The sequence below is a fragment of the Ptiloglossa arizonensis genome, chromosome 5, assembly GCF_051014685.1.
Source record: "Ptiloglossa arizonensis isolate GNS036 chromosome 5, iyPtiAriz1_principal, whole genome shotgun sequence".
NCBI classification, from domain to species: domain Eukaryota; kingdom Metazoa; phylum Arthropoda; class Insecta; order Hymenoptera; family Colletidae; genus Ptiloglossa; species Ptiloglossa arizonensis.
This window is the reverse complement of record NC_135052.1, coordinates 14,006,970-14,071,760: the sequence shown is the minus strand read 5'-3', so window position 1 is coordinate 14,071,760 and position 64,791 is coordinate 14,006,970. Positions and strand designations below refer to the sequence as shown.

The 64,791-nt window shown below is 38.5% G+C and overlaps 4 protein-coding genes and 1 long non-coding RNA gene across 12 annotated transcripts; 3 read left to right on the top strand and 2 right to left on the bottom strand.

Moving 5' to 3' along the window:
• The first annotated feature begins 4,624 nt into the window (after positions 1-4,624).
• On the top strand, positions 4,625-25,667 carry Nkd (NKD inhibitor of WNT signaling pathway naked cuticle). Of its 3 annotated transcripts, none has more exons than XR_012992009.1 (6): positions 4,625-5,625; positions 13,821-14,026; positions 17,163-17,558; positions 18,547-18,848; positions 19,956-23,945; positions 24,064-24,788. XR_012992009.1 is itself a non-coding variant. In XM_076311040.1 (6 exons), exons 1-6 carry the CDS (start codon positions 5,547-5,549, stop codon positions 25,545-25,547), a joined length of 1,455 nt encoding a protein of 484 aa, XP_076167155.1. In that variant the 5' UTR covers positions 4,625-5,546; the 3' UTR covers positions 25,548-25,667. The 3 variants fall into 3 exon arrangements, 2 of the variants coding, with proteins under 2 accessions (XP_076167155.1, XP_076167154.1); XM_076311040.1 differs by lacking the exon at positions 24,064-24,788 and adding an exon at positions 25,534-25,667 and having other exon boundaries at positions 19,956-20,413; XM_076311039.1 differs by having other exon boundaries at positions 19,956-24,788.
• Positions 25,560-27,377, top strand: LOC143146599 (uncharacterized). The gene is made up of 4 exons (XM_076311041.1): positions 25,560-25,709; positions 25,858-25,942; positions 26,152-26,540; positions 26,863-27,377. The coding sequence occupies exons 1-4, from the start codon at positions 25,624-25,626 to the stop codon at positions 27,038-27,040; spliced, it is 738 nt and encodes a 245-aa protein (XP_076167156.1). The 5' UTR covers positions 25,560-25,623; the 3' UTR covers positions 27,041-27,377.
• On the bottom strand, positions 27,148-28,933 carry LOC143146600 (rhodanese domain-containing protein CG4456). 3 transcript variants are annotated; one of them, XM_076311043.1, is made up of 4 exons: positions 28,786-28,933; positions 27,746-27,949; positions 27,482-27,644; positions 27,148-27,404 (listed from the first exon to the last, which is right to left on the bottom strand). In XM_076311043.1, exons 1-4 carry the CDS (start codon positions 28,916-28,918, stop codon positions 27,350-27,352), a joined length of 555 nt encoding a protein of 184 aa, XP_076167158.1. In that variant the 5' UTR covers positions 28,919-28,933; the 3' UTR covers positions 27,148-27,349. The 3 variants fall into 3 exon arrangements, with proteins under 3 accessions (XP_076167158.1, XP_076167159.1, XP_076167157.1); XM_076311044.1 differs by lacking the exon at positions 28,786-28,933 and adding an exon at positions 28,228-28,369 and having other exon boundaries at positions 27,176-27,404; XM_076311042.1 differs by lacking the exon at positions 28,786-28,933 and adding an exon at positions 28,136-28,360 and having other exon boundaries at positions 27,181-27,404.
• LOC143146597 (uncharacterized) lies at positions 28,400-42,928 on the top strand. Of its 4 annotated transcripts, none has more exons than XM_076311037.1 (14): positions 28,400-28,519; positions 28,911-29,108; positions 30,394-30,508; positions 30,638-30,819; positions 31,124-31,386; positions 31,580-31,775; positions 31,897-32,186; positions 32,274-32,674; positions 32,756-32,901; positions 32,972-33,297; positions 33,377-33,511; positions 33,831-34,012; positions 34,141-34,295; positions 36,193-42,928. In XM_076311037.1, the coding sequence occupies exons 3-14, from the start codon at positions 30,430-30,432 to the stop codon at positions 37,102-37,104; spliced, it is 3,267 nt and encodes a 1,088-aa protein (XP_076167152.1). In that variant the 5' UTR covers positions 28,400-28,519; positions 28,911-29,108; positions 30,394-30,429; the 3' UTR covers positions 37,105-42,928. The 4 variants fall into 4 exon arrangements, with proteins under 4 accessions (XP_076167152.1, XP_076167149.1, XP_076167150.1 ...); XM_076311034.1 differs by having other exon boundaries at positions 31,894-32,186; XM_076311035.1 differs by having other exon boundaries at positions 28,911-29,281; positions 31,894-32,186.
• On the bottom strand, positions 29,129-29,531 carry LOC143146601 (uncharacterized). Its single transcript, XR_012992010.1, has 2 exons — positions 29,323-29,531; positions 29,129-29,239 (listed from the first exon to the last, which is right to left on the bottom strand). It is a non-coding gene; the product is annotated as an uncharacterized LOC143146601 (long non-coding RNA).
• Positions 42,929-64,791: the final 21,863 nt, after the last annotated feature.

The following is a 64,791-nucleotide window of genomic DNA, read 5'->3' as shown; positions in this document are numbered from 1 at the left end:
CCCCGCCCCGGCTCAGCCGGCCCGTAATCCAGTCGGGGCTCTCTCTTACACCCCTCCCCTCCCCTCCGCCCCGCACGGCTTCCCCTTCCGACGAATCCGTCTAGTAAAGGTACCCATAAACGCTCAGTCCCGGGCTGTTCTGGCCTGATGAGAGAAAAATCTCTGACGGGTAGCAACCACACACGTTCAGTTCGGGTTTGTCGGTCGCTGATTAAGCATCGTGGAAAAATAGAACGGGAAATGCCGATAACGATAATTTTGCTCGAAACGAAGAGCCCTTTTGCCGTCAGGGACCGGGTTAGGGTACGCGTGAAAGGAACACGTTGATGCGTCCAAAGGGATAAGCTAATTTCATGGGAGAAGGAACTCCTCGAGCGTTCCTTGGTACATATTCATCAATTTTGAGGGGGATCGAGGGGTAGAGTTGCCGTAATCTCGTCGTGTTAAATCGACGGGACGACGTTAGAAAGACCGCGGTATCGAATCGAAGATGCCAGATAGAAGCAAACTAAAGACGCTTCGATATTTAATTATTTAAATATTTCGGTTCAATATCGAAAACGGTTTGGTAGACTCTACGGAAGATCTGTAACCGAAAGCGTCCAATTTTAATGTACGTATTCGTTCGTCCTTGGATTTTCTTCAAATTAGACATCTGTTAGACACGAAGCGAGCGCAGAGAGAAACCGACGTCAGAATTGCCTTCTTCTCGACGTTGCTTTCGCTGCTTGCTTACTTACCGCTGCTGCCGCTGTTGCTTCTGCTGCTCGCGGCAAAACTGTATTATACCCTTTCCTGTCGTATCCTGTCGTACGACGTCCTCCTTCGCCGACCTCCGTACCTTCGACGGTATCTTGCGATAAATACTCGCGCCGCTCTTTTTACGCGTTACTGCCTAATTAGCGTAATTATAAGATCCGGTCGTGGACCCTCTACCCTCTCTTATTTCTTGCTTTCTCCGCTTCCTCCCCTCTCTTCTTCCTTTTCTTACGATGGCCCGCGAGAGATATCGAACGTTTTCAAATGATACGCGTTTCGAAGATTTCGGTGAGCGGAAATAGAATTTCGTCCTCACCGCCCGATGTATTATGCATTGAATTTTTTCGCGTTACAAGGACAGATGTTCCGGGAGAAATCGCTCGGCCATTGAATACTATACTCGGATCTCACTGACATTGACGTATCCAAAAACTGTGAAGCAAAAAAAAAAAAGAAAGAAAAATATGACTACCGAGGTAGACACTCTACAACGCATAGAAAATGAACTCTCGATGTACAAAGATACAATCACACTTGGACATATGGTATTCGGTTATGGGGGACAGCTGCTAGTAGTCGCATTAAAAACATCTTCGTACTAATTTCAATATCCATAGTGCAATTTAACAGATGCGTCTTGTAAATTGTAATCTAAGCGAAAGAAAGTAATTAACGAAACAATGGAGTCGCGAGACCCTTTCGCGAACGTAAAAAGAAATTTATAAACGTAATTTAATAATTCTAACTTATTTCAAGCCTTCGACCGACATTTTCATTCCCGCGCACTTCCCCTCGCACGTACGTACGGTGCTAATTGATGCGATGATAATGATCTTGTTTCGATGCGTTTTACGATACTTCAATAGCAAGTAAAGAGTACAATATCGACGTTCGATGGTCTAATGTTCGCAAAAGAAGCATGTTGCATGTTCTTCACCGAAAGCAGCATTTACTAATAGTAGAAAGTATGCAAATATTGCGCGTTGTTTGCCCGATGACTACCGGCATCGATTATTCAGTGACTACGGCAGATACTGCAAAATGCAACGCAAACATCGTGAACGCGGTATCGTGTCAAGATCACTATCGCTATTAGTCTGACGTTTGAGGGACAAAGTTACGCCCAAATTGAAGGGTAGTTTGATAGCGAAAATTGAGACATCGTGACTCAGTGGCGGTGGAAAACTCGGAAAAACTATTCTATGCGTTATTCGTGTATAATTGATACACGAAACATTAAAAAGATTCCCTGTACGCACGTGCCCCGTACAATTAGAGTGTTCGGATAGTTTAAAAGGTTCCACAAAGTTATACGAGTTAGATGTTCGGTAAAAGTATTACCGGGTACGTGGTAATTCCTCGGTTTAAGAAAGTCGCTAGTTTGGTGCCCGCTCAGCGGGACACGTAGCAAAATTTACGCTTTCCAATCGATTAAGTTTGCCAGTACGTTAAGGAATGCCTCGATGTGTGTATGTACGACGTTTCTTATTTTACCAGCGCAGGAAGGTAATTTTCTTAATAGTTCGACAGCATCCTTAGCGCTGTACGATACACGCGCTATTCGCGCGTAACATTACATAATAACAGAAAACGAACGGCCGGACGGACGGACGGCGTTGGACGGTTTCGTGTGGGAGCCATGTAAAAGCCGCGTGTCGTGTCCGCAAGAGCAATCGGGCACTCCAGACGATAGGAAGACTTAACTGAAAACAGTTTATTATTAATAGATATGCCTCGGTTTCCCGAGCACGTTGTCGGCTTTATTTTGAGGTTAGTCTGTACTGAGTTTTTGAACCGTACGTTTTATTCTCTTTGCTGCATGGCCCTCCCTCCCTTCCCCCTGCCACGGACCCGACCATTCCTTCCTCAGCCCCTGCTGAGCGGTTGTCGTTTTCCTTTTGCCTCCTCCCCTCTACTCTTCTCTTAAAAACGAGACTCGCCACCGACTTTCCGACAAAGGAATAAAGAAAAGAAACAACTAGCCACGCTACGCGGTTGAGGATGGCACGGCAAACCGTAGCACAGCACGGCATAGCGTGGCATGGTGGGTAGAGACTTTCCGTACAGGGAGAGCAAGGGGGTACTTGCCGAGCCAATGGCGTAGACACTCGGGGGACTTCGCGCCGAGTACGTTTCCTTATTCTTGTGCTTACTGTACTTTCGTGCTCGTCGACTCTGGAACTCTCGGCAATAAATTTCCGTTGCGTTTGTCTTCCGTCGTTGTTCCACCTTTGGTTACGGATTACAACGTTTCGTCGCGAATAAAATAAATAGACGGTATTTAAGAACAATTAAGTATTACGAATACCCTGTTACGTGTTAATTTGAACTCTTACGGCAATGCGATGCGTTGTAACTGTTTGTCGATACGATTGTTCGTACGTCGATGAAAAATGAAGAAAAAGGATTTTTCACGGGCGAATGGTTGAATAACAATATTGTTGAAGGAATCGTGTTTTCTTCGCTGAACAGGATCTAGGAAACATTGCCACTGTTATCCGGGTATACATGATAAAGTGCTTTTCGTTAAAGTTCATTCATTACATTGTCACAGGCGACGCCTATGTTTCTTCTGAAACACCGCTAGGAGATAATAGCGTGCGGGTACAGTCTCCAAAAAGAGTATTTCTCATTTATTCCACTATACCATCACACTTACGTACTTTAACCTTGAATAATTGAAAAAAAAAAACAAATAGTAGACCGTTTAGGAAGCACGGACTCCCATCTTTAAAGTTCTGATAAACTCCGGAAACATCTTCAACGGATTTGTAACAGTAAATTATTTTCTCAAGTAGAGGAATATTCAAGCTCGGATTTAGACAGTTCTGGTTAAAAAATTAATTTCATAGGAAAATGCTTTTTAAGATTGACGTTCATTAGTTATCAAAATTTTTTAATTTTTAAAGCACAAGTGGGCGAATTAAACAAAGTCGCACGGTTATTAAGATTTGAATGTACTTACCGGAATGAACTTGGGTCTACTCAAAGTTCCAGATTCCAATTTTTTTTTTTTCATTACGGAAATTCCACTGTTTGAACACCGTTCATGGAAATATTTTCATGGTACGGAATGACTCTTATGCCTAAATTGTTTTTTACGTATCCCATAAAGTGTTGCCATTATTTCTAGAACGGAAGAAAAATGGACGCGGATCTAGAAAAACTACGAGGAACGTTCCAAGTCATTATTCGATGCTTTCGGTTTGCCGCGACGGAGAGTGCAGTAGCTGGTCGTGCATCATTCCGACGAATTACGGGATTCCTACGAAGATTTCGACAAAGTGACGATTTTGCTTTAGAGTGACGATTCGGCGTCGGGTCCTTTCAAAAGAAGCCCCGTTTTTCCGAATCCTTAAAAGCAACTTTCTCTGGAAGCGAATCGGGGCAATGTCCGCGTGATCGGCGCAAAAATCCGGCCACGGTTTGTTTGCGGCTGCGATAATCGAAATCCTTAGGAGCCCGATTCCTTCTTACACATGCCATTCGACATCGCAGCGCCGACATTTAGTGTCGTCGTAGACCACGTTGAACCATCATCGGCTTCCTTTAAAACCCCACCAGCCGTGCGAAGCTGTCCTTCTTCGGCGCTCTCATAGACCTTCGCTGGACAAAAAGGAAGGAGAGAAGAGTAGGAGAAAAGGAAAGTATACGCGTGGTAGTATGACAGAACGGGCGCGAAGGCAAGGGCGAAGGAAGGAAAAAGATAGTTCGAGAAGGGGGAAGAGAACGTGTAGAAAAAGAGGAAAGTGAGACGCAACGAGAAGGAAGAGGGAACGCGGAGAATAGGATAGAATCATCGAGAAGGAAGGAGGCGAAAAACACGAGCGAGAGAGGTGGAATTACGGTGAGCAGAAGGAGATAGGGTAAACGAGAGAGATGGACAGCGATGCTAGAGAGAGTAGAAAGAGAAAAGGAAACGAACCTCAAGGAAGAAAAGAGAGAGGCTGACGAAAAAGCGGCAAAGGGAGGGGGTGAAAGAGAGACGGACAGAAAGAGCGTGAATCGGAGGTTTCGAGCCGCGCCTCCTACCTTCAGGGCCCATGTATCCACGACTCGGCACTGTGACGACGCAGCGCCCTATGGAAGGGGAAAGGGAATTACGGGGAACGTGGTTTAGGCAAGAACGATCGTCCGTAGTCGTAGTCGGGCCACGAGTCGAGCGATGTCGTGTGACCGACCCTTCTCGTCGGCCGCGTTTCTTTCTCTTACGCTCTTACCTGGATTAAATTCGACCGAGTGTTTGTTCCGGGGCCACAGCTGTGCGTGTTACTAAATTCGGTGACAGGGGGCGAGCATGCGAACACGCACGTTTCGTCCCTTCCTCGAAACGACGATAAATGGAAGATAGAAAGTAAGGCGACTGGGCGCAGACTGGTCGCTCCCAGGCAAACGCTGCTGCTGTGGAACACGTGTTATTCGTATCCGTACGTGTCGCACACGTCGAGTACCGTGTCATCCGATGTCGAACGAGTATCACCAGGAGAGCATGACGTTCGCGGGAGTGTGTTTGTTTTCCAGTTTCTAGCAGTGATACGGTGAACCGTGAATACCACGGAGAAAATAGTACAACGTTATCGACGTACGAATGATCGAATCAGGTGAACCGTGCATTTTCAACGGTGACAGAGCGGAATCTTGATTAGTGTTCGGCTCTTGTCGCGACGCAAAGGACCAGGAAGAATTTATACGTCGGCGTGTTTCCAAACATTAAAAGGAAAAAAAACAAAAACAAGAAAAGTGACGAAACAAGAAACCTGGAAGGAAAGTGTGCGCAGCGTTTGTGGATGCATGAGGGTCTCATGGCTACCGGATTGGTAAAGTGGTGGCGGGCAAGGTTCTTCGCTGGCTACAGACCCTTTTCTGGTAAGCTTCTCTAATGTCTCTCTCTCTCGGTGCTCTCTTTCTCTCCATTTCTCTTCCCTCTTTTCGTCTCATATGTTTTTTGTTATATGCACATGCTTGTATCGATGTTTGCGTTGAAATCACGGTGTACGATAGATCGAGATATTCCGTATACGGATTGTCCGGACAATCCGGTTATAGGCGTGATATTTTGCCCGAGCTGTGAGACGCGCCGTGCGTGTTCCTGGATGATGCTGCTGCAGTATGACAGAAGTGGATCCCACGTGGTGTTACGTCACACTTGCATTTTTCTTACTGGTCGATCTATTGGGTTGCGTATGTTATTGTTTTTATATCCCAACAACAATGTTTATGGCGTTTCAACATTTCTCCCCTTTTTTTTAAATTGCCAAATATTTTCGGTACTTTAACGCTAGATAAAATATCGGACTTTGTTGTTCTCAACAAATCCATCGTTGGCGTCTCAAATAATCTCACCGTCGGTGAAATTACAGAAATTCTATTTTTTTCACGCAATCTTTTTACAGTTGTAACTATATTAAATTTTGTAACACCTTCACTAGTAGAACTAGTAACAAAATATTTTAAATCGAAGTAAACGATTTATATTATTCAATTATATTTTTCATTTAACGGTATTTAATCTCTGGTACTTATTTAAGTATTTCATTGCTTTATCAGAAAATAATTACTTTATCGTTATGCGAAAACGATCGTTTAATAAATTAAAACCCCCAGTATCTGTGAACGATCAGACGGTGCAAAGCAAATTTAACAAGATTCCACTACGCAACATTGTAAGATCTGTCCGTTAGCCTAACAGAAAGGGTCAATTAATCATTTTACCGTTTCATCGAGCCAAGAGGATATATAAATATGTCTATGCGGGATAGTTTGTAAACTGAATCTCATTTTAAAAAGAAGATAATTTTCGAGAGAAAAATCTCTGTTCCGTTGATAAGTTTTTAGCTAAAGAGGAGTAAAAGTTTATCAGATGTACAAAGGTGAATCAACACGCCCCCGATGCGTGATTTTTAATATATACTTCCAAATCTACTTCAGTGGACCAAACATAGCGATGTACTGCGTCAACACTAAGGGGAAGGGTAAAAATAAAACGCACTTCTAGTTAGCTGTGATCCAGAATTCCAAATATCTTAATCCATCTAAGTTTTGGTTGGCATTATAGTGTTTTCAATTTCTCGATATTTACTGGAATTTCAATAATTAGGTATATTGTATAAAATAAATATTTAAAATATTTAAATAATCATATATGTAGAATGATCGTCTCTCGGTACGGTATTACGTAAAAAGTACCTTTAAAATTATATTAACGCTCTAAATTCTGAAATTTCAAAAGAGAATTTTTCAAAATAGAATTCTCGATTGCAAAACAATTCTTTGACAAACACTTTCGTACTATTTACCGAGAAAAATTATACTTGTAAAAATTAACAATAAATTTTAATCCACCGATAGTTTCTGCGTATAAACAATGCCAACGATGTCCTTTGGAAACTTCTTCCGTTTAAAAGTTCTAAAAAATATCGAAAAACCTACAAGAACAAACATTACGGGATGAACAAATTATATTAAATATTCGAGTCGCCCAAAGGCAAGTAACGTCGCATTTTCCCTGCCGATACTTCACCGCAAACAATAAAACCCGTCGAATTATTCAACAATCCCTGCCCGTCTAGCGTGAATCCCGCTTTGAAGCGCGTCTGATCTCCGCTCTTACGCTCTTTATGGGTGCTTTCTCATTGCGCCGTCGGCCGGGGCAAATTTTCATACGGGGGAAAGCTGTTGCGCCGGCAAATGATAAAAGTTACGAGCGAGCAAACAGAAAGGGGTGATTTACAAAGAAGAAGCCGTTTGTCCTGCTCCCCCTTTGCTTTTCCTTCGAGAGGGCGCAAAAGCGGTACGGTACACACACGTACACGCGTGCATGCACGCACCGGCGCACACGCAAACATACGTGCGTGCGCGCACGCGCGCGCGCCCTCGTAAACTCACGTACCGGGGGTGGAGTTTAATTATCGAGACCTTGCGAGTTCGTTACACACATTAGTTCGGTGGTTAGATAGAAGGCGTCCGCGGCCATTCTCTATTCCTTCGGTATCGAGCAAAGAACCTCACTTCTATATTCTCCTTCTTCGCTTTCTCTCCTCGCTTTCTCATTTTTCTCTCTTCTCTCCTTACACCCTTCTCTTTATACACGCACACACGCGTATCACACCTCTGCTCTCTCATTCTCTTCCTGCCTCCCCCTTTCTCTCTGTCTCCTTTTTACTCTCTCTGGCGCGCTCGGTGTCTTGGGTTTTTAACGCTCACCCCACGAAAGAGTTACGGGCGTAATTACCACACGGCAGGTATCATTATACACGGATATGCGTCCGTTTCTTTATGCAGATACGATTATCCGCCTTTTTCTCTTCTTTGCGGTGTTTTTTTTTTTCTTCATTTTTTTTTTTTTCGTTTCTTTTGCCTTGAATAATTGAAATTAGCGGTCGGCTTCGTTTATTACGCGTTCCGTATCGCTAATTATCGTTGCTCCGCGGTCCCTTTGATGCCGATGTTTTTAAGTATATATTTTACTGGAATCACCCTGTATGGACTTAATGATGTATCGCGCGAATTAAGATAAAGGCGAAGCGTTTCGACTCGAAGAGACCTGGTCGGCGATCGCAGAGGGAAACGTGTAGAAGGTAGAAGGTGCCCGAGCGCTCTAAATATTCGAGCATTCGAAACTTGGGTCGAGTGAAACTCGTTTTATCGAATCGAAGCGACTCGAATGTTCGGTTAACCGAGAAATATTTCGGGTAATTCGAGTTGCTCGAGAAAGTACGGCTAATTTCGATTTGTTTGGCCAAATACGAGAGGATTCGACCCGTTCGAGTAATTCGAACAACTCGAATAAGTCCCTGAATTTCTTTGGCGGTACCGTCTTCGAGTATTCGAGTTGTTTAAATTATTCGAATGGTTCGATTTGCTAAGATGGTTTCTGATATTCAAATTACACGAAATTCTCAAGTTTCTTGCATTACTCGGGTAATTTTAGAAACATATATTTTTGAGTATAAAAATGTTTATATTCTCAAAACCTTCTTACACGACAAGTGGTTACGCAAAAATATAATGTTGATTATTAAACCATTTTGTTACGTAAATAAATATATATAATCAGGGTCGTACAAAAATTCATGAGTCGTTGGATAAATTACAACTCTGTCAAAGTCCACTGATAACGATCGCACACTGACCATGAATCACGGTTCAGTATCAGGGGTTGTATATTTTTCTTTAAGGTAAATATTTTTTTAAATTTCCTCTGTGTCATCGTGTACATTTGCTATTGAATCACGCGCCAAAGTACAAATTCTTAATCTTTGTTCTATAATACATTGACCCCTCTTGCAAATCGACTTTAGAACATCAAACATTTAAATTCAGGGTTCGGACCTTCTTGAATCATCGAATGAAAATTTCTATTTATCGACTTTAATTAATCGGAATAGAAATTCTTGAAAATATAATTGATCAGAAAAGAGAAAAAATACAATATAAATATTGAGTACACCGATCGGTAAATGTGCGAATTTAACTCTCGTTTTACAGCACAATTTCAAATCTAACATTGTATCGTCCTCGTTTCTACTGTAAATCATTTTTAAGAACCCGATTTATTTACATTTAGTAGTCAGTAATCGTTAAATCGTGCACCGAATGTAAATATCTAAATCGTGCCCCGAACGTAAATTTCTAATTCTGGAACTGTATCATCCTCAACCGTACTACAAAAGCCTCTTAACGCGTCTATATTGAGATTTAATAGTGAGTAGTCAGTAGGCAGTTTACTAATTGCAGGCAGTTTATTTCTGTTCTAAACTATATTTAGTCCTCGTGAGTTACAAGTAAAAGTCTGTTTTCGTATAAGCTACTCAGTAGTGACAAACTTTTGTTAAAAATAGTCTACAGAAGAAACACCAACACTACTTTTCGTACCGATACTGTATTTCGTATTATTCATCGTTCAGTTAATTATGATAAAGTAAAGTACGTAATATACGAACCTTAATTCCTTCGTTATCAAATTCGAAAAATTTTCCGTTATCGTTACATAGAAGCAAATTGAAAAGTTATGTGATAAAATTTCGATGTTAATACTTAATTAACAGGGTGGAGAAAAAATGATTCATCCTGTTTTCTCAGTGGGTCGTATATTTTTATTTCCGTTAGTTGCATCGTTGAAATATTATATATTCATTAATGAAAGCGTTTTGTAAACATTTGATTTTACTGGATATTTTCTTTAAATAATGTTTTATATTCGATGTTCGTTGAATTAACCGTAGTGAAAATTTTTTATTTATTATACAAATTTCTGGAACAGAGATTCTCTCTCCTTTTTTTTTAGCAGCAACGTCTAACGGAAAGTTTGGAAACCACTGCTTTATATTCTCGATTAACACCAAATTCTCACATATAAAAATATCTAACATCGTATCCACGAGTCTGACGTACGGTTTACTAGGTAAACATTGCTGATGAGTACTAAAAGACTTCGACCGAACACACAAGACCTCTTTTCCTTCCCTCATTCGCTACTACCATAATTAACCTTTTGTGGACGAGTGTTGGGATAATCCCGACGACATACTTTACCGTTTTAGATGGTCGTCAGGAAATTCTCGATACACTCGTCGCCACAAATCTACGAAAATCGATTCCTTTAACCATTTAACATTTTTGAATTCAATACGAAATATTACTTCTTCCCCTGTTGTGTGATTCATTTGTTCATAGACGCATCCTTTGTTTTGAGCGGTTTACAAACTTCTATTTTTAACCACTTTCTTTAAAATTAATAAAAAGCGAATTTGTTTTTTCTTTATGATCTATAAGGATACAAAATCATATACGGATGGTTCCGTACAAAAAAATGAATTTGTAATTTTGAAAAAAAAAAATAACAATAGCGAACATTTTTATTTCATTTTTATGTTTATCTTTTTGGACAGTTTAACTATCTTGAATATTTTCTTTTTATATACACAAGTAACCGATATTTAGGTTTTTCATTTAAATGATCACCCTGTATACATACAGAGTGATTCATATTTTAATCTATGAATGGATATCTCACAGGAAATATCATTGAAATAAAATTTCGCGATAAATACTCTTTAACTTTCTTTTTGAAGAAAATGAAATTTACATCTTTCTTATGGTAAATAAAAATAGTTCATTCGAACCAGATGTATTTAACCATATCATATGTTGTACGATCTTGAAAAATTTGCAAGATAAAACGAAGAAACCGTTTCACAAATCTTATCTAATATCTTCTTCGAATCGTTATCTCCGATAAGCAACTTCTTCATAGAATACATACCGATGTAAATAAACACAAGCTTATCTCAATGTCATTGCTTTCAATATGAAATCAAATTCTGTAGATTCAATCACTTCAGTGTTATTATTTCTCAACGATGCAGGTAATATCAAAGTACTATTAAAGAATAAAAATTACAATTGATAATTATCTTTGTATTATAAGATTATAGAAAGGTATAGGAGAGAAAAATATGAGCTGGAAATAAAGTAAAATGTAAGATTCAAATTATTTTCTTTCCGATATTAATTCTATAGCCGCTGCAGCACCATTTATCAGAACAACGATTCTTCCGTTAAGTTAACAATCGTGTTTTATCACATTTTCGTTAATTTCTTTTATATAATAATTTAAACTAGCCACTAAATTTCGTTCGAAGTCCAATTCAATGAAATTTTGAATTGTAAATTTTCTTCCAATTTTAATAATTTCTCAAAATCACACTATACTCGAGATACTAATACACTCGTTAAAAGTTGTTCCATTAATTGACTAAACGATCACGTACCATCTCGCTTAAATGCAATTCATTGTGCCCATCACTCTCGAAGCTACTCTTTCTATATATGAAAAATTCATGTCCTCTGTGTAGCGTTCCTAAAACAAAACAAAACAAAAAAAAAAAACGATAAACTTTTATACGAAAAACATTTCGTGGTACGCGATCAAATGAATATACATAGCTCGATGCAATTCGGACACCCTGTAGCTCACCGTACCTGTTGAGGGTTAAACGTTAGAAACGTTTGATGGGTTTTATCGTGTCCCGTAGATGCTCTTTCATGTACGGTTGTTGCGCAATGGTTCCTTTTCAATGTTTCGTTTCGTAGGAACGCGCTTTTACACGCCGTCTCTCTAGGTAAAGGTAAACGCGGCGTAATGCAGACACATTAAAGAATACATCACACTTCCTCGGAGAGTGCACGATGCCTTCTGAAATAAACGTTGGAAATGGACGTGTCCCGTCCCTTTCGGTACACTCTCGTTAATTCATTCGGTCGCGCGGTGTGAATAATTTCGGGGCGAGTTATAGAGCGAATGCATTAAAGATAATTGCGCTTTTATGCGGGGAATCCGGTCGGTAATTATGAAACAGGACGCTTTTATCAGTAATTTAGGGGTTTAATCGCGTCTGCGTTCATCGATTCGTTGACTGCGAATGTTACGGCTGGCTTTAATGAATATTTGACAATGTTTCAACCGGTAGGGTTCTCGTTTCGGAAATTTTCAAACGATTCCGGTTTCTCGTTATCGGCGCGTTAATGGGAATTGGGTATCCGAACTATAGATCCGATTCTAACGGTGCGTAGAAAACGCGATCGAGATCGGTTTGCCGATCTGTTGTGTTTATTTCAGGTCGTTCGAACTTTACATCCCCTTCAAAATAGTCCCGAAATACTTTCCGCTCACCATGACTTAAGTACCGAGCGGCACTCAGAAACTGACTATAAATATAGTCTTTACCGGGGCGGATGTTACTTTGATACCTTTGAAACTCCGACTTTTGTTTACGAGGGATGGTGTCCCTCAGCCACGGGTAACAGTTTCATTCTCTTTGATGAGAAATTCAGGCTAGAAACGAAACTACCAACGACGAGGAACTGAGAACAAAACGGGCACCGTATCGTTTACCAAATTTGAATCTTTTTCTTTTGTACTTTTATACTTTTCAATTTGTTGCCACATCGTGCGTACGACACTAAAGTTTCGGTTACACCGCGGTATCATTTTTTAAACTACAATATTCAAAATCGAACAGTGTTTAAGAGTGTGGCTGTATATGTAAAGAGAGTTTTCGCTGTATATTTTTAGCCAAGTTGGACAAAATAAAGGTGTTGGATCGAAAGTGTAAATGAATAAAAAAAATTCAGAACTATTCTTGGGGGAAATTTTGTAAAATCGAATTTAGGCAATCAATATGTTAAAGGCTCTGATTTCTCCTTTGTGCTATTTCATTAATACGAAACTTCAAATGTGTATATTTGTATTGTAATATGCGAATAAAATAGCGTCTACCTATACAGGATGCGAATGAACTGGTAGGTGTAAACATTAGGTGTTGATAGAACTCGTTAAACGAAACAGTCTTAATAAACGCAAATAAGATAAACGATAAGAAATATGGATTCACGATCGTCTGCATTGGGAGTGAGTTTTGTTAGTATTGAAAATGTAAACAAAAGTAATTGAAAACAAGAAACGAACATGTTAGTCGTAACATGTCAGTCATTTTTCAGCACGATGTACAAAGAATTATACATCAAGCTGCAAGTTGAAACGATAAATAATTTTCAAACCTTATCAAGTACCCTGATGAAAGTTAAAAGTTCCCCACTTTGCAAAACGCGTTATTGAAATAATGAAATATTGGTTTTACAACTTCCAAATGATAAAATGATCTCCAAATATAAAATATACATTTCGAATTTTGAATAAGATGAGATTTATCATCGAATGTTAACAACTAGACGTAACATTTGTTCTCTAAACCCTAACGAGATGGTCGTGGGTTATTGATCGATACGTATCGGTACACATTGGGTGGTAAATTCGTTGTACTCGTTTTAAAATCAATTGTTCGCTCAGGGCTATTAAGAGATTATCTCCGTGGTACCATTTGCCCCCGATGGTTTGTTCACTTGTAAACATAACCGTAAAGCGGTCTTTCGTTCGCGGCAGCTGCAAGGCTAAAAGTTGTTTGGTTACAGTCGTCGTAAACACGGAAGGCGGCGATCATCTTTCATTCATTGTAACAGCAGGGTAAAAAAGAAAAAAAAAAAAATTGTTTTGCTTACAGTCGTTGGTAATACGGAAGGCAGCGACTCCGAGGAACTTCTTGCCGGTGTCTCTGCACCTTGTAGCGGTTCACCACCGGAATCCAAGCCAATTTTGCTAGAAACGGAAGCGCCGCAGGTCGCGGTCGACGCTTCCACCAGCCCTACGCCGGCGACCGGAAATGACGAGCAGCCGACTGCTAGCACGACGAAGCAACTCAGTTTCGAGGTATTATTAAATTGTGACGAAATAAAGCAATTGCTGATGCTCGCTAATGGAGGGTACATAAAGAGGGCAATGTTACCCAACGAGAAATGGGAAATAAGCCAAGTACTGATATACCGTTCAAAATAATTAAAGGATCACCTAACCGTGCGTCTTTGCTGCTCGCCAGGGTATTAGTTTACGTTAGAAACTATTACACGCACCGTTCTATATTTAACCGTTAAATTCTACATCGTTCGTACAACAGTTTTTCGACGCATCTGTTTTACATGTATCAAGAATACGTGTTCCAGTTCGATAACGTTTGTTCACCGCGAATTTTCGATGCATCGGAGGATCGAAAACATTGACACGAAACGCGAAACGAATATTCCAGAGCGGTATCATCAATTTCTTCGTTTCATCGAAAGCGGCGCCTATGGGTTGTTAAGTCGGTGTAATGTATGCGTTGAACTCCTATGGGCGTTCGGTAAATATGCTCGACAAACCCGCCTCTCAAATTTCCGCACACGCCGCGCGTGCAAACTTAATAATTTAATAACCTGTATGCCTGCGTCTCGGATTATTTGGTTTTTCTATATTATTCGGAAAGGTGATCCTGTAATTGTTTCAAACGGTATATTAATCGGATTGAGGAAAGACGGATTTGGATACTTGTCTCTGTGGAGGATGACTTGGTCTCTCGGATAATGACGGTTTCATCCAACGAAGCGATAGCTATTATATTGGGTCGTTTGGTGAGTCATTTCGTTTTCCAAAATGGAGAATATATAATTTAATCAAATGTTTATTCGCTCTAAAAGAATCGTGTTTCATTCTTACCAAAAAAACGAAATGACTTTCCGAACGATCCAATAATTTACCAAGTCTCGTTGAGATTGAAAAAATCCGTGGTCGAAGTCGTACATAGAATTCAAATTCGTAGAATAATTTTAATGCACCGATGCCTACCTTCTGGTCCGCGGAACAATACGGTCGTGACGACCCTAGCGAAGAGAAACGGCGCGGTCAATTTTTAGAATCGACCAGCCGTTACCAAAAAAATTTTCCACGTTCGCTTAGCTACGAAAACACCGTCCTCGTTTCGAAGGAAAGGTTCACTTAATCGTGTTGTATCGGAACGTTAAGAATTGTGCTCCGAAACACCCGATAATGTAACAGTAATAATTATTACGATTCGTCGCGGTAATAATTTCGTGAAACACTGCTCGCTTTACCCCACCGAAATTGTTATCACGTATTCATTTAACGAGCGATTGCAGGGATTAAGGCGTACCGCGGAGGTTAATTTCTTGGGCTTTACAACCCCGAGAGGATTTGCTCGAATACTCGGGGTTTTAACGTTTAGTGGAAGTTTTATGTAAATAATCGTTTCGATGAAATATTATTTATCGCTTATTATTCTTTATTCGAGGTACTTCTTGTTACATTTCCGAGTTGCTATTTTGCGTGAATAATAGTTGCGGAGTATATTCGCTTTAATATTTCGTACGATATCTTTTCAAACATTATTATATATTTCTAAAAATTCCGAACGGTTGATTCTTCGTTTATATTTGTATTACATGGTAAAAGATACGTTACTTGTAAATAACCGATCGGTAAAATTTGAATAGAACGATTCGATCACGCCTGTGTCGAAGTATTTAATTGTTTATGGATTAAACTATTTTCGAACCATCGAATATTTGTTGTACTACCTCGAGGTGTCTGTGATATTGAAGGTAAGGCAGAGAGTAGAGTAGCTACTTTCGTTCGAGAAACATACGCCGCCAACCGAGTTGATTCTTTTCCCGGCCCAACTATAGATAGAGAAAATATACATAGTCTAGATTTACTCTACGAGCCACAATCTAAAGATACCCCATTAATTTTGCATGAATATATTTAGAAGCACGATACTAAGAAATCGAGAATAACTAGGTGGTGTCGTGCCCTGCGTTGGTGGTTTCGTAGGACGAGAGAGTGTAGGTTCAGCGGTGTTCGATACGAGAACGGTTAAGGGATTAAAATCCGTCGTGCGATTATCGGTAACTTCTTTGTTTATCGACATCAAGTCGAAAATGTACTCAAACCGGGATAACGATACGGTGGAAACGATGTTTATGGTTCTAACTTTGATTAACGAATTCACCGTCTCGGTTCGGACCCCATGGTTTTATTGACTGCATTGGGTGTGGCGGTGGTGATCATGCATTACCATATATGGATATCTTAGTAACAGCGTCGCGGCTAGCGACGATGCGTTCACGTGTTACTGAATTTACGAAAAGTGTCTCGCCCGAGATATTGAACGCGCAATCGGCAACCGGTATCTATACCCTTTTACGGTCGATACGAAATATTTGCGTTGCACACATTTTACGATATGAATCGCCGGGGCACAATGTAGTATAAACAGACTCGTTTAAAATTACAGTAATTCCGATATCGATTTCAGCGAACAGGTAATAATTGATTTCTATAGAGAAAGTAATCGAACTTTACAATAGAACCGATGAGAGAAACGACTCGATCGATAGAGGAAGTTCCACGAATCATAGTTCCCACAGTCTCTCGAATATAATCTGAGAAACTTTGTACAATTTCCCTTCCTCCCAATTATTGCACGAAAGCTTTGTACTCGATCGTTATTCGACAAATTTTCACAAACTAACGTTCGTGTTTCGACGTCATTGCCGATGAGTTCGATCTCACGATTGAACAGAGAAAGCAAACAATTCTCCTTACTTCGACGAATAGCGGGAGGTCTCTATTCTTTCTTCGACCAGATTATAGACCAACGACCAATAACCGATCCAATAAGCAGGCTCGCTTGTACGATACAGTCGCCGTCATACCGTCTCGTAATAATGTCACAAGCAATAGATCTTCGACAACTTGAGAGGGAGAGAGAGCGTGAAATTCACTATTATTAACAATTCCAAACGTTGAGGATAAGTTTGCCCACGTAACGCGAGCCAGTGTTGCATATCTTAGCTAACCGTTCTTTCCATCTCTCTGCTCGTTAAATCCCTTCCACTCTGTGTGGTAACGCAACAAACGGGGCTCTTGGTGCGCAATCGTCGAGGTTCAACTGTCTTCGAACTATAAACCGATTAGTTTAACTTCGTGTTAACCCTGATTTATTCTCGTTCAGGAATTCGAGTGTGACGTGTCGGTGGCGGAGGGCGACAGAAGGAGGCAAGAATTTTCGTTCACCCTGTACGACTTCGACGGCCACGGGAAGATAACAAAGGACGACATAGCTGGCTTGGTCACCACCATTTACGATACCCTGGGCGCTTCCATCCAGGTACCTCCGTGCGGCAGCAAGACGATTAAGGTGAAATTGACGGTGTCGCCGGATCAGAGAGGCAGCCAGACGCGAGCCGGCTGTCCGAACGCTTCTCAGCCGGCTGCGGCGAGCTTTTCCGGAAATTCGTCCTGCTGCCATTTGAAGCACGCGTCCTGCAACAATGCCACGACCCACACCGCCGCACACGGTTTACGCAGAGTTCCTAGAAGGCGGAGAGTGCCACGACACCGTTGCCAGGTAAGATTGATGTTCCTTTCGGTCGAAGTTTCGAGTTTCGTTTTTCCTTTTTCCTTTTTTTTTTTCTTCTTTTTCTTTCTTTCTTTCTTTCTTTTTCTTCTTTTTCTTTTTCGGTGGAGAGAAGGGGGCCCCACCCGCCTCTCCTCCTATCCGGATTTCTCGTAACTCGACAATTCTAGAAGCTAAAATTGGATTTATCGATTTTTTGGGTTGGATGATTTATCGCCCAGAGGGAGAAATTTTATTCGTTTTTAATTAATACCGGCTCCCCGCGGGGGTTCTTATTATAACGTTTGGTCGATACATTGACCCCCTTTAGGTACTAGGCGAAAAGAAAGCAAAAATTCGCGGATCGTCCCTTTGGTTCTATTCGTGAGTGAGATATCTTATACTCGGTTATTCGTGATGTTTTGATATTCGGGGTGTATTAAACACATGGTAGAAATAGGGTTAAATTGTTCTAGGCTTTTGGGTGTCGGGTGTATTGCTCTGGGAAATAATTCTACGTTGGAAATAGTTGTTAATTTTGAAGGAGGGTATGCGATATTCGATTACAATTTTTTTGTTACGTTATTGCTTCAAGAGACTTTGATGTTACCTTCATTTTTCTTTTTTTTTTTTTAGTAGAACTATTTTTTTATCGTATTTGGGCGAATAAAGAGTCAGTCAATATTATTAATCAATGTTTTCGTGATTGCTTTCATGTTACAATAATATAAAATGACTTAAAAATTGAACGTGCACATATGGTGTCAACATAACAGAAAAAATAAAATTATTCGTTAGAGAATATATTATAACTTGACAGTGATATACAGAAGCCAACGATATATATTTTAACAAATGTAGAATCGTTTAAATGTCGAGTAGAACGTTTCACGTCTAGTTCTATAAATTCCACGAGAATTTGCTGCGGTAGCTGAATGATCCGGTAGCGGCCGATTTAAAAGTGCTGAATGGTAAAATGTCCGTCATTTTTCTTGTTTAGAACGAACAAAAGGAAGTGGATACTCACAGCGAGGATGACGGTGAAAACGCGCGAACGAATCGAATAAAGCAGGAGGAATTACGCAGAAGGGTGGGGCCCTTGCCTCATTTACCATCGCCCTATTCCAATAGCTCCGAGGGTGATATTAGCGATGACAGCGATGTTTCCCCCGCAGTTTCCCCCTTGACGCCTCTCCTCACAACTAATCAGCGAAAACGCAGCGGTGCCCTACAAAGGCAACAGCTCTTGGAAATTATTCAGGCGAACATGGAAAAGAATAATCTCAGTTTTCATACGTCAAGGTACGCCATATGCGTTTAAAATGCGTGGAAAATCGCTTTGTTCCTCTTTCTCTGGCCCGCTTTCTCTTTAAAGAAAGAATGAATTTCAAATCGGCTCAAAAATCGAACGAATTACGTTACAAAACAAACGTAAAAGAATTGGTATTTCGTTTCATTCATTTGTTCGATCTGTCTAATCTGTCTCTAACCTTGTTAGACACTTGTGGGACATAAAATGTGCCCGTATTTAAAAAATTCTTACATTGTATATTTATATATTCAGCATTTGATGATATTAATTTATTAAATATTAAATTCTCCAAGGTTTCGTAATTGCATCTAACGTTTCCAAAAGAACTCATTGAAATTGCTTCCAAACTTCTCAATGGTAGTACGTACTCGTATCCTAACGAAACTATAGTCTGATCAGACTTAATTGGCTGCACAAGGCCACCGTGGGGCTATACCCTCTCTACCATTTTTCTACATCACTGCTCCATCTATCGTCTTTTCACGCAAACTTGCAGGCACATGTTCTCTGTCTCTCCATCAGAGAAGCAAACAAACATGGCGTAAGAGCGGAAGTCGTGTCTGACGTGATTTACAGTTAAGAAAACTGAGTTTAATTCGATTATAAATGTTACATCTTCTTATTATATAGGGTGTACCTCAACTGTTTGGCCAAACTTCACTGGAACAAATTTTATTTAAACATAGGTCCAAAAATGTTCTCTTTCCGATTTACAGATATTGCACGTTAATGCAGCTCGAACATTGTATTCGCATTCTAGAACAATTCTAGAATTCGAATAAACTACGAAGTAAACGTTGTTTGACATTATTGGGATACAATAACAGAATATAGATAACTAATCGCAATTAGATACGATGTAACAATAAGGACGATAGTATTGTCTCTTGCATATTGTTGCAACGCGTTCATAGTGCGCGATTATAAGCGCGAATTCTACCTTTTCTTTCGAACAAATCGTATTATTCTTACGATATGCATATTACAAAAGTTTCCAGTTTAAATGTTTTGGTCGAACGGTTTGCAGGATACCCTGTAGCTTTTACAAACGAATTTATTGAATAAAAAATTCATGTATATGTTTGCTGCCCACCCAGGAAACGGCATCAGAACGAACAATCGCGCATTCCATCTCAAACTCCACACGTGGAGCCATCGACCCACCACAACAATCAAGACTGTCGTTCACCGTCGGAGACTCGACCCGCAGCGATGGCGTATGTTAAGCCCACGCGGGAAAAGCTTCAGGGTTTCACGTCTTTCTCCAAGGTACCTGCGAAGTCACGGGGGAATTTACGAAAAACACGGCCGCAGTATGGGCTACAGAGGAACAATACCACGGTGCAACCGCCGCGGGCTTACGTTCAGCCGCAAGTGCTGCCGCGCACCGTGATCAGTCCGAACGTTTACACGGACCAACAGCAAACCACGGGCAACGCGAACCGTAACGTTGGTAACCTGCTGCCGAATACCCAGCATCCGGTCAATCCGGCCCCGACGAGCAATCATAATGCTCAGCGTAACGAAACGCAATTCAGTCAATCGCAACAATGCGGTAAGTCGAGTAAGAAGCATCAGCTGAAACACGCAACCAGAGAACAGGATCAGGCCAGGGCCATGGTCCAAGTGGTTCGTTGGCTGGAACGAGAGTTCTCGCAGAACGCGGCCGCAAGCTCCGGGAGAAAACACGTTCACGAACATATTCATCATCACTATCATCATTATCACACCGAGGCTCTCGTTTGATCCATTTGTCTTCGTACGAAGAGATCGAGATATCTTAAGGGCAGCGTCGACACCCTCGACTGATAGGATGAAGCGCCAGATATTCTTGCAAACTATAAGTAGAATCGGTTAAAATGATCTTCCGAAATTGTGCGCATCTTGGCCCAGTGTTTAGACAAACTTTGGGTAAAGTGCACGAAAGTTGAACGGTCAAGATCAATGAGTTCAATTTGTGGCGACACCTACGTGTAGTAGTTTATTAATAATTTTATAATAATGTCATTTACACGTCTTTGATCAGCACCAATTTTTTAGATGTAGAAAATTCTCTTCCAACATCGAATGTATTCACATACTCGTATGTGGTCAAGGTAGGATCTGATCTGTAAGTTTTACCAATTGTAACTTAATATGGTAGAATCTAGGCAAAACACAAGTACTTTTCCAACCTTCTTCATTTTGGACACATATAAGGTTGCCACAAATTCATGTTCATTGGATTTTTTTTATGGATTTTTCAATTTGAGTTTCAATACGGGTTAATTTAGACATTAACACAAGTGTTGTGTATTTAATTAAACAAATCATTACTAGCAGTTGAGGGTAACATAATTGAAATATGAATTCTAAACATCCATATGCCCAGCAAAAAAGTAAACTATGTTTAGTTTGTTGATCTATTCCTACATTTTGCTACATTTTGTTACGTAGCCATTTGTACTTTTTTGTTTGTTAAAATGTGGTGAGTTCCTGTCGAAATAGTGTTTTAATTCCAAATACGAATACTGGTTAATCACATGCGCTAAAAAATACCGCGTTTATTGTAACCTTACTGTTCAGTTTTGTAAAGTTTAAATAACTTCTTATTTTTATATCAGTTTGATGTATGATAAGAAGTTCTGATAAAGTGGTTGAGAAATTTTTTGTAATGCACAGTTTGAGAATCACTGCCACGCTTTGCTCTTTCTAAAAAAAAAAAGATATTTTTGAGCTCAGTTCGTATATAGTCGCTCAACGCTGGGTCAAAATGAAATCGTTTGATTTTTAGAAACGATAACAAGAGCGAACGCGAGCCATTTTGAAACGTCGTTGATGACATTTAAACGAGCAGTTTATATCGAGAAGTTTTATTCTTGAGACGTGTAATCGTGTTCATCTTATCCTGTAGGAGTTGTTAATTATTTAATATATGGTATAGGCTGATCCATTTTATTTTCTTTTTTTTTCGGATCTCCAAAGTAATTGAAAATACGACCGAGTGTTTTCATCTTTTTTTAATAATATTATAAAAAAGGTCTAAGACGTTACCAATGATCTGTTACTGTACTGTAATGCATACTAGCTACCGAGATTGTTATTTTCAAATTTACAATTTATTATTGTAACTCGATATTTTGTTTGCATTCGTACACATGCTATGCGTCATAATTTTCAGAAGACATTATTTCATTACATTATAATCATGCACAAAAAATGAATTTTTTATTTTATTTTCGTTGTTAGTACAAAATACGGGGATCCATTTTTTTTCTTTGCAGACGATTTTTTTATTATAAATCGGTCGATATACACGCAAGTTTTATTATGCAATCTATTCGATCTACTTGTAAGAAACATTGACATTTTATACAAAACAGTATTAGCGCGTAACAGTAATGTAATCGCTATACAATTGCCTGGGATATCGACATCCGAATAAAATTTGTGAGAACTTTGTATACGTATGTAAAATGTACATTCACGAAAACTCGAAATATTTTAGATTCGTGATGTTCAACGATAGACGAGCTAAAAAACCGTATACTTGTGTAAGTGATAAAATGTTTTTTTAACTTGAGCTTCCTTACTGAAAATTTGAAGAAATTCAGGCAGAGGTGCCTGCAGACTTTTTTCATAGACGCTAAACGTTCTAAAATATCTCCATGAATTTCCTTTGGACACTTTTTCGAAACATTTGTAACTTGACAAATGAACGCATTTATTTCACAGAATCGTGAAACAAGCAAGACATAGATAAACATTTAGTTGAGATATGGAAAACATTGGATGATTTGAAAAATCTTGACACGATATTTATCAAAAATCGTTGGTGAATAAAATTATTTCAATTACTCAAATAATTTCCAATGATGGAAATTTGTCTGTTAGAGAAATTGAAGGAATGTCATACGATTATTCTCTTTCGAGATTTATGAAATTTTTTATGGTAAATCATGTATTGAATCTTCGACAATCTTATTCGAGGGATAAAAAAAATAGGTGGAAAAAGCAATTGGCCCTACTTTCACACCGTGTCGGTTTGTTTGTTTGCCGTCATATTTGTTAAAGAGCAAAAAGTGGTAGGAGTAAGGTTTAGTAGCCTTGATCAGTTAATTGAATTTGCCCCAACTATAGACTCGTCCACTGAGTTTAATATACCTCACATTTTCAAATTTTAATTTATTTATTCTGCGGTAGAATTTTTATTTTAAATCTTGTCGATGGTAATGTAATAAAACTTTTTATTAATACGTATTCGTTCCACTAATTTTCAATAATTAATTTTACAATAAAATTGTAGCAATAGTGCAAGTATATTTGAAGCAATAGATGTGCATTATAATTGTTTAAAATATATCAAGAGATTTATAATCATCCAATATTTTCCTTGTTTGGATATTCAGCGCTGTAATTTTTACAAGTATTTGCGATTAAAAGTTATTCTCGTAAAAATTGCAGTACAAATCAATGGTGCTCTCATATTCCAACGAATACAATAGTTTACCCTGTAATGACGTTAATGATCCTTTCGTTGTATTTATACGATATTTCTCGACAATACAAGAAAGTATTAAGATAATGTAATTCTAAGGGCACAATCGTGAAATTCGTATTTGATCCGAACTTTATGATATTATTTTTTAACTTTTATTCTTGTCTCAATTTTGCGATTTACAAACAATGAAATGAAAATAAGAAAAGTGATCATGAAGTAGAATTATTATTGTTCTATTGTACTATTTTATTGTATAGGAGGAGATGAACTTTTAATCATAAAGTTTGGAACAAATTTGATATTCCTCCCTTATGTGCAGCACCGCTCATAATTATTTGAACAGTGAATTCTAACTTTGCTTCAGTTACACAGTTATATTTTGGATTAATACCTTTGTTCTCAAATATGTCTTTTAGTATTCTGACATCGGCTATAAAATAAAGGTTCAAAATTTATTGGAAGGTTTTGAATTAGAATTCACTGTCTACAGTGATTTCTATAATCGTGAGTTTTAAAATATATTACCCATTACTTATTTGGAATTGTATTTTGTAGCCCTGAACATGTTTTCCCGATAACATATAACTTAATATCAGACGCAGTTGTTGTAAGTATTGAAACTTGATTTTTTTTGATCTAGTTAACATTGATGCTTTTTAATAATTAGAAGAATAATTTGTTTTTGCTATTTAATTTATTATTGATATGTGTATCATTTTTTGTAGGTCATAGTAGGAACTTTCTAATGCTAAGATGTAAAAATACAATTCTTATTGCTTCCAGCATGTAAAGTTCTTGAAATAATTATGAGCGGTATTATATGTAAAATTGAAGTGCACGCGTAATGGGAAAAGTTGATGGAGGAAGTATTATGTATACACACCTTTTGAGACTTAACTTTCAGCACGGATAAGATTTTATAAGAAATAAAGAAAGGATGGACTTGTTAAGAGTGCCTTGTCATATCTCTGATACTAATGCAAGTATTTAACTATTGTATCTTGTTTACGAGACACTTCCTTGAATTCCAATGAATCATTCAATATTAATGCAGTTACAATAATTTTTCATTAACGGTATATTAATGAACTACGTATCCTTTATATTATTCGGAAATGCATGATGTTTAGATCTAAATAATGAAAATGTTATGGATATTTTTGTATCGAGGACTCGACGAGGAGAGTATAATTATAATATTTATTAATTACAATAGATATTACTAACAATGCGATTAGAGATGACGACAGTTGCTACTTGTACATTTAGTCTTGGATGGCAATGTCATCCTGAGACATGTAATTTTATATCGATCTTTCTAATCATTGTAGATATTTTGTGTAATGTATTTTTTATTGATATTTATTAAAACACATTTTGATACTACATTATTGGAATTCGCTTTGAATTCCTTTTCTACAGAGTGTTTCATAAAACAGACCAATAAAGTCTTGAAATTATTCTCACTTTTCTATACATACCTTTCAATGAACAAAAACATCTCCCATATTCCTCTTTCTCTTCTATTCTTATTTTGATCAACTTTCTGTTATGCTATGCAATTTTTAGCAAAGTACACGAAATATATAGTGTATATTTAATCTAGATTGTCTTTAATTTTTTTTTGATAATGTAAGTCTCAATGTAATATATCAAATCGTATGTTAGTTACAAATAATGATATGATGATATGAAATAAAATTATATCTTCAGTATTTATATGCCTACATTAGTGTAAAGCTGATAGTAATTGCATTAAGTAAAAAAAATAGAATGATCAAACAATTAAAAAAAGCTTACTGCAAAAGTGTATGGTACTTGCAGAGAAACATAAAAAGTTTGGTTTTAATTTAAATAATTTAAACTAAACAAAATACAAATTAAATTGTCAATGAATCTATGCATTTTTAGAAAATTTTAATTTTGTTTTCACATTTAAATTATATTTTTAATCAAATGTTAAGTAACAAATATTTTTTGTTTATTCATACTAGTAAGTTCTAAGCTTTCTCCTGAACCAATTTATACCGAAACTATTAAAATGGAAGACAAAAATGTACAAATTTTATGCTTTATACGTATTATAATTTGGTCATTTTGTTCATAAAACTAATAATTTTTTATTCTTAAAAATTTATAGTGTAGTTACAAATTTTTGAAATTTACAAAGTGGATTTGTATGTACCGCTCTTTAGTACGCGTGATTTAAACTAGATAGCGTTATCAGCTTGAAGTTCTCCAATTCCTGACATGAATGTGTATGCAAACAAGAAGAAAAGTTTACGATGGACGCACGAAGGCGAGACAGGGAACAAATTGGGTTATGTGGTGTTGACAGAATTTGGGGTAAATCGCCATCACGAATAGAAGAGTAAGAAATTAGAGTGCTTATCCTTAGATTCTATATTTTCATTGTTCAAATTATTTTATTTAATATTAATGTTAATAATTTAAAATATATTACAGTTTTTTTTATCATGAATTGTGTGTATATAATAATTGTTGAATTTTAAATGCAGTTCTGATGAAGATGAGGAGCTTCATAAATATAAGGATAGCATTATTTTGAAGGACAGGAAAAGGAAACATGAGATGAAAAAGAAGGTAAAGAAATGTACTTTAATATTTCTTTAATTTGATATACATACATGAATTACAAAATTTGTGGAAAAACTACTTAACCATTCTATGATTTTCTTATTGTATTAAACTTTGGTATTTGAAATAGCCACTTCTACTTCTGCATTGATCAATTTTTATATAAATATATATTGTAATTTGATTATTTTAATATATTACTGTGTCTCTTTTAGAAAAGTAAAAAACTAAAAAAGGAGAAAAAAGCTAAAAAGGAGAAAAAGAAAAAGCGTAAGAAAAAGAAGAAAAGATCAGATAGTAGTTCTGATAGTGATTCCGAAGAACTAGAATGGGTAGAAAAAAATGGATCTAATGATAAAGCAAAAATTAAAAGAGGATCCAGTTCAGATGACAGTGGTGATGAAAGTATACTAGGGCCAGTTCAGAAACCACATGTGACATTATCTGCTAAAGACTTTGGTAAAGCACTTTTACCAGGAGAAGGAGCTGCTATGGCTGCATATGTTGCAGAAGGAAAGCGTATACCTAGAAGAGGTGAAATTGGTTTGACATCAGAAGAAATTGCTTCATACGAATCTGTTGGTTATGTTATGAGTGGCAGCAGGTAACATATTTTTCTCTGATTTATTAAAATTATTTAACATGATCGCTACAATGTTGCTATAATAGATTCTTCCTTGTGTCATTTAAAATTTTAAAATTTATTTTAATAAGACATTCAAACAGTGCTAGGATTATGAAAGTAAAACATAAGGAGAAATCAAAGTATTTGAATGGATTATGCCTGCAACATGTGCAGGTGTAATATACAAAAACCTGGCAGCAAACATGTTAATAGAAAACATCTCTCTCTTCTTCTAGACTAGAAATTATCAAGATTATGAAGATTAATATAGAGATGTAATATTATTTTTTGCTTTATACAGACATCGGCGAATGGAAGCTGTCCGTATTCGTAAGGAAAATCAAATTTATTCTGCTGATGAGAAACGAGCATTGGCCATGTTTAGTAAAGAAGAGCGACAGAAACGAGAGAATCTTATTTTGGGACAATTTAGAGAAATGGTTAATCAGAAATTAGCTCAGGAACAAAAAAATAAATGATATAATTGGTTTGTACAAAACGATTAGTGACCATTTTCATCTAATATGATATAATGTATATAAAAATTTTACACGAATGATCAAATATTATTTATATGTATACAAATGTATACATTTATTAAAGTATATGTATATATGTTATATTAGCTGACATAATCTAACGTCAACGACTCGATATTCTAATTATACAATTTACTACATACTTATTAATTAATATAGATACAAACAATTTGCGTTTTGAGTGATTAATAACAATTTATTAGTAAAAATGCCAAGATACATAAGAAATGATTATTTTATAGAAACAATCTATACCTTTTGATTACTTTCCCAATCTAACCATCCTCCAATATAATTATATGCACTAAAACATAAATAAGATGGTTTTGTTAGAAACACTGTAAAATATATATAAATAGTTTATTTATGAAAGTTTAGTACTTTTTATATCCGAGTCTTTGTATTTCTTCCTGTACCATACCACTTCTTTTACCAGATCTGCAACTTAGTATGATTTTTGTTTCTTTTGATGGTTTCTCTTTATCAAATCTCTCCTTAAAGGTTTTTTCAGAAAAATTCAGAAATACATTTGAAACATCTCCCACTGCAATAATATAATTTTATTAATAATGAAATATGTAATAGAATAATACTGTTACATTTTAACAATACTCTAACAAAGTATTCTGATATATAAATACATACTTGGTATATGAATACTTCCTGGTAATTTCCCAGTTTCATCAATTTCACTTTGCTCTCTAACATCAATTATTAATATACTATCATCATTCTGGGCTTCCAAAATATCTTTATAATAAATATTAAAGTCTTTCTTATCGCCTTCACACATTTCATTAATATCAGTTTTAAGAAATGTTAAAATTGAGAAGCGTAAATTTGTTTGTTCTAAAAAAATCATAAGATCATTAGAAAATAAGTACTGAATCAATCTTTTTACAAAAATTTGAGTGCAAGTGAACATTGTTAATATTTTTTATAAAATACAATTATATCAAAATATATTGAATTGGCACTTTGAGAATTGCATACAATATGGATAAATTAAAGGCTTAATACATTTCAAAACATTACCATGTACAGGAAATATTTTACGTGATATAAGTTTTAATAAATTATTATACGCAAATGTTTTCTGTACGATACGTGAGTTACAGTGAAATGACCTAAAAGAAATGAAAGATCTACAAAACTGTCGGGTTGTGTTGGAAGACATAATCGGTATACGAGCACCGGACACTTTTGGTCCATACACAATTATGCAACGAAAATTGCTTGCGTAAAGGGCTACTGTTTAATATTTAAATTCTATGTACTACATGTGGAAGCGCTATAAGTTAAGCTACGTTCTGAATAGAGTACTACTTTTAAGGATATTGTGATATTATTAATATTTAACCTTCTGAATGATTACGTTGCTATCATATACGTAATTTATATTTTCTGATGGCGTGAAAGGTAAGATAACGATATCGTTTTGTCTCGATTTTCATCAGTAATGATAATAAAGCATATCAATGAACGCAACATAAGAATTTATATTCAGAAATAAGAGAAAGAAAATTGTTACGCAATATTTTACATTGTATGCATTCTTATGTTATTAGTAATGTTTACTTTGCAATAAGAATTAGTGTTGAAATAAAAGCCAATCATAGAAATAAGTATATAACATAGGTCAGTCATATGTCGAAAAAACAATGAACTCGACATAAAATTCTTACTGAAGATTAAAATGTAAATACATTTGTTCAATTTGTACAAAAAAGCACAAATCTTTATGCTAATTGTAACGCGACATAAAAAAAAAGAAGTATACGGATGATATTCTTCGTGCATTGCTTTGTAGTGAATCATCTACGGACGAAGAAAAAAGTTGGGAAAGTTTAGCAGAGTCAGGAAGAGTGTATCCCGTTTTCGTATACGTCGCACCCTGATGAGGAATGCGGGAACTAGTAATTTTTATTTCTCGTGCGTGGAGCAGTAAAGTGTACTAATTTATCGAAATAATTACGACACTCATCCCGTTTTTGTACCTTCGCATAATGTGAGTAATCAGAGAACAATCTTGTATGGCCATCTGTTTACAATTTGATAACGCGGCATGTGAAAATCCTTGTTGGGTACATATCGAGGATATTCTTTTGTTTATTTATGCAGTCCTTCAAGTTCAGAAAGCTGCAAAAATATTAAGATTGCGTGCAAAAGCTACCTTCTCAGGTTCGTAATAAGCATACACCGATGAGTTGGGTTCGTGAGACCTCGAATACTTTCCCGCTGCGATGTTACGCATCCACGAAAAATTCAATATCTCCGGATTATCAACATTCCAGAGTGTTGACACCTCTGTCAGAGTGCTCTGCTTTACCATTACTAGAACATCACCGTCTCTTTCTCAAACACGGACTCCACATAATTCTCTCTCAGCTTCTCATTTTCGAATGCCGCGTAGTGTCAAATAAGAGTTGCATGAGTAGGTTTACATTCCCAGTGGTTTTTAGTGTTCGGAGATGTGAGAGTGAATAATCTGTGAGCAATTGTTCGCATCCTTTTCGTTCGCCTTCTCTGAGTTTCGAGGTGAAGTGTTTTTAGATGTTGGTTGAAATTAGAGCTAGCTAATGTTTAAAATAAAAGTATTTGTAATACTGTTTTAAATAGTAAACGCTAACATAAATGCAAGTAAAATGATATTTTAAATTCCAATATGAAAACTTAAGAAATATACACATATCTGATCAATTAATTCTAGTTTACATATACGCAGTTCTTAAGAATTTACAATCTAAAAACAGTTGTGCATTTTGTTATTCTTGCTACTTATTACCTTGCAAGTCAATAAAATAGAGATCCATTTTATGCCCTTGGCATGCTAATGTGTAAAATAAGACAGATTTTTCAAGTTAGTGGTCCATAAAATAAATTTTCAATTGCAATATTTCCCAATTCTGGTTAATAGACTTTTAAAATATTTTAATTTCACTGTTTTACTATTCAGATATTTCACATGCATATGTAAAATATTATTCTATACGTATTTATGTGATTTGCTATTTAAAATAATATTTGAAATACTTTTATTTTAAATAATATTCTTGTTAGTTTTAAATAAATTAATTCAAATAAAACTATATTTCTACTTTTATGACATTGACTTCTACTTTTAGATTTTGAAGTAAAATCATCCATTTATTATTTACTATTTGGTTTAATGAAAACAAATAATGCAGTTGATACAAATATTAAATGATACTTGTATTAATTTATTCATACAATTGAATATGTATCTAGAGATATCATATTTATTGAAATTAATTCTGATACTATATTTTCAGATAAAATATAGAAGGCATAAATGAAAAAATAAGAAAATGAGTTCTCTGCAACAAGGTAGCAGATTTTTGCCTTTTTCGAATAATAATATACAAAGGAAGCAATTATCAATGCAAGGTAGAGGCATTTAGAAACCAGAATTAATATAAGTTTTCTAAGATGTTCATTTTGTTTTATTATACATAAGTTGCAAGTAATTATGAATTGCTAACAATTTTCATGATTCATGTTGCATATATTTGGTAGGTGGTCTTCCACAAAGTTTAAGTGGTAGTGAAACTGATGTTTCAACATCAAATGAAAATTTAACCAATGAAGATCGATATGTAATAAGACATACAGCGCGTCAAGAACCCCAAGGTCAAGAGAACCAGCAGCAAAGTCCTTCCAGGTCTTCCAGTCACAAAGAAAATATACCAAATATACAAGTAACTACAAATGAATTTATTTATATTCGTTTATATCACTAAATAATAATATACTTTCAATTACTTTAATGATAATAATTTATGTCTTGACAGTTATATTATATTTATCACATTTTTAAATTTTGTACATAGTCATAGTCACTTTTACATATCACACTATAATTTGTAGTACATCCTATTGTCCATGAAATGGGCGTGGATGTTGCCTAATGCCAAGTTACCTGACTATGTTATTCTTACGTACTTCAAATTACAATCAGTATTATTAAGTTACATAAGTGTAAACTGCTTTATTGCAATCCAGGGTAACCTACTCAACAGAAACAGTTTGAAGGACAGTTTGAATGGATCAAACAGAAACAGTTTAAAAGAGAATTTGAACGGTTCCAACCGTAATAGTCTCAAAGACAGCATTAATGGTTCTAATAGAAATAGTTTGAAGGATAACTTAAGTAATCGTACCAGTGTAGGCTCAAACAGGAGTAGTTTAGACGTGTCTACAAGCTCGTACAACACACTCATCATACACAATGCTAATGATGATAACTCTTGGGTACCATCTGGAAGGTAATATAAATTTAAAAAAAAATTAACAGACTGTATATTAGTATTTTTATTTTAATAATAAATTCAGCTCTTAATATAAACTTTATAAAAATCATATTGAACAATTTATTTGTTATTTTGCTCGTAGAAATAAACATTAGTAGTTGAGAAAGTATCTTGTCATTCTTAGTGTAAATTTCTAATTGATATACAGGTTATCGGGTGTTGTAAGGGAGCATGGAGATATGGGTTACTTATATTGTGATGGTGGTGGAAAGGGACACTCAAACAGTCCTACTATGCAGTCTTTATCAAATTTATCTCACGAAGATCACGTGTACGAGCAACCTAGTAATGGAGGATGTCAAGAAATTACAGATATACCAGATGATTATCTAAGTCAGTCGCAGGTGATTATTTCATTAGTATATTAGTATACATGTAATAAATAGACACATAGAATTTAAATTATTATAATAAGAGTAGTTAAATAAAACTGATTTTGTATTTGTATTTCTTTACACCAAGCAGGTTTTAAAACATCTTGCAAAAGAAGTGAAAGTACCATCATATAGTAAACTTGCAAATAATGGAGGAAATATCGATGTGAGAATGAGAGATGGTGATAGAGGAAAACAGAACGACAGTGAATCCGAAGACAGACCACCACCTTCGTACATGTCTGTTTTGCTACCATTAAAAAATAAGTCCAGACTTGTCGGACCAATGGAAAAGTTGACATTATCAAGATCGCAACCTGATTTGTCCAGAATTGGCAAGCCAGACATCGATAATTATAATTTGCGAGCTACTTCTCCACGGTAACGTGTTTAAAGTTATTAATAAATTTGTATAATTTTTAACCCATGTTCGTAACAAATACCGTTTCATTTTATATATTTTAATAGGCCTCAAACGAAAGGAAGAGAAGAGACAGAATCTGCGGCTGCTGAAATATGGCCACCGTCGGAAACGATTCAAATCGTAATTCAAGAAAATAGTGCCTTAAAACTAGAGTTGGAGCGATGTTACAATAAAGTCGCCAAATCTCAGAAATTGGAACAAGAAATTGCAAAAGTGCACAGGGCGCACGAAGAATTAGCAGCATCGTGCGAACGGAGAGAAAAGTTGGAACGGGCTGCTAGATTAAGGCTGCAAAATGATTGCAGGCGATTAACCGAATTAAATCGCGCATTAAGAGATCGAATAGACTTACTGTCCGCACGTACTGACAGCCCGCCAATCGTGGAATCTATGAGAAAGGAATTAACTCAACGCGAGTTATTAATTGGACAATTGATTACACAAAGTAAGTTAATTTACATTGACAGAAATATTATCGTAATTTTGTTGGATAAATTATATCTCTAATTATTGATTTTTACTTTAGATAAAGAATTAGCTGCAGCAAAAGAAAGACAAGAAATCGAATTGGCAGCGCAACGAGCAACGTTACAGGAACAGCGCACACATATAGATATTTTAGATACTGCTCTCACTAATGCCCAAGGGAATGTTGTGCGCCTTGAAGATGAGGTAAATTTTTCAATTTTTAATAATATATGTAATGTTCATAAGTTGATCGTCAAATTAATTTTTTTTACAGTGTCGAAAGAAGCAAGTATACGTAGAGAGAGTAGGTCAACTCCAACGAGCTTTGTCTTCTCTTCAAGCGTCTAGCGACAGAAGAGAAGAAACAGAAAGACAGTTGAGAGGTCAATTAGAACGAGAGTTAAGGGAGGGTGGGGGTGGTGGTGCTAATGGTAATGAACAATCCTTCAATGGAGAAACGATTGCAGAGTTGAAACGACGAATACGCGAAAGAGACGAAAAAATTATGTCACTCGAGGGTGACGTTGCGAAATGGGAGCAACGTTATCTCGAAGAAAGCGCATTGAGACAAGCTGCAATCGATGCAGCTAGTCTTCCAAAGTAAGTTTCCTCGTTCGAGTAAAAACATTATGTACTGTACGAATTAATCATTTGTAATGTTTGTACTTTTCATAATTAGAGACGCTAAAATAGCTGCGTTAGAGAAAACAAGCCAAGATGCCGAGAAATTAATTGCGGAGGCACGTTCCGAAAAAATGAGACACATGGACGAAGTACATGCTGCACAGAAGAAATTGGCCGATCTTGAATCTAGGTAGTAAAATAGAATTTATTCTATATCCTTACTGCTATTTTTATCCTAATATTTCCTTTATCCTCTGGCCTACTGCCCTCGTATCCCCTGATACTCCACATCTGTTCAGCACATGCTGCCAGATCAATTCTTCGCATACTCTGTACATCTTTTTTCTATCTCGTCCCGGTATATTCCCCCTCGATTCATCCTTTTTTCTGTTTCTTTAAATATTTCGGTATTTCTGTTGTCACTCCCTTCGAAGTTATTGTTTCGTATGTATTACCTGCACACGTATAGAATACAATACAACTGATACAATTACTCTTACGTTGTACAGAATGAAAGATCTAGAATCAAAATTGGCCGAAAGGGATGCAATGATCAGAGTTCTCCAGAAACATACGTATGATAAAGATAGCAGTAGCAGTAGTGGTGTTGGTAGCTATCCTGCCGCTCATTCGTCTCATTCGAGTACGTCAGCAGATCATCACACTACACTGACAAGCACGCCAGAACTTGGTAAAAAGAAGCGTTTCATTAAAAATTGCTCGTATACTTTTGTTTAAACATTCGATTATTTATATATACTTTATAAAAAATTGTCGATCGATCGATCATTCTCTAACTATTAATTCTACGTTTAAAAGTGAGCAGCGTACTGGGTGGAGGCAGTGGTTATGGAAGTACTGGTTCGTACGGTGTTACGGACAGCTACAAGTACAGGAAGCAAGGCAGTTTCGAACAAACGAATAAAAGTCTCGATGATCAGTTAAAAGAACTAGACTCCCAGCTGCTTAGTAAGGTATGCAAAATACAAGTAAATGTATAATTTTCATGTCGTTAGTGCCAGTTTATTGAAATAGCAACCGTGCAAACAGTTGAAAATAGTGAATATAATTTTATTTATTATTGCCATGTCACAATCATTTCACAGAATTTTTAGTTTTTCCACATATCACTGCGCCCGATATAATATTTTTATTTTGCGAAGATTGTACTTTAAATTCTATAGAATTTATTTCATAGCTACAGCAGAATATGAAAATATTACCGATTGTATGGTCAAAGGTATTCAAATGTTATGTTTGACTTAGTTCTATGATGGAGAATAGTTGACGCGTGTCTTTTAGAAATACTAGACGACAAATGTTTTAATTGTACGCTTTTTTTAATTTTAAAGCCAATATTAATAATAATATACGATGTTTCTTCAAGTAAGCGCTTTCTTATAACAAATATAAATTAACGACTAGTTGAAAAATTCATGAGTCAGAAGTATAATGATTTATGAATGTTTTTCAGAGTAAGAGATACATTGGCATAGTTTGAATAATTAATAATTTAAAAAATGAAGTAAAGTAAACTCAACGAATAAAGGATGAACATTTTCATTGCGCATCAACTATTCTCATATTGTGTTTACGATTGCCATTAGTTGCATAATAATGTGTGCCTATTAATTCTTTAATTCTCGAGAAAGTTTGTATTTTTTTATTTTCTTTTATCAATGGAAGGTGTACAGAGTAAGTTTTTTTATTATCCATCATGATTTTTCTACAATGTTTTATCAAATTCACATCGAAACAAATTTTTACGAGATTCATGCTCTTTTAAAATCGTGTAACAAAGTGTAAAATATTTTTTCTGCGATAACGATAGAAAAAAGAATCATGGTTGCTAATGAAAAGCGAGTTGTGTATAAAATTAGGAAACAGTTTTTGTAGGTAATATGTAAAGAATGCACTCACCATTCATTTTTGTTCACAAACGCAGTAAACTGTATTTTCACTAATACAAATCTTTGTGTGCCATTGATTTTTCGTTTTACAATTAACTACGCAACAATTGTGTGTAGCAACACGTACTCGGATCGAAGAAAGAATCGACTTGAACGACCGTACGATACAGATAGGGGAATACACGGGCTTAAATTCAATTGGCCGCTCAAGGTTTCATCTTTGCGTCGGATCTGGATCGATATTATTTGTTACATAAAATAAGCACTAATATATCTGATAATGAATCATTTAGATTGTTTCAAGATTTGCATCGTTTGATATCAAAATCAAATAAGTCGTATCGTATGAAAATCATTTTTCATTTCAATTAACCGTTTTTTCGAACGAGAGAGTAGTTAATTTTGCGATTTAAACACAAAAGTGTCGGGTATTATCTACAAGATACTCTGCTCGAGATAATTTATCATTTCGATAATCGATTTAGAAATATTTCGTTCAAATACTATCCGAAAAACGATAAAGTGGTAAAGTGACTAATCGTAGAACCGAGTGACCTTGAGCGACTATACAAAAGGGATTGGATCTTAAAATGTTGAATATAACCGATGTTTTAAACGGAACGGAAAAAATCTTGAAAAATCTGCAAACTAAAATTTGCAGTATATATATATCTATAAATGAGTTGTCCATAGACTGTAACAAAAAACTATAACAAAGAGCGAGGGACTCTCATTTACATAATTTCTTCCCCCCGTAAAGCAAGTCGATTCTTCCTTCGGTCTGGCTGTAGTCTAGTCGAAGAACTCAACGTTTACCTCCCTCTCTTAAGCCAAACTAACCCACCCCGTCCGAATCCCGAGTGATCCCAGAGTGTGCATGCGCTGTTGTGGCGAGCACTAACCATCCGTTCCAGGTCCCGGATCTCCTCTCCAACGCAGGCGTTCTGTTCTCTTGTTTCAGCGGGCACTTTGCTGTTTTCCAGGATTCTCTAATCCAGGCACTGCGTCGCGAAAAGGAAAAATACCCAAGCCACTATTGGCGGGTGTAGATAGCACAGGTACCTCGAGCACTGCCTCGAGCAAGAGTCGTCTGTTGGACGACTCGGGGGGCGAGGTCTCGCCAGGTATAATGGAATTCGCGAGCGCGGCCTCGAGGCTGAAAGGCACCGTTTCGAGATTATCGGACGGCAAGCCCGAAGACATGATGCTCCTGGAGAAACAAGGTAGAAGCTCTCAGAGGCAGCGGATGCAGGAGGGCGAGCCGCGGCGTGCCGGCAGTCTGCCTCCCAGCTCGCTACCGCGGCCACCGAAGAGCCTGAAATCGACCAACTCGCGTTACTGTCGATTAAGCGACACGGAGACACGCAAGAAGTCGGACCCAGGCCCGGCTCTGGACACCTCCTCCGCGAGCATGAAGGTACGGGACGCGGGCAACTGTACCATCGAGTACGGTAGATTCGACACGAAGGCCCAACGCAGAAAGAAATCGTCCGGCAACGAGCCGCTTGTACCGAACAACTCGTCGAAGAAGCCGTCGTCCACGGTCGGTCACGAGTACGAGCGTCTACAAGGTGAGAATCTGCGCAAGAAGCAACTCTCCGGGTCCGAGGTGAAGCACAGGGACACGCAGAGCCGCTCGTTGATACCGCCGCCGTCTCGTCGTATCGGGGAGTACGGTCGTCTCAGTGAAGGTACTTTGAGGAAACAGACCGGTTCACGGGGACAGAGTACCGGTAGCACGGTGAGCAGCAAGAGCGGAGGAGGAGGACGCGATTCTGGCGGCACGGCCAGCAGCGAGGCGTCCACCTCCTCGTTGCCACCTTCCAAGGCGAGATCAATACCGCGTCCCAGCAATTACCGCATACAGTTTTAATTCGCAACACTGAGAGCGGGTCTGGGCCTTTCCAGTCTACGGCGGGGACTTTCTTCCACTGGGGACGTTCCATCGAACGAAAACGGAAGCGCAACCGGCACGGAGAACACGCGCTCTGTAACGCGTTTCTCGTACATTTTCCAATTTACCATAAGAATCGAATCATCCTCGATCTCGCTCGCGCGTTCCGTACCGCCGACGATCCGTGATCTTGTTTTTATACGTTTGTAAACAGATATCGCGCGCAACGCTTGTAAGACTGCGTATATTATCACGGAAAAGGGGTAACGTACAAAATGCGCTACGAAACGAAACGAATCATTTTATATACAACAATTTATACATATACATTTATATATATATATACATTACTGCGATGCAATACGTCATGGTAAACACAGGTGAGAGACGTTTTCAACATATTTTTACAACTTGTTCGATAATGTCGCCTCGTGGTCGTCGGTTTACCCTTTTCTTCGTTCTCGATTCGTGACGCTTCTTTCTCATTTTTTTTTTTTAGATACGCAGGGGGGATAAATCACGATCCTCGTTTTCATTTCGCCAATCGGTACGCGCCAACAATCACCGGTTACGATTAGTAGACGGAGCTCACGGTTGACTCACGGTAGAATAATTGCACCAGACCTCTTAATCGCGTATCGGTTAACGATAGTTCCGACTGTTTAGCGGTAAAGTTTCTTCCGACCGAAAATCTTAAACGACTCGAACCAGAGGTTCTCAAATCTGTCCCGTTCGCGGCGCGTATGGTGTAGCAATTTTTTCGCGACGGGTCCGGTATCTCGACAATTCTTCCACGGTGTCCCCGTACATCGCGACGATTCGTTTTATCGGGTAGTCGGGGTACAAACGACTCGATACCTCGATAAGTATTTATTGTTGGACGGAAGAGAGGAGATCGTCGCAAAGGTTCGTTAAATAACAGACGTTGCTCGTGGACGAAACACGTGCATCGGATCGGAACGTTCGGGCGCTCTTTCATACTTAACCGTTGTTTCGTTCCTTCGTTTTCGCAAACTGATTCGAACAATTAACCGGGAAGCGCGCAAAGTTCGAAACTGGTCGCGAAGTTACTTCCCAAAAGTCGTCGACAGATGTCGCTATTGTTGTAGGTGCACCGCGTCGCAGTTTGGGAACCACTGGCCTAAACGGAAGGTCCCATCATGGGTCACCGGTGACCAGCGCGGCACGGAACGCGTTGACAAATATCGATGCAATACCCTATCGGTTCAGTTGGCTTCCGTTTTCGCTCAAAACTCGCAGACCTGTTTCCGAGGGAGTCTCGGAGAATAACGTGGGAACTGAACGAATTACGATTATCGATAAGGAGGAGTTCGTACGCGTCATAAGCGAGCGTTAAACAGCGTATAAAGTAATAACGAAAGGCAGATTGGTAACAAGATACTTATCGCAAAATCAAAAAAAGAGCAAGATCAGCTTCGAGCACCTTTTGCTTCGTTCTTCGGTAGTGTTCGATCGCATAGAGTCCTAACGTGCGTATATGCGTGAGCATTGCGTAAACAGCCATAATAATGAAGCGCTAGTTCCCTTCGCTACTGTTAAAGAAGGTGAAGCCAATCGCACGATATAGCGAAGACGTGGTATATTGTTGCGTAGCGATAGTGCATGACCTAGTCATTACCAAAGTAACTTCTATTATGAAATGGAATTGATTTCCTCTTATTTCGTATGCACCGTGCCTACGCCTCAGAAACACTGCGGCCCTTTATCAGATTTATTCATCGCGGGAAAAATGAAAGATGTGCCTTGTAAGACTGCGTAAATGCTCGGTATAACTATAGGATAAGAGAGAGAGAGAATACGTTCAGGAACTTTCGAGTTAGGAGGACGAGTGTTCTTCGGCCAAACACGAGCGTGTGGTCTCGGCGACTGTAGTCGGATCAAACTCAATTGGCCACTCAAGATCACCGAGGGGTTTATCCCCACCACGCTGTTTGGCTCCTCCATCGCTCTATCTGTCGTCTCTTCGCGCAAACCTGCAGGTATACTGGCTGGAAAGAATATGGCGAACCACTTGGCGCGCACTCGACACCTTCGAGGGTATAAAACGCAGAATAAGTTTTTCCACCACTTATTACGGGGTCGTGTAGGTCCACAATGCTTACCGCTTTCGTGTCACCCGGCCCTTGGTGTGCCGCAGTGCATGCAAATTCAATTGATCGTTCAAGGTTATCGAGGGGTTAACTATATCGTATCAGCTTGTAACGGGAGGTCGCTCTCGTCAACCGATCCCTTTTCCCCTCCTCTAGTTCTCGTTCCGTCGTTGACTCCCGTATGCGCAGGGTGTTCACGATCAAATTATGAACATGTATTTTACGAACGAAAATAGAATACGAAACACAAGCGTATACTCAAACGAAACTCTTTTCGATATATTTTTATTCGTAGAAAACTCTGTCATAATTTGATAGATCCCTTGAAAATCTTTTCTAAATTATCGAGTTGTACGTTCAATACCGGATAAATTTCATTTAAAGCTTCGTCTCCGATTCCCTCGATTTTGCATACATTGAGAACGAGAGGGAGAAACAACGAGAGGTGACGACATTGCGACCACCCGACAGGGAATGCTGCAATAATGCCCTAAGTTTTGAGAGAGCGACCAGCCGGGAAGGTGAAACTAAACTTCAGTTTTTTTTTTTTCTAATAAAAGAGCACTGCTGTTCACGAGAGATACATTCTGAAGGACACTGTCCCCCTCTAGGTCCCATTTTGTGTATGCAGACGTAACGCGGCGTTGGTCAACGATTCAGGCCCGTGGCAACGGAGTCAGAGTGGGGGGAGTGATCGAGGCTCGCGTTGGTCAGCACTGGCGTAAATGTAGGAGTGGGGTAAACGACCTTGAGCGGCCAATTGAGTTCGTACCGACTGTGCACTACTCACGGACCGTATTTACTCTTCCGCCGAGGATATCGCATTTTTCGCGCGTGCCTTACGAAAGCATTTTGTACGGTGTATCTTTGAGATCGTTTCTTGTCGGAAACGTTGTAAAGATACCAAGTAACAAATCGGTCCCGCTTTTCGAACGGAAAAGCGGGACCCAAACCCCCGGAGAATAATGAAAACCAACGTCCGGTTGCGCAGCGAGGGATTTAAATAGTTTCTATATTTTCTGTAATCACATTTTCGTGTGTATGTCTTGATCCGAGGATTTGAGTGTCTTTTACGCAACGAGAGAAGTAAATCCGTAACGTAATTCGCTAATTTAAGACGAATGTGAAACGCAGCGACGGTGAAACACACACACACACACACACACACACACACACACACACACACACACACACACACACACACAATATATATTTAGAAATAATATATTTCGTAACGAAAAGTAACGTTTTGTAAAATCTACTTCATCCGCTAGTGAAGTATTTGCGTGAAGGTAGTTGGAAAAAAAAAGTACTTTTTGTCCCGCTTGAAGTTTCTGAATGCTCTTCGGTTACGTTATTTTAGTTAACGATATTTCAACGACGATTGCCATCGCGTTTTAATTCTGATCGACGCGGAACGCACTTTTTAGGGAGAACATTTTTACGTCGTATTTTTTGTTTTCAGGATGTTTCTCGAACTGAGCGAGATTTATTTCACGCGTTGTTGACCGCCGTGTGTGTTCAATTTCGATGCGCGTGTACGGGACCTCAAGGCGCCGCGTGTATCGTATCGCATCGTTTAAAATTCATTAAAATTTCTATACGAATCGAGTACACTGCACTGATTTTATACGGAAAAATAAGATTCTTATCGAAAGAGGATGTTCGTTTGAAAATTCATTCGAACGAAAGTCGGGCACAAAATAGCGTGGCGCCGATGAGTTTCTTAGAAAAATGATCGTGGCGGTCAACGTGTCAACCCTTTCGCTACGATAGAGTCATTGGAATCGCGTAATCTCGAAACCAAGACTATAATTTAATATCTTGTATCAGATCTCGTATTAAATTTAGATTTTACATTGAATTACACATCCTCGGTGAAAATCTTGTATCGTTCAATGGTATCGCTGTTTGTAACGTGTGCGTAAACTTGTGCGAGTGTGTACATAAATCGACGTAAAGAATCATGGCATGTTGTATACGTTGAGTGATCGTAGAGTGACTCTTGTCTTTCTAGCGAAAGGGTTAATTTAACAGCGCGAAATCAGGCTGCAGAAAAATCGAACCGGGTTGACAATCGGTTCGAAGTACGTTCAGAAAAATAGTTATGTAATTTTTTTTTTATGTCCGTTTCTCATTTGTTACGCGAGAAGTTACACAAAAGGAAGTATCTGCAACTTCGTTCACGGTTCAAGAAGCTTCAAACGTAATGCGTTGCGATTATAGCGTTAAACCGCAAGATTGTTTCGATCTTCGACTCGTAATTAGTATAGGTACCTATAAGACTGAAAAAAATGAATACCGACGAAACAAATTTTCTTCTCGCGATTTGCTACTATGTGTTTTTCCGCCCCATTTTTTCTCTTTTTCTCTCTCTATTGTAGACGTGCGCGCGCGCTCGAATCCATTAACGATTTCGGGTCGATCGGTGGTCGATTATTTTTCTCGAGACTCGATCGGAATCTCCAACGTTTCTTGTCACGTATAGTGCAGGATGAAATGGTAGCACACCTTGGATAATTAGTTATTTAAACTGTATTAACGACACCGAGTTCACAGTCTTTGCCAAATGCCCTTTTATTAGATAGTGAATGATGCGAGCTTTTTAAGTAGAACAGTTTATTATATATATCGTAAAAAAAAAATAAAAAAAAAACCCGTACAGAGTTGGTTAGTCTAAATGATAGCACACTGTATTTACGAACAATAACGATTCATGTGTACAATAAAAAGATCATTATATTAATGTTTGGTTGGATCTGCTTCTCAAGGAAGATCATCGATGAAAGCAGTAGATAACGATTTATATAAACTTTTCATCGTTTTTACTTTACCCTACTCCAAAAATCTTTTTTCACTTTAACCTACTTCGAGAATGCGATGTTTTAATTCTTACACAATAATAAACAGTCTTCCACGATATTTAAAGTCTTCCACTCTCGTATACGTTTCTCATCTGATCAATCTTAATGTTTTCGATTATACTAAGATCGAGTGAACCCACCGTTAGTGCAAAAGCATAGTTTTCTGTTTGTTCATCCGTCAGATGTACAGTATTGTCCTTCAAGTTGTCGCGAAATTGTCTCCGTTATTTCCTAAAACTGCTCATTTCCATGCAATTGAACCATCGAATTAATTACTTTCGTGTCGTCTCTAATGATCTTCGTGTACCAATTTTGTATGTTAAAAAATTGTTTGAATCGTAGCTTGAGATTTACTTAAAATAAAAAAATTTATTACGTATATACGGTTCTTAGTGTAACACGTTTACAATATGCACTGTGCATTTACTTTTGTCAATTGTACGTAGCATGAAGAACTTAAAGTGTGCTATCATTTTGTCGAGCTTGCTCGCAAGTACTCGAAGCTCCATTTGGAATTTTATTCGTTTGCATTCAAAATTTTTTAACGTTCGACGTGCTTCCTTTTGCACAGGACGCTTTTTGTATGATAATCGGTGCGATTGCCTTTAAATTATAAGATTCGAAAATTTCAAGGACAACACTTTGATGACCATACAGTGTAGCGCAACGTCTAACGCTTGTAGCTGCTCTTATTAGCCGAGAGCCGATCACTCTACTACGCAGATATTAATAAATTTTGACGAGAATCAAGATTTAGACGATGGGCGTTAAAATGTTGTTACTTTCGTTCGGCAGAAACAGCCGCGCGTACAAATAAAAATGCTTTTATCAAAACCGTTCTAATTGTTATATTATTGAATTCACCGTAAATAATGCACCGACGCTAGTAAATACATATGATATAATTGAATTTCGGTAATAAAAAATGCTCTGTTCATTAGTGATATTATTATAAAGTCGAGAAGATATTCTTTGGAATCGAAATCAGGAAAATAACGAAACAATTGTATTTTTGATTACATTGTTTCGAAATAATTCCTTTATTCGTATCAGTAACGTATCTACTGTGTTTACTTCTCGAAAGGGCAAAACGGTAATTTTTAATGATAAATTTAAAAATTAAAATTCATCGTATCTACTGTGTTCACTTCTCGAAAGGGTAAGACGATAATTTTTAATGATAAATTTAAAAATTAAAATTCAACGTGCATTTTTTATGGTCGTGTTAACCACAGCGGTAATTTTTGCAGTAAAAGACACAAATTTTTAATGTTCAGCATAGAAGAATATAGTGAGAAAGATATAGTGAGATTCTCTTCATTTACTCGAGTTGGATTATCAATCGACGTTCGTTTGACACAAGAAAGGAAAGAAAAGGTAGGTTCTTTCTTTTTTGTCAATCTTATTACGTACATTTGTTTTTTTTACACTTTATATAATTTACAACTTCGTCATGTTTTCTCTACCGACTACGGAATCACTCGGTTATAAGTTTCCGTATATTCGCGTACGTTGGAATATTTCTTATATCCGGGTAGAATTCGTTTCATACGTATTCGCATACACGCGCGATCTTACGCGGTAAGAAAGCTTCGAGATTTCGATGGCAAACGACTCGATCGCTTCGTAATCCAAAGGTTCGAAAGATAAATCGAATTTTTGATACTGCATCGTTGATATTCGCACATACGCGAGTTTGCACGTGAACGTGTTCGCATGCAACGAGTTCCCCGAAGACTACAGGAACCATTCGTGGCGAACACAATGGAAATCAGCGTTCCCGTAATCTCACCGGTAAACGGTCCATAGTCGGTCGGAAGGAAGGGGAAATAAAATCATCGGGAATGCTGCGTCTCTCTGCGTACAAAATTGTTATTCCTATCGAGGTGTCGGGAATCCTAAGAACGAACGATTTTTTATTCAGAAAGAATAAATGGGAGAAAAAATATGGAATACCGAAGCTTCGGAATGTCACGCATCACTATTTACGTGGACAAATATGTTCTGATATAATTCAACGTATTGTTTCCTTCCTTTGTATTAATACAAATGTAACATATTAAACACGATCCACTTTACGTGTAGGGTGAATGAATTTTTCTATCCGTTCGTTCTCCGGTCGCTGTAGAGAAAGATTTTAAGTTGCTTCTGTCCAGACACACGTTGCTTCTACGATAATTGGAAAGGATTCGAGAAACTCACGATGACCCAAGAAAGGCCCACTCTGTCTAAGTGGTAGTGTTTTTTTTTTTTAAAGGTTCGGTTGTTCGCGAAATGGGTGATCCGTGGGCCTGAAAACGACGACCGGTGCGAAAACTTGTATTATTGCATCGCTCGCTCGGAATAAGATTGATGCGAGCTCGAAATGTATCAAATTTCAGCTATTGTACTCGAGACGGAAACAATTGGCCTGTCAAGGCCACTGAAGCGTTATCCCCCACCATATCGTTTGACTAGCGCGCTGTGTTATCTCTCGTCTCTCCGCGTTCAGTTTTCGCTACACTCGACCTTTGTGTAAGTTACATCAAAGTCACCAGCAATGTTTTCATCGATGTTATTTCATCGACGTCGACTTTGACCGACGTTGTGTGTTCATTGATTGCACATTTATTGACTTGTACGTACCGATAATGCATATCGGATTGATTCTCAAATTTCTCGGCAAAGACCGGACACGCACCGTGCCGGATATCGCAAAAAAAAAAGAAAGAAAGAAAGAAAGAAAAGATACGCGAAATCAATGGCCGTCGAGTTCTATGCCTGGTGGTACGCAAAGGGAGGAAAAAAAAAACGAGAAGAGCCACGCTCACGATCGTACGGATACAGCAAATGCGTTGTACAGAAACGAGACAGATAGTATTCTTAGGCGTGATGCTTTAAAACCGTAAACGCGCACCTCAAGTACCAAGGTCTCAAGTGATAAAAACTTGTAACAAAATGAAAGAATTAACGAACCTCTTTAGAAAGCAACTACTCTGTTTAACTGACAGTGAAATCTGTAGGTTTCGTCATTGAATGAATCCGTGGAAAAATGAACGCGACCGTGATGCTACAGTGTGAATACATAACGTTGGTCATAGTTGGTAACGATGCAAGTACAGGATGAATTAAATAGAATTGAACACTTTCGAAAAATTATTACTCTCCCGTTGAGGTTATCCCGGAATAAATCAGGCTACACGAAACCGCGTGTGTTCCTTCGCGAATTAATTTACAGTACGTTCTCGTGTGAAACTTAATTATCGGGTAATGGATTCTTGAAAGTGCTCAATTATTTTTTAATTACTCGGTGTTATGGACGTTTTCAATGTGACGTTCAATGCAAATTCTCGGTCGCACGTTCTTCCTTGCTTCTCGAATCAGCTTGGTTCACAGCGAACAGATGACCTTGAAAAGATAATTTATTCCACCTCGACAACAGCTATGGACTCTAATAGCGTTTTATGTTTTTTTTTTGGAGGGAGGAACTCTGAGAGTCGTGTATTCTTACAGGATTCCAAGAGTGGGGTATTTCCTCTGGTAATTTTTTTTTATGCTACTCCCAAGGTAGTACACTTTTATCGTGAACTACGAAACGATTGTAACTTGAGCGTTTCTATAATTGTTACGCTGTGATTTGTAATTATTCCGCTGTGAAAATTTGTAAATGGTCAATTTTTAGGTCGATTAAAAATTGTATGTTCTTCAACTTGTATTACTCTCATTGCGAGTAGGTGAACACGTGCACTTGTTACACGAATATTTATTTATCGGTAAAATCGATTAAAAGAAACAAAGATTACACGGAGAAAAGAGATATTGGTATTGTTCGAAGTTTCCTCGTCGACGATTTTCGTTTCTGAAATATTTCAAATCTTGCGGAATATCCAGTACATATTATATACATAATACACATAATGCGCTTAACGTATAGTTCAATCCACCCTTCCTTCATTCCTCTCTGTGTAACGATGTAACAGTGACAGGAGGTAATTATTATGCGCGGACTTGTACTCTTCAAGTTGTAACACACGAACATGTTGTTTGCGATGAAGCGTAGAGATATGCAAACAACTATGCAAACTAACCGAAGGGTGTTCCAGAGGACGTGGTACGACCGAAAGAAGTGGAGTCCTTCGGGGGGGGGGGGGGGGGGGGGGAATAAATCGAGAATATGGAATAAAAGTTTTTTTATCTTTCGACGAAAATTCGTTTCCGTGGCAATCGATTTTGTATTGTGTACGCGTGGGTCGTGCGAATTCGATTCATAAACTAGTTAGTCTCTGCGTGACGTGTCGCCTCAACGTTGTTGTATACAAACCAGACGAAGTTTCAGGTCAGTGTTGCTCGGTATAATGCGACTTGACCTCTTCCAGGACGAACCGCTACATCTGAAATGAATATTACGTTTCCGTGTTACGCAATTGGGAAATTTAATTTCGAATATTCGTTCGTAAAGTTGGCGCGCGATTTGAAAATCGAACGTGGTAAATTTCTTTCACGTAGACAAGTCCAGGATATGCGTAACTTCGAGAACGTAGTTTGTAACGCGTGTTGCTCTTCGATCATTGAAACGATTCTCTTTTTTTCATTATAAACGGGTTTCAAGTTCTGTTTGGGAAACAGCTGCTTGGTTGTGAATGACTTCTGAGTACAGTTAGAGAGGCAGGTAAGTGTTACAGGAATTGAACGCTCGTAACGTTTTAAGTACGTCTGAAACGAGATTGAACAACAGTGAGATATATAATTCGATACTGTTTACTATTTTGTAGTTTAACGATCGTTTCGAGACAGTGAGGATAATTGCGCGACTATTTTAAATAAATATGCATTTTTTCTAGGTTTTTTTCATCGATTATTCGAAAAACTGATACCGCGCAGAAAAGTATTACACCTTCGATTCAATTTACAATAAAGGTCACAAATTGGGGGATACCTTGTTTAATGTTATGGATAAGTTGGGAAAATGGAAGATATTCGAGGTCGAAGATGTGTATTAACTTCGTGGGAAATAGTATAAACATTTTGTGACTAAAATTTGAAGAGAGAATGTTACAAGGAAATAATATTTTCATTTATAGTAAGTAATGTAAAATTTGTGTTATATATAATTTTGTAAATAGTTCTTTAAGCGGTTTATAACTTTGTACATATTTAATATTCGTGTAACGAACAGAAAAATAACGTTTCCTAAAGATTCAAGACCTAAATCGAAACTAAACGTCTGTTTATTAAACGCTGCACCACAAGTGTGCACGTGTGCACAGCAGATGTCGAATTAGCTATTATGTACGGGGTGCTCTAAAAATATGTACTTCATCTAAAATCTTTAATAGGTTAAAATATTTGCGAATACACACTCGTAGAGACCATTTATCTATTTTTGGCGGACGAGATTCAAAAGTTTCGCAAAATTTAATAATTCGTTCGAAATTAATTATTCTGTTTAAAAAACAAACTTTATTCGCACGCAGCGTGACGAATTCTTAATGAAAATATATCGATAAAAAATAGTCCCCAAGTGTAAAGAATACATATTCAATCGATAGTGTAAAAATTGAATAAACTGTAACAGTACAATGAAAAATACAAAGTATACAATTTTCGTGCGGTCTCTACGACTAAATTTTGTATCCAAGTATTCCATACGTTTTCTATCCTGTTACCGTTATTGCAGCAACCTACGTATATTCCTGCATTACCTACGACAGAATTTTGTTCCCGATTATCGATAAATACAGTTGCGCTTTTCGACGAGCTTGATCAATTTCAGATCGCGCGTCTTTGTAACTACCTGCGTGTGTACGTATACATTTCAGTCGGTGGCAGTTTTTTCGGAGTACGAATCGACAAGTGCGAAAAACTGACGTCTCGATAAAAAAGTACGATCCAAAGAATCGGTTCGGCCCGTGCTACTAGATCCATGGTATCTTGACGACGTTTTCCGTTGATTTTCCGCATCTGCGTTCTTCTTCTCATTCTCATCGTGTCAAGTGCTTTGCGTGCGCAGTGCGCTCACCGGCCGTAGGGGTTGGGAGGTGCAGTTGAATGCTGGTCGTCCGTACGCTCGTGGCTCCTCGGCTCCGCTCGGCAATCTCCGTGGATCTCTGCGGGGGCAGAGGCCTCCTTCCCTTCCGAGCAATTCCACAGTGTTCACACTCCCGCGTAGGTGTGCGGCGGTACATGCGAGTTTTATTTCTTCGTCGCGCGATCCAGTGACGAGTACGTGTTCGTAACAGTCTCCTTTAGATTACAAGTGATACGTGAATCGTACGCTGCCTCTCGGTGGATAACAATAAGTGGCACGTGTAGAAAAGGAGCGGACAGTTGTCGGAAAATTGACAACGGAGAAACACGAGTCAGGAGGAAAACTTCGAACGTGCATGGAAACCGGCAACGGAGAGGGATGATCGTTGACAGAATCGTTGCTCCGAAACGAACGTGAAATAAAATTGATTCGTCACGATGCGATACTCTCGCGTGGATAACGAGTGAAATCGTCGATCTCGTTTAGTGAATTAGTTCGAAAGCAGTGATTCCGCGTTCTTTGACAGTTCACCTGTTACAATCGGACTCACGGTGCAGTGACAACCACCACACGTTGGTTCGATCGATCTTTCGAACGTGTTGATCGTGAACCTCTGTCGTTCGTGTGACATCCCGCTATTGGATACGAGTACGTTGTGCGCGTTGCAAACGAAGTGTGTCGGAAAAACGGGATACATTGGAAACCCTCGAGCCGTCGGAATGGGCGAATCGGAACGACGGTAACGGAAACATCGTTTCGTGACATTCGAATATAGACTTTTTATGCATTTGAGAACGCGGCTGCTACGGACCATGTTCGCGAAATCGCGTCCGATTCGATTTTTCGTTTCGATCTATCTGTCCGAGCCAATGAGTGACGTTCATTGAGAGTGTCGATCTTTCGATCGCGAGCCGCGATTATTTCGATTTGACGTTCGACGAAACTTACAGCATCGAGAATCGCAGGAACAGTGTCGCGTGGAAAAAGACCGGCAATCGAGTGTAACGAAAGATACTTGCGGACGACGATCCCTCGCGGCGAAGCTTGTTACACTTTTGTGATGAATGCTCGAGTTCGGAGTGGCTAAGAGCTTTTCGAGTGAAATCACTGGTGAAACGTTCGAAGTGGTATGTACTTTGTGGAAAGTACTCCTTGAACGCGACGGAAAGGTTAACCGTTAAACGTGAAATCGATTTCCGTTGAAATCTGCTTCGCGGCGGACACTTTTTAATGCCGATCCCGTGACGATAAGTGACACAGTATATCGCGAGTGTGGACCGTGAAGCGACTCGTTTTTCTCGCGAACGAAAATACGTTCGACTGTATGCAAGTGACCCCCTGTGTTTACATTTGTTCTATCGTGTTCGGTGTGTATATCTATGTTCCTGTAGCGGACTATCGAGCCGACCATGAAGGACTACGGAACGAGATCGTCGACAATGAGGCTGATCCTGGTTTTCGCCATTTTTTCCGTGACGACCCTCGTAAAAGGTAAGTGCCCGGTTGCATCGGTGATTTTCAGTTCTCGATAAATCATTGGAGTATTTGCATAGCTCGAAATTTAACAGGTCCTCGATGAAACGTTGAAAATCGGTGTAAATCGGATTTCTGTGTCGTATCAATGGGTTCTATTCGAAAATAGATACGCATTGAACGACACATTATCGGTAGGATTTTATCCACGCAAAATTAAGTATTGCGTATCGTATCTCGTTGAACAAATTAGTCGTTTGTATTTTCCAATGGAAATCAATTTGAAAAATTAAAGTTTGTCGAATGTTTCGTTTATGTTTTCGGCACTTTTCGCGACTCAACATTCAAAAATAAACATTTTTGGTAACGGAACACGAGAAAACAGAAAAGTTATATAAATTTGAAACGTAACGTGTAATTATAATTTATCCCTAACGTTGTTAGGTATATTGAAAGGTGTATCGTTTTAACTATTTTTAAATTCAAAAATTCGTATTCGAGTATAATATTATAAAGTCTTTCACTTAAATTATAAATTTTACTCAATTATAGATTAGTGACATTTTCTTTTATCGTAAAATACGATCGAGTAATTTGATCGACGATAAACAAGATACAATATTTAGTACGTAGATAATGAACTTGTGCCGTTATCGAAATGCATATGTATTTGCAAATTGTTTCGAAACGAACGCATCGTGTTCACTTGTGTTTAAAAAAAATGGCATATATTTACAAAACGATTCAATTCGAGGACTTGCACAAGTTTGTTTCGTTTCGCAAGCTGTGCTGACCAGTTCAATTTGCGACTATAGTTCTGAAATATTATCTGTAATAGATATTAAACAGTTTCGTGACTAGACCGCTGCCTGTTTTATGAAATTAATGCGTCTCGTCCCGGGTCCGTTGTTGGGCCTCGTCAATGAAGCCTGTCTGGTGGATCCTGCCTTAGGCAGATTGAAAATTGAATGGGTTTCCTATAAATGGGTCCCTTGCATCTACCTCGAGCCGCAAAGACCGGTATTAATTTATCGTAGCAGGTACAGTGTAACGCGACAATAGTTCGGATATTGTGCAGCAACAATATATCTCGATCCCTAAAGAATCCTCGAAACGTAAAAATTGCTACCACTCGAGAACAAAGAGAAATAATATTACATACACGTGCTTGTCAAAATTATTTACACATGCTATTATATATATATATATTTTCAATTTTCAAAGCAATTCAAATTACCAGCGAAATATTTCCCCTATCGTCGCAATTAGAAAAAATAATTAAGTAGGAACACCTCATATAAGGCAGCAATTTTCAGTGTTCAAATACTTGGCCCCGAAGAGGACGTAGTTAACACAATTAACGTTACGCGTGCTTTTCCTCTAATTGACCTCCTCTAAAAGCATAAAAAAAAGAAAAAAAAAAAAACATTCGACGCGTTTTTCAACTGCAATATTAACTCGTACATGTTGTCGACGGTTCGAACAATTTAAATATTCGTCGAAAGTGTCAAAGACACGGAACCGAAAATTCACGGATCCAATTAATTACGTTATTTTCTAACATCGCTGGAATTTTGTTTAGAAATTACGATTTTCTCGACGATTACAATTGTTCGGGTAGTATCGATCGTTCGGGAATTGTTTACAAATATTTCCAGAGCGTTCTCGATACACCTAATATTTTCACGAGGAAAGTTCGAGGACCAATTAGGCAGTCGGGACGATTCCGCGAAATAAGCATGAATAGCGAGCGGGCAAACGCGGCGCGAATGCGCGACTAAACGATTGAACTTCGAACGTAATAAAGAAAGTACACGTCGGGGATTGGAGCTCGCAAAATTGCGCGAAAAGGCGGTCATCCAATCATTCAGCTGACCAATCACTCGGTAAATGGGAACCGCGATCTATCTGGAGCAAACGTAGTCGAGCTTCGTCCGTTATTTTTCCCATTTATTTTTTCCTGCCCGTTTGCATATATTATGGCCGACATATTTCGTTGTTTATTGCACGTCGGGTGTCATCGATCTCCGGGTAAATTCAGTCGCACGAAAAACAAATAACGCGTCGACGTTATTCATCGAATTTTGTGCGTCATTTGTGGCTCTGGATATCTGATCGTTGTTTCAGGGACCATTTGCGCGTTTCTTTGTAACAACGAGCGCAAGGTCTCCGCTTAAACAATGCCAAGTTATGTAAAAAGGACCCGAAGGAATTTAATAAACCCGTGTGTCCCGTGAACGCGAATCGTTTAAGCAGATTGTTGCCGTTCCGGCGTGCAAGAATATTTTATAATCGAGCGAAAACTAAAATTAACACACAAACTGAACGCGAAATTCTTGTATTTTTACACGCAATATATTACACGTATCGACGTTCCACCGGCGTGGATGTTACACTCTCTAGCAATATTTCGATACAATTTTTGTTATTTCTCGAAAAAGTATAATAAACATTTTTTGTTTCTTATTCAGAACTCGGGACAAAATTCCCAGACGATTTTGCGATTACTCGCACCATTCTGGGAACAGACTGAACATTTTGTCGGGTATATTTTATCGCCATTCGCGTATAATAAAAAGTCGTTATTCGATTGAATAATGGTAAAATTATTCATCTTTGTACAAATGTATTACTAGTGTGGATTTTGTCAAGCGAGCGACTCTGATCGTTTTTCGTTCCTAACAACCGTGTAATATAAATTAACTATCGTAAATATAAATTTGATCTTCGCTACTGTCGAACTTTGAGAAGATTACCGATACGCGTTTATCGTGCACTCGTGTTACCAGGTATCTGCAAAAACATGTATATCGTGTATAATATAAATCAACTGTTATAACTATAACTTTGATCTTCGCTACTGTCGAACTTCGAGAAGATTACCGATACACGATTACGATACGTGCGTGTTACCGGGTGTTTGCGAAAACTTACATATCGTATTTAATATAAGTCAACTATTATAACTATAACTTTGATCTTCGCTACAGTCGAACTTCGAGAAGATTACCGATAAGCGTTTATCATGCACCTGTTACCAGGTATCTGCAAAAACATGTATATCGTGTATAATATAAATCAACTGTTATAATTATAACTTTGATCTTCGCTACAGTCGAACTTCGAGAAGATTACCTATACGCGTTTATCATGCACCTGTTACCAGGTATCTGCAAAAACATATATGTCGTGTATAATATAAATCAACTGTTATAACTATAACTTTGATCTTCGCTACAGTCGAACTTCGAGAAGATTACCGATAAGCGTTTATCATGCACCTGTTACCAGGTATCTGCGAAAACACATATATATATATATCGTGTATAATATAAATCGACTCTTATAACTATAACTTTGATCTTCGCTACAGTCGAACTTCGAGAAGATTACCGATAAGCGTACATCATCCGCGCGCGGGATACCAGGTGTCTCTGAAAACTTTTATTCGCGAAGCGAGTGTTTGGACACGGTGGTTTTAATCGAGTTTCAGGGTCATAATACGCCGAACGAATCCCACAATTTTTTTCTCTCTCGAAGTCACTCTTTCTCTCGAGGGTGAATCAACGTCGTGTATCTTTGCACGGAGGGTGGTACTGGCCAGAACGAATCACGATTCCCGCTCGAAGTTCCTCGGCTGCGCAACTACGGCGACGTAGGTAATTCAGAAACGAGATTTTGACTTTCCTTCTTTCTTTTTTCGTCCACTGTTCTCGCAATTCCCACGATTCAACGGGACGTCGAGTTAGCGTTGTCGATATTCCGATTCTGACCAGAGCCGGGATCGCGTTAATCATAGTTATCGGCGAAGTGCAAAAATGGAGCCGGCCACGCTACTTCCCCTGAAACATTTTCCAGACGTAGAAATTGGCCAACTTTTTCCCCGACCTCTCACGCGAAACGAAGTTGATAAATTCAAAATATCTGCCCAGCTATTCTTTAAAATTATGAATATAGATCACCCGCTATACTGGATCTCTATTTTTCGCGCATGGGGACTCTTACCAATTTATCGTGGCCATTTTTTATTTCCGGATAAAACGATATTGATTATTCTCGGTCGGGTATTATCGATCATTTCCTTCGTTGAGACGCGGTTTGGATATTTATTTACTCCTATTCGAAGGATGTTAGGGTCACGCTGGGATTCGAGTAATTAAAATTTATCGGTCGTAAGATTTGAATTATGATAAAAACTATAAATTTTAGTGTCTTTTTTTTGTTTTAAATACATCGGGCAATGATTAAACTCGTAGGCATTTTGTTTTAGAATTTGTTTCAGCGGTGTAAATTTTTATTCGTACTTCCTGGGGTATTATTACCGGTAGTAATTCGTTCTTTAAACGAAGTCTATCATTGATTCGATTAGACGTTCTTCAATAGTTATTATGACTGAACGTCGATACACGATATCTCACTTTAGCGGTTATAAATAAGTATTTAAATCGAATTATTTTACGATTCTAATCTCGCGCCGTATCGTAAATTAATAAATATGTTTCTCGATTTTTCGAGAGATCCGACATTTTCCACGGAGCATTCTAATCGTTCTGTTCCCATTTGTTGAGACTATCGTGTTCGTTGATCCTCATCGGTGTAATTATATCGCCTTCGTCGATAAATTAATGGCGATGAAAGATATTAAATGGAAGAGGAAATTGCTAAACTTCCTGTTGTTCCGTATATTTATAAGTAATTTGTACAAGTGGTATTCGCGGCTAGTTTAACTTGTAACGGTATCGAGGATTTTGCTCGTGAAATCGAGAGATCGCGTGATTGAAATTGCCCGATAAAACGCAGAATCAAATTTAAACGCAGTTTCGAATTCGATGGCGTGAAAATATTACGTTATCGTTGTAGCAGCAAGGAGTATTTAACTTCGATCGAATCGCATTCGGAATTTTTCGGCAGAAAAATTCACATTATCGATGCAAGTCAACTCCGTCTCTCTATATTTTTAATAAAAAGTTATCTCTGTGCTTCTTTTTCGAATATTTCGATCAATACTTATACCTTCATATTTCACGTTTTATATACACAGACGTGCATTATTCGCACGCAAATTGAACACTTTGCTATCCGGTTAAATGAAAATTTCGTCACATCTTTCGATTTTCATCGAAAATCCGTCATTTTTTAATACGAACGTGAATCTAAATCGCACACATCATAATTCGTTACATTTGTTACAATATTTGTTTCTATCTAGAAATGTACGAAACATTAAATCGTACAGGAATAATTCAACGTACGTAAATTGATGCGAAAACGAGTGTACTCGCCTATTTAATAAAACGCGCGAGATGAAATAAAATTTGAAATCTTTTTAGAAAGCTCAAAGACATTTCTAATCTACTCGGGCGTCTCCATTATCCGAACCGAAAGTTTATATAAAAGTGTTGGGATACTTTACGTTGAAAGTCCAGTAACTGGTACAATTTTTACGAAATTCACCGTAACGCTTTATAATTATATTTTCAAGATTACAAACTTTACGACACTTTGTTCCTCTCTGGGAACTAGACAGACTCGTTAAAGTTTAAACTCGAAAGATACCGTATCAGGAACGAGATATTGGAAAATTTTACGAAATTGTAATACACGTGGTCACGGTATCGAAAAATCGTGTACGAATTAACGTTTGCCGATACGATGTATAATTTCGGCCGGTGACGCGTCGGAACGATATTTCGTTCGCGGTGCGCGCACCGTGGAAACGAAAGTCCGTGGGTACCGTTTCTTGTCGTTGGTTCGGTCGCTCGAGAGACAGGTTGATATTCCTTTCGAGTTCCACGGCTGAATTAAAAAGAAGTTACGCGAGCGTATGTATGTACGCGCGTAGATACGTACCCAGGTTGGTGTACGCGTTTTCCTTTCACCGTGTTCGAAAAAACAAGGGACAGCGTACCGCGGGGTACCGTGCAGGAAAATATTAAAAAAGGTCGCGTATTGTTCGCGCACGCGTGCAAACGTTCGCGTGTACGCGCATGCGCGTGCGTGCTCTCACGTACGCAACGCGTCGCTCGCGGAGGAAAGAATGTTAATTACAGAGAGGCTGCATTTATACATAATTACGATGCCACGAAAGAGCACCGCGGTTGTTATTCCACGATTCTTTATCGAAGTCGCGTTGGATCCGTTTGGCGGGAAACGTTGCGGCTTTTGGACGCCGGGAATCAACGCGTTTACAAAAAAACGAACGACCGGCCAAAAGTAAACAGAATAACGCGATTTCCACCGCGTCCAATGTTTTTGTTTCGTTTCCCGAAGTCTTTACCGATTCGTTGTGTCGACTCGACGCGGTTTCCGTAACACTTTTCGAATACTCGAACGTTCGATTTCCCGGGAGAACGTTTATCGAGGAACAATTCGTTGACTCTTCGGGGAAAAGTCGGTTAAGAAATGGCTAAACTTTTTAATACCCCGATACGTATAATGGGATATCTTTTCGATCCACCGTGAAAAATTAAAGTAACTCCATACAAGTTGCACGGTCGATATTTCATCTAATCGATCTATTTTTTCGTTTTGTTCATTTTGTATCGTTTCGCACGTTCGGTTTTACCTCGAAGCGTTAAACGCTTGTTTGGATTTCTTTTCGAGTCTCGGTTACCGATGCAACACGGTATCGTAGCGAATGGTCACGTATTTCATCGAAAGAAAAATTTTCCAAAGAAATCGCGTTTGAGACGGAGGGAAAAAACTAGCGAAGATGTTTGAGTTAAATTATTACCAGCGCGTGCACGGCGGTTTAAGACTCGAGGTGGAAATTCATTTTGATACGAATTCTTTTTGTTCGTGTGTTTAAACGAAACATAATTACGGAACAGTTTTATCTCTTGTTACGTTTGCTCCGCCTCTGGCGCGAAAGCTTGTAAAAATTTGCAGTTAATTTATGGAAGTGCAGTAAGTTAATGCTTTCTTTCTTTCTTTCTTTCATTTTTTTTTTTTTTATTTTTTTTATTTTTACAAAAGACTGTTAAAAGGAGCACGATCGTTAAATTGTTAGAAAACGATTGTAAATTGCGGCCAATTTTTTATTCCGCGACAGCTGCCGCGCGCTTTGTAATCGATATGAACCTCCTTTTCTTTACTTTTTTTTCCTTTTTTTTTTCTTTCAAGGAATTACGACGGTTTCGACGAGCGAAATTCGCTGTTAGTAATTAATTAGATTGCACCCTTTAACTCAAGCGGTCTTCTTGTCACGGCGATATAAATTTATACAATGGCACAATAAAATAACGTAGCGAGAATTCATCTCGCCGAGAGAAAGCATTGTATTACGAATATTAATACGAATTTCGGGAAACAATAGTTACCGGCGAGTTTTTCTTTCTAGTAAAAAAAAATAGTTTACACAACAATTTTAACGATGTTTCTCTTGTTCCGTTATGTAATTTTAATAATTGTGTAACGTTACGATGATTTAATATTATTCCGACATTTTTTTAAGTCTCCCGGAATAACAGTGAAAGATATACTTTGTATTTAAAAATTTTAAGCATTCAATGTTAAAAGAAAAATTAATATTAATTGAAGCGAATAAACTTAAAGGTATTATACAAATCGTATCGCAATATGTTTCGTTTAACAACGATTCGTACATCTACTAAAGTTATTTATACAGTTTTTCATATCACTGTAGGCTTCATTTTACACGATACAAAAGCGTAATGTTCTTTACACGAAAATCGTAATATTGGACGTATACGAGGGAATTTGCGAATTCGTTGATAGCACGGTATTCCGAAAATACCGTAATATACGTACGTTGGGAAAAAATATACAATTTTGTATATACGAGTTTCTGAGAATGATGTTGATTCGAGTAGAAAATTTCTAGAAATTGTATTACCTCCATTTTCCATGGTTCCGTAAGATTACGTATCACATTTTATACCTGACGATTCTCGAAACGGAATTAAACTTGTACTGTCAGGATGCCGAGTCATCGGTGATCTCGACTACGTACCGCGCAGAATTTCTTTTACGTTCGCGTAAAAATATTCATTACGTAGGACGTTGCGCGAAAATTACGAACGGAATAATTTATTACCGCTATTTGTACATATTTCCAACAATTACAGTTCGCGACACACGACACACATTATGAAAAATGAATACAAAATAACTCGGACGAAATACGGGGTTCCTTTTTAAAAATATCTCGCAAAGTATTCGCTTTTTGATGCTCGTACCTTCGTACTTTTGTACAAAGAACGACGAGAAGAATAGATTTATGTAAATAAAAATGTACGGTTCTATCCGGAAAGACGATGCAATTGCATCTAGCAAGTGCATCGTTACACTTGCGGAAAAAGGGGGAGCCGTAGGAAGTTATAGCTCCTTAAACCATTCAACCTTTTTCGTCTGCCATCTTTCTGTGCCCGCGAACAAAAAGGGATACAAGTTGTTCCAGTTTCTCGAATCGCTGTGTATTCGTCGAAACACACGACGCGAAACAATCTTGACCATTTCGGTACTAAAATTCGATCGCGTAGCGTATGCCGCGTGCGGGTACACGGTAGCCGCGTTTGTTCAGCACGTTCGTTCAACGCCTATAGGCGTTCGTCGCACGAAACTATTTTATAATTTTTAAAATCTATACATTACTCTATTTTCTAACTTCAATTTCTAAATTTATTTTATAAAATCTAAGTGGTTTCCGCGGATCATCGATCGATAAAAAAACATCAACTTTAACATTTTTTCTTCTAGACTAATCTATACTTTACTTTATTTTCCAACTTTAATTTCTAGATCTATTTTCTCAAAAATCTAGATGGTTTCCGCGGATCGAAGATAGATAAGAAATTATCAACTTTAACATTTTTTCTTCTAGAAAATAAAAAAATTAATTTTGGTCATCCGTTCGAACGAAAGTTACATTTAATTTATTATTTATTATTTTCGCCATTACACTCTCCTTAACGTTAGAACGACCAACGTTGAAGATATTCTTATTTGTACCATACCACGTACACAATAGTACGTATTTCAACATAGTATCTTCGAAATTGAGAAGGTTAATTGTAATTACTTCCTTATATACATAACTGTTATTACACCGTAAACATTTGTGTCAAAATATTATCACTTAGCACAATTACAATTAGTTTGGACGCTTCGCTACCGAGTACACCCAATTAAGGAATTTTTTCCAAACTTTGCACTGATCTTACTCATAATTCTCTGGCCATAATCTGCGGTTATAATTTCGGTTACGATTGTCCTATTTAAACCTACGAGCCTATGAAATTTCGTTAAAATCGGCAAGAGTCACTTCTGATGTTCCCCTTATCGAATCAATTGGCGGAAATAATATCACTAATGGCAAATGTTTGGAAAATCGGTCACAATCGTCGGTTCGGTTAATCTCGATTCAATGCTACCCCCGATTCGCGTCGATCGAACCACGCGACGATCGATTTCCGTTTCTAGAATGTTCGTTCTTTTCGCGAATTCGCGGCGCTTTTGCCTATTATTTTAATAGACGCGCGCTGTAAATTCCGTCGCGCGAAATTCCGTAACTCCGGTAGGTACGTACCTTTGGCTCGGAGGCGCGCTCTGATTTATCGTTGCTACGGGTTCGCTGAAAAATTTGTTACCCGAGTCGTAGGGAATATCACGGCACGCGTCCTTGTTCAAACTTCGAGTCGAGCTCTCTCGCGAATTGAAATTTCGACGACGTCTGTGCGAAGCAAATCTGCCTTTTTTTTCCCTCCGATACCCCTCCATAACCCATTCCTCCTCTATCGTTCTCTCTTGGCGTGCGTGGAAAAATTTTGTCCCGAGCAAATTGAAAGATCGGGTCGGGATTCGAATCGTTTTTCCGTTTATCGGGTGTTTTTCGCGGGATGTTCGTTTTCGCGGTAAGAATTATGTTCGGTCGACAGTGGAGGCAACGGTTCTTACGACACGCTGAATCAAAAAATCGTGTTTGGAGCATGTAACGTACGCTCGGTGAAAGGATCGCGCGAATTGTTCGATAACGTTGTTTTATTGTCGTGAAATTTTCGGACGCCCGTAATTGAAATTCACGCGAATTGTTCTCTTAACGAGGAAACGAAGCAAACGTAAACCGAAATGTTTACGCTCTTAAATTTTCCATTTATTTCTTTTTTTGCGTAGCCACTGTACCGGAATATTTTGAGCACTCCAATTAGAATCGTTAAAAAGTGGGCGTACGATAGAAATCGTTCGATAAATTGGGCTGGTTTACTGCCGCGAGCATGGCGCTCTAACATTTCTTCCGTTCACGAATGTTTTTAGTTTTTCAAACGAAAATAATAATACAGTGTTCCTTCTGGTCCCGAATACCATTGTACTACGAGTTATACAATGAATATATTTTTCGGGGAATAAAGAGTGGAATTTTCGGGTAATAATTTTACTCTCAACGTTCCGGTTGGTACGAAATGTTTCACAAACGGAGGGAAAGTTTGAAATTTGGATAATTGAAGATGGAAAATTTTGGAAAATGGTTTGTAGCTATTAGGTCGTTTCGAGGAAGAAAGAATTATAAAGTAGCCTCGAAGAACGCGAGAGATGTTCTTTTTAACTTTAAGGATTTAATGGAGCGCGTAGAATTTGTAACCGCGGCGCGAATATTCGTACTTTGGTAGACTTTTCTGCTCTTGATTGTAGAAAGAAAACGATAAGAGTTTGAAGTCGCGTTCGCGATAGTTCCTAAATTGTAAGATCGTACAAAAATACGAATAGATTTCTAAAGAGATACTCACGGATGATAAATTCCATTTACAATATATATTTGAAATCGTGTTTCGTTTTTAGGAGCTTTTTACGAGAACTTTGGACCGTGATTTATTACTTACGGTGTTCCCAAACGGAAAGGATATTAACTCGAGATACTGTAGGAAATGCGATTCCAAATGAAAAACTTCCAGAAAACGTACGTTCTCCGATGCTTCCTTAAAATGTTATCGTCAAAAACATCGAATGCTATCCTTTTCGTTCGATGATGCAGGAAACTCGATAATAAAATTGAACAAAACGTGTCAACAGCGAAAAACCATTTTGATCCTTTCTGATAAATGTCCACGAGTTTCGTTCCCTCTGGGACCTCGATAATTTTAAGCAACAGGGTTCGTGCAACGATCGGGGTAGCCAATGGGGTAAGAAAGATCCCCACTACAACCCCCCTTCCACCACCAACTTCGTTCGTTGCCAAGCGACCATCCCCTCCACGTACCACCGTAACGCAACTACCGAGGTTTCAACGCGTCGATTGCATCTATCGAGGTTCTGCCGTGCTACGATTGCATCTATCGAGGTTCTGCCGTGCCACGATTATCTTATTCTCCTGAACGGACAGCACGGCGTGGAATGTTCTTTAACAACGATTTCTCGGTCTTCTTGAACTCTCGAACTTGCGTCGAATTGCATTCTCAATGGAATTATATCGAATTGCATTTTTCATCGGATTACAAGCTGCCGGGCATTCGGTACGAGGACACCCCGTAGCAAGCCGTGACCTCGTACGTTCTCGAGTTGATATACTGGTCCACTCTGGAGTCGATCCTTTCTTTTGAATTTCTCGCAATTTTTCCGTCCCCGGCGTTTCTTTCCAGCCGCTCGTAAATTTCCTCGCCGTACGTCTACTCGGCGTTCGCGCGTTCTGAGAATTTCGTACGAAGCGGGTGGGAAAAAAATCGCAGCCAAAGGGAAATAAACGCGATCGGTACCGGAGGCCCGTGGATCGATAACGTTCGAGGCATGGGAATTTGCCCGCGCTGGATAGCTCGGAACTGTGCGGTATTCTGTTTGCGGATGATTTATACACGGTAAAACTGAGGACGTCTACTTTGTGTAGACTCTACGCTTGAACGAGTTTCTACGGTTGTCGGTTTAACCTAGCCACTCTCCTGTTACATATGGATACACGCATAGTTGCGATAACCTCATCCAATAGTTATGGAAATTCGTATTAATTCTGCGGCGGTAGTAACACACGAGCCAAAACGACGGTTTTGCAGGGATGGTTATCGATCTGTGGACCGTTGACTACTGCGATTCTTATTACAATCGCGATTTCAATGCAAGAAACGTATTCGATGCGACGCATGGTTTTTTTTTTTTTAAATCACAACCGTGATTCCTACGTACGAGCCGGTGATTGCGAAAATCTCGATACCTCGTTTGCAATATAGGTCGATTATGCACCAAGTGAATGGTATTCGATTTAAACAAATTTTAATTACCGATACGTGTGTACGGTAAATTGCACAGGTTTGCGTAAATCCATGGAATAGTTTATCGAGAATCAAAGTAAATGAAGAATGCGTTATGAGAATCGAAGCGAATCAACAAATTTTAATATATTTGCGATGCACGTGCGTATCTATATAATTCGGTAACATCGCGATATTGTTTCTATTTGTCGATGGTTGATTTTACATTTTGAGAATATTTGTAATTTCGTTTGTCGACATATTTGACAACATGTTTCTACAGAGTCATCGAAACTCGTGTATTGCATAATATTGCAAATTTTTACGCTTTTGTAAACGACCGTGGTTTGTTGCGCAACATCGATCGTGATAATGATGTTTGTTTATTTCTGTACAAATATTACGGTTATGATTTTCCGTAATATTTTTTCATTCAGGTTGATTTATTATCGAATCTTTCCCTAACTTTGTTATTGCGTCGCTATTGGATTCGTGTATTTATTATGCATTGAAATTCCCGAGTGTCCAGACCGAACTTAAATTATTCGGTCGACCAAATCTTAAATTAAGATAAATATTCAATTGTTCGCGCAGTTTTCGATGGATTTGCTTTTCCTCGAAACCACGAATTTAATATCGTGCTCGCGTGTAGATTTTTATTTCCGAAAGTGCAAGGAAGAAGCCCGTGAAATATTAGAGGGTCTCCAAAAGGGAATAAAAGTGTAACGAAACACGCAAGCGCACGCGTCAACGAAAGATACACTGAAATTTTAATATTTCTCTTAAATTTTCGCTAGCATGAACTTACGAAGCATATTTCAATTTTGCACTATAAACACGCTAAAAAAGAAATCACGTTACATTTTTCCCGGAGGTACATATTTTTCAGTGTAATACGATCGTTGACTAATGACAAATTTTACATCACTCGATATTTTTCTCGTATCGCTATCAAAATGCTACGGTACCGAAATTTTTGAAGATTTAAGAGAATCGAGTACAGAGACAGTGGAAGTATCGTATATTCGATATAATAATATTTGCACCCGGTATATAATCTATACATCCGTATATATAATCTGTACAGCGTATAAGGATAAAATCTGGAAGTGGGTGATTCTTTCTACGAAAATAAATCGAAACGGTAAGATAAACTTTTTTTTACGCGCGGTTTCATTTTCAAGAAAATTGATTTCCAAAGTATGCGGTTCTCCTCGAAGCTGTATGTATCAAAGATAACGATAAAAGCTCAGCGAAGTAGGATATGAAACTTTACCACACTCTCCATGTGCTCTTGACGCTTGGCCAACAGATTTTCATTTCTTTAAGCAATTGGATCATTCTTTACGAAATAAATCGCTTCGAAACGGAGGATCTGGAAAAAGAGCTGTTGAAGAGCTTTCGACCTCCGGGCCCTCTGATTTTTATGAAACTCTATCCAAGCCAGCGGCCCGTTAGGAAAATGTACAAAATCACGTGGGAACTGTTTCGATTAAATAAATGGAGTTTTAAAAAGGTTGCGTCCTTTAAAGTTTGATTGGAAAAACGAGATTTCATGCGCACTAACCTGGTCGTTGAAGCTTTTGAAATATTGGATGTCTCGTTGAATCGATCCTCTGGTTATTTTGAGTAGTTTGTTTGCTTCTATTAGTCGACACGATTCCGGCGATAGGTATTCTTCATTATTCGTCGAGGACTGGTACACTCTATGTAAATGTTTATAAACGGGTAAATATAGTAACACCGGCAGGGTTGAAATATTCGAGTCCGGTTTGCTGAAATTTAAATAAAATTCACATCTCGTGTTTGTCGTCGACGCTATCGATTCTCAATTTGTTCAAATTTCGAATTCTACCCTTGTATCCTAATTTCTAACAGCTGGTATCTTTCCCCGAAAGATGTCTAAAAGAGACGAGAAGAGAAGTCGAAGAGAAAGAGCAATCGATGAAAACGTGTCTTAAATATTCCCTTTCTCGAACACCGCGAATCTCGAACACCTCCTTTTAAATTCCTCTAATAAAATCCCGCATTTCGCTTTCTCAAACGTCGCGCGAAACATTCCTCTGGAAACCGATGTTGCGATCCGAGCGAAGGAAGAGGAAAAAAAAAGGGGTGGGGGGAACGCCGCCCCGGTTCCTCGACATCCACTTACGTTCCTACCCCCGTTCGCACGGAACGTGGAACTAGCGGGTTCTCGCGAAATCGGATAGCTGTCTCGAATCTCACCGATGCTAGGCGTGATCGATACCCGGAATCTCGCGACGCGTTCGGAAAGCATCTAGGAAACGAACGAGAAGTCGCGGCGAAGGAACATAAACCATAAGAGTCGGCCGTAGGTGGTGGAGGGAGGACCGTAGTCGCGAGATAATGCAACGGGAGTTGGATTCCGCAGACAGTGTCCCCTCGAAACTCCTGCGGCACGCACACGTGTGGGATCATCTCTTCCGCATCTACACGTCTCAGGACGTTCGGGAGCTCTTTCTCCCACGCAGGGCCGACACGTATCTAACCGTTGGCGCGACGGTTTGGCTCTGTGCACTCCCCCACTCCTCCACTCTCGAGGCCCCCCACCCCTTCCCCCACTCTCCCGATTCCACTACCCGTTCTCTTTCGAATTTTCGTCTCTCTCCCTTCCCTTTCTGTCGCGCGTTCGAGATCCAGCTTTCCCTTCAGCTCGCGCGGAACGCGGGCTAAATGGAATGGCAGAAGTACGAGCGCCAAATGTCTCTGTCTCTGGCGGCGTGAAGTTAAAAGGGTGAGGGGGGTGGACGCGGGGGAATGGGAGTGGGGGGAGACACGGCCCGGGGGATGAGTGGACAGATTGCAGACGGGATACGAAGAAACGGATACGCGTTCCGTTCGAAGCCACTCGATTTCGCAGCCGTTTCGCGATCGCCTACGAAACGTATGGACTGGCTCCCTTCGGTCTTCCTGCGGGTGTTCGACGATCGGTTCGCTGCTGTTGTTGTTGCGTCGCTCGTGACCGACGATTCCGAGCGTTTGGAATTTCGCGGCTCTTC

Excerpts from the sequence above, each read along its gene's own strand:
- LOC143146600 (XM_076311042.1), bottom strand. The coding sequence starts at position 28,277 with ATGTCTTCCAACACAACCCGACAGTTTTGTAGATCTTTCATTTCTTTT. Across the intron at positions 27,950-28,135 it reads TAAAATATTTCCTGTACATG|AACAAACAAATTTACGCTTC; the intron begins GTAATGTTTTGA and ends TGATTTTTTTAG. Across the intron at positions 27,405-27,481 it reads CAAAGACTCGGATATAAAAA|TGCATATAATTATATTGGAG; the intron begins GTACTAAACTTT and ends TTTATGTTTTAG.
- LOC143146597 (XM_076311034.1), top strand. The coding sequence starts at position 30,430 with ATGAGTTCTCTGCAACAAGGTAGCAGATTTTTGCCTTTTTCGAATAAT. Across the intron at positions 34,013-34,140 it reads GACAAGCACGCCAGAACTTG|TGAGCAGCGTACTGGGTGGA; the intron begins GTAAAAAGAAGC and ends TACGTTTAAAAG. Across the intron at positions 34,296-36,192 it reads ACTCCCAGCTGCTTAGTAAG|CGGGCACTTTGCTGTTTTCC; the intron begins GTATGCAAAATA and ends CTCTTGTTTCAG.
- LOC143146599 (XM_076311041.1), top strand. The coding sequence starts at position 25,624 with ATGGACGCACGAAGGCGAGACAGGGAACAAATTGGGTTATGTGGTGTT. Across the intron at positions 25,710-25,857 it reads TCGCCATCACGAATAGAAGA|TTCTGATGAAGATGAGGAGC; the intron begins GTAAGAAATTAG and ends TTTTAAATGCAG. Across the intron at positions 26,541-26,862 it reads TATGTTATGAGTGGCAGCAG|ACATCGGCGAATGGAAGCTG; the intron begins GTAACATATTTT and ends TGCTTTATACAG.
- Nkd (XM_076311039.1), top strand. The coding sequence starts at position 5,547 with ATGCATGAGGGTCTCATGGCTACCGGATTGGTAAAGTGGTGGCGGGCA. Across the intron at positions 5,626-13,820 it reads TGGCTACAGACCCTTTTCTG|TCGTTGGTAATACGGAAGGC; the intron begins GTAAGCTTCTCT and ends TTTTGCTTACAG. Across the intron at positions 14,027-17,162 it reads CGAAGCAACTCAGTTTCGAG|GAATTCGAGTGTGACGTGTC; the intron begins GTATTATTAAAT and ends ATTCTCGTTCAG.